Raw genomic sequence first — 72,089 nt, 5'->3', positions numbered from 1 at the left:
ATGTATCCTAAGACAGTGTCACAGTTTGTACGTAGTATCTAAAAATGTTGCCATCTCATCAGCGGTGCCATTAGAAAATTATTTGGCACCGCTTTAGCAGTTTGTGCAGCCAATTTTGGTCCACACACCCGAGCAGCCAAGCAGTAAAATACTAAATCCTTATGGCATGAAGGAACTGGGCATCGGAGCAACTAGGTGCTCCGGAGTCCGGGTCCCTAATTTGTTTTCGCTCCACCGGCTCGCCAGTGCAGGTTACCGGTGCGAGATGTAGCAACAGTTGTCTTTACACCGGTTTTGGCATACATAGTGGACGGCCTTAGTGCTATTAGTTCTATGTTACTAAATTTGTGCATGTACACACCTGTTAGTATCAATTTGCTATCATCCAAACACGGTCGCTATGCTATTGCAGTTATATTTACCTTCCGCATAAAATGTTCAATTTGTTATTTGTAGTATATGTGATGAGGACATCAATACCATTGTTACACCCACAGCCCCTGCTGCTATACATATTGGACCAATTACTAGAGCTCGCGCACGCCAATTGAATTATCAGGTACTTTCGTTTCTTGGTAACGATTCTAATGTTCATGAGAATATGATGCTGCCTAAATTGGATACATTTGTTTTGCTTACAAATGAAGGGCCTAGCTTGGACAAGAAAGATGAACCTTGGAGCAAGTTCAAGCATTGAGATGTTGGCATGCGCAAGGGGAACAAGAACGGAGTTACAAGTGACGATTCCAGGACTCTGAAGCCACCATAATGAGTGCATGAAGCATGGGACGAAATATACAAGATGCCACTTCATAAATTTCGTCCAAAGGCTATTATAGGTGTTGCGTCACCTTATTATTGGGCCAGGCCCATGTATTTTCGAAGTACTTAAGTATAGACTGTTTTTAGAGTCCGTATGTGTGGGGAAACAAGAGTTAGGGTTGGTTTCGGACCCCTCCACCAAGGGCCACGAAATTTCCCCTCTCTCCTCCATATATATACAGCCCTTAGGGCATCGTTTAGACTTCGGGTTTTGTTTAGATCAAAAGTTTGCCATAGTTGCAACTTCGCGTACTTCGTTTGTGTTCAACGACCAGACCAAGGCGTCACAGAACCCCACCTTGATCAATAAAGCTTTCCTCTTATATTTGCAATATCCAGATTGCAATCTTAGTTTTTTTCTTGTTCTTCGTTTGCCTGCAGGAAACAGACCTTCGTGGTCAGGTTGATCGTGCTCCGGCGTGGTCAATAACCTCTCGGAGTTGGTTTAGCGATTGCTAAGGCGCGACGTCCTCGCACATTCGTAGTCGGATCGTCAAAGTCGATTTCCTCCAAAACGATAGCCACCATCTCATCGAAAGACGAGACACCTTGGCCTCTATCAAGTGGTATCAGATTTCTAGGTTGCTTGGTGAGAGTTCACAGTTTTTCGTAGTTTAGATCGAGTCTGTTCTTCATACCTACAGTCCACGAAAAAAGCCAAAAAAAATAGGGTTAGTTCATCATATCCGAACCAATCTGAGCCTTTGCATAGTCTTTTCAGTATTTTGCTTTGTTGAATTTGCGGTTGCATCGTCGTGTCTAGTTGCTGGTCTTAGAGTCTAGTCTTTTAGAGTTTCGAGTTCTGGTCATAAGTTGTCACGCCGCCGCCGCCGCACCATCATCATCGCTCCTGCCGTCTACCACCACCGCTTATCCGCCATCGATCCGTATCCATATACCACCACCAATCCGTCTCCATATACCATCACCAATCCGTATCCATGTACCACCACCAATCCGTATCCATATACCACCACCGCTGCCATATCCTACCATCATATATCCACCACCAATTCGAGTTCCTTTCATATTAGGTTTGTTTTCGTGGTCCGTCTAATTTCCGATTCGTGTTTCCTTGCCTGACTAGGTTTCAGAACAAAAAAAAGAGTCTGGAGACCCCCGGGCAGTTTTTAGGACAAAATTTTCACGGGCAAAAATATTTTTCCCTATCCTATTTTTAGGCTTTTCTGAGTCTTTTGAGCCACGTGCCATCATAGTGATTTTTTGTCGCACTTTTTCGTCATCGCTGCCCTGATTTCCAAAAAAAGTCAAAAAAAAAATCGTGCCCATCCTGTCAGTTTGACGAGGGAAGAGTTTTGAGACACTCACCATTATAGTTATTTTTCGCAAAAAAAAGAGCGCAAAAAAACAGGGCGAAAAAAAATTTCCAGAGTGTGCTTTTCCCTTGTTTACGTGCAGCGCCGTGATTTTGTTCGTGTTCTAGGCTCGCGTCTCTAGCACGGTCTAGCCTAGGACCAGCACAGTACCGTCATTGAGCGTTTATTCAACTTTGCATCTCTGAACTGATTATTGCTGACCCTTTTTGCTACCATATTATAAGCCTTCCTAGCTCCACATACATCTACGTCGTGCGTTTAACTCTCCCTGGTAATCGCTCTATCCAAGCTTTGAGAGTTTTGACTACGACGGTTGCCGATCACCGCCTGCTGTTGGGTAAGAACTGGTAAGAATTTGAGATTTGCTTGACGGATTTGTGACATCCACCACCACCTCTTGTTAGTAGTTTGTAGGATCATATTCTTGTGTGTTTCTATTGTTGCTAACCATGGCAGGATCACAAGCCGACGAGACTGGCTGGGAGAACATGACGAATAAGGAGTTGCATGATAAATTTTAGCAAATGATGAGTGGACAGGTGCAAGATGTGCTCAACATATTTGAAGAGGCCATGGAGAAGATAGATGGCATGGAGAAGACTTTCGAAACAAAGCTCGATAACAGGTTTAATGAATTGATCGCGCGTCTTCCACCACCACCACCGGCTGCACCTAACGCACCTCTACAACAACAACGACGACTACCTCCACATCGCGAAACAGCCCTCCGCCGGGCGAGCCGTCTCCCTCTTGCACCTGGCCAAACTGTTGGTGCTGCTGTTGATACTTCTGTGGCTCCTACTGCTGATGCAGAGGAGGATGATTTTGCGGAGATTACGAGGATGAGGTTGATCAAAATCAGAACTACGTTCCACCACCAGCACCGCAACCACCAGGTCGTCCACATGCAAATAATGGCAATGGTAGGGGTCACCCTCAGGTACGAGATCATGACCATCTCCCTAAACTAAAATTGAATATTCCACCATTTGAGGGCAGATATGTTTCTGATATATATCTTACTTGGGAGTTAGAAACTGAACAACGATTTACATGTTTACAATATCCCGAGGAGAGACGTGTTCCTGCTGCTGTTTGTGCATTCACTAGTTTTGCATGTGTTTGGTGGTCTGAGCATTGTAGATTATATCCTATTCCAGCTACTTGGGCTGCTTCGAAAACTGTATGCATACTCGTTGGGTTCCACCATATTATCAACGTGAATTACTTCAAAAATTGCAGCGTTCAAAACAAGGAAAAAAATTATGTAGAAGAATATTATCAGGAATTACAAAGTGGCATGATTAGATGTGGTATTGTTGAGGAGAATGAAGCTATGCTTGCACGCTTTATGGGTGGATTAAATAGAGAGTTTCAGACCATTCTAGAGTATAAGGAGTATACTAATATCACTCGTTTATTCCATCTTGCTTGTAAAGCTGAACGCGAAGTGCGGGATCGACGGGCATTGGCGTGAACTAACTTTTCTGCAGGTCGATCTTCATCATGGACACCACGTGCATCCTCTACTTCCACTCCACGAGCACCTCCATCAGGTGCCACCTCCAGCCGTGATACAAGAAAGCAGGCACAACCACCACTAGCAAGATCACACCTCCCGGGCCTGCGCAGAGTTCTTCTTCTTCCATGGCATCAACAGGGCACACAAGTGATATTATTTGTTGTCGTTGTAAGGGAAGAGGACATTTTGTGAGAGAATGCAAATCTCAGCGTGTGATGATTGCTACTGAGGATGGTGGGTATGAGTCCGCTAGTGACTATGATGAGGAGACTTTGGCTCTTATTACACGTGAAGAACACGGTGGAGATGATTCTGATCATGAGACACAATACATGGCTCCTGAAGATGCTGACAGGTATGAATGTTTAGTTGCTCAACGTGTTTTGAGTGTGCAGGTCACACAAGCTGAGAAAAATCAAAGGCATAATTTGTTCCATACAAAGGGAGTTGTGAAGGAACGTTCTGTTCGCGTCATCATAGATGGAGGGAGCTGCAACAACTTGGCTAGCATGGAGATGGTGGAGAAGCTATCTCTCACCACAAGACCACATCCACATCCTTACTACATCCAATGGTTCAACAACAGCGGCAAGGTTAAGGTAACATGTACTTTTCGTGTGCATTTTAGTATCTCTACATATGCTGATTATGTTGATTGTGATGTGGTACCTATGCAAGCATGTTCCTTATTACTTGGTAGACCATGGCAATTTGATAAAAATTCTGTACACCATGGTAGAAACAATCAGTATACTCTTGTTCATAAGGATAAAAATATTGCTTTGCTTCCTATGACTCCTGAATCCATTTTGAAAGATGATATTAATAGAGCTAGTAAAGCAAAACAGGAGAAAAATAAGAGTGAAAATCAGATTGTGGCAAAAGAATTTGAGCAACAAATGAAACCTAATAATAAACCATCCAGTGTTGCTTCTGAAATTAAATTGAAAAGTGCATGTTTACTTGCCACAAAATCTGATATTGATGAGCTAGATTTCAGCAAATCTGTTTGCTATGCTTTTGTGTGCAAAGAGGCATTATTTTCATTCGAGGACGTGCCTTCCTCTTTGCCTCCTGCTGTCACTAACATTTTGCAAGAGTTCGCTGACGTCTTTCCAGAAGACGTGCCACCGGGATTACCACCTATTTGAGGGATTGAGCATCAAATAGACTTAATTCCCGGTGCATCATTACCCAACCGTGCACCATACCGTACCAATCCAGAGGAGACGAAGGAGATTATGCGTCAAGTACAAGAACTGCTCGACAAAGGTTATATACACGAATCCCTTAGTCCTTGTGTTGTTCCTATCATTTTAGTGCCGAAAAAGGATGGTATGTCGCGTATGTGTGTTGATTGTAGAGGCATTAATAATATTACTATTCGTTGTCGTCATCCTATTCCTAGGCTAGATGATATTCTTGATGAATTGAGTGGCTCTACAATATTCTCCAAAGTTGATTTGCGTAGTGGATACCATCAAATTCGTATGAAATTGGGAGATGAATGGAAAACAGCATTTAAAACTAAGTTTGGATTATATGAGTGGTTAGTTATTCCTTTTGGGTTAACTAATGCACCTAGTACTTTCATGAGGTTAATGAACGAAGTTTTACGTGCTTTCATTGGACGATTTGTGGTAGTTTACTTTGATGACATATTGATTTATAGCAAATCTTTGGAGGAACATTTGGAACACTTACGTGATGTTTTTATTGCTCTATGTGATGCACGTTTGTTTGGTAACCTTGGAAAGTGCACCTTTTGCACCGACCAAGTATCTTTTTTTGGCTATGTTGTTACTCCACAGGGAATTGAAGTTGATAAAGCCAAGATTGAAGCTATTGAGAGTTGGCCACAGCCTAAAACGGTCACACAAGTGAGGAGTTTCCTTGGCCTCGCTGGTTTCTATAGGCATTTTGTGAGAGATTTCAGCACCATTGCTACACCTCTCAACGAGCTTACAAAGAAGGATGTGCCTTTTGTTTGGGGTACCGCACAGGAAGAAGCCTTCACGGTATTGAAAGATAAGTTGACACATGCTCCTTTACTCCAACTTCCTGATTTCAATAAGACTTTCGAGCTTGAATGTGATGCTAGTGGAATTGGATTAGGAGGTGTGTTATTACAAGATGGCAAACTTGTTGCATACTTTTCTGAAAAATTGAGTGGGCCTAGTCTGAACTATTCTACTTATGATAAAGAATTATATGCTCTTGTTCGGACCTTAGAAATATGGCAACATTATTTATGGCCCAAGGAATTTGTTATACATTCTGATCATGAATCTTTGAAACACATTAAAAATCAAGCAAAACTGAACCGTAGACATGCTAAATGGGTTGAATTCATTGAGACTTTCCCTTATGGCATTAAACACAAGAAGGGTAAAGAAAATGTTATTGATGATGCATTGTCTCGTCGTTATACTATGCTTTCACAACTTGACTTTAAAATATTTGGTTTGGAGACCATCAAAGATCAATATGTGCATGATGCTGAATTCAAAGATGTATTGCAGAATTGTAAGGAAGGGAGAACTTGGAACAAGTTCGTTCTTAACGATGGATTTGTGTTTCGTGCTAACAAGCTATGCATTCCAGCTAGCTCCGTTCGTCTTTTGTTGTTGCGGGAGGCGCATGGAGGAGGATTAATGGGACACTTTGGCATCAAGAAGACAGAGGATATACTTGCTACACATTTCTTTTGGCCAAAGATGAGACGGGATGTTGAGCGTTTTGTTGCTCGCTGCACTACATGTCAAAAAGCTAAGTCACGACTTAATCCTCATGGTTTATATATGCCTTTGCTTGTACCTAGTGTTCCTTGGGAGGATATATCTATGGACTTTGTTTTAGGTTTACCTCGAACAAAGAAGGGGAGGGATAGCATATTTGTTGTCGTGGATAGGTTCTCGAAAATGGCACACTTTATACCATGTCATAAAAGCGATGATGCTGTTAATGTTGCTGATTTGTTCTTTCGTGAAATTATTTGCTTGCATGGTGTGCCAAATACTATTGTTTCAGATCGTGATACTAAATTTCTTAGCCACTTTTGGAGATGTTTATGGGCTAAGTTGGGGACTAAACTGCTTTTTAGTACTACTTGTCACCCCCAAACTCATGGACAAACTGAAGTAGTCAATAGAACATTGTCTACTATGCTTAGGGTTGTTTTGAAGAATAATAAGAAAATGTGGGAAGAATGCTTGCCTCATTTTGAATTTGCTTATAATCGTTCATTGCATTCTACTACTAAGATGTGCCCTTTTGAAATTGTGTATGGTTTCCTACCTCGTGCACCTATTGATTTGTTGCCTCTTCCATCTTCGGAGAAGGTTAATTTTGATGCTAAGGAACGTGCTGAATTGATTTTAAAAATACATGAGTTAACTAAGGAAAACATTGAGCGTATGACTGCTAAATATAAAATTGCTAGAGATAAGGGTAGAAAACATGTTGTGTTTGCACCTAGATATCTTGTTTGGTTACATTTGCATAAGGATAGATTTCCTAATTTGCGCAAATCAAAGCTAATGCCACGTGTTGATGGTCCTTTTAAGGTGTTAGAGAAAATAAATGATAATGCCTATAAACTTGAGTTGCCTACAGATTTTGGGGTTAGTCCCACTTTTAACATTGCAGATTTGAAGCCTTATTTGGGTGAGGACGATGAACTTTCATCGAGGACGACTTCATTTCAAGAAGGGGAGGATGATGAGGACATCAATACCATTGTTACACCCACAGCCCCTGCTGCTATACATACTGGACCAATTACTAGAGCTCGCGCACGCCAATTGAATTATCAGGTACTTTCGTTTCTTGGTAATGATTCTAATGTTCATGAGAATATGATGCTGCCTAAATTGGATACATTTGTTTTGCTTACAAATGAAGGGCCTAGCTTGGACAAGAAAGATGAACCTTGGAGCAAGTTCAAGCATGGAGATGTTGGCATGCGCAAGGGGAACAAGAACGGAGTTACAAGTGATGATTCCAGGACTCTGAAGCCACCATAATGAGTGCATGAAGCATGGGACGAAATATACAAGATGCCACTTCATAAATTTCGTCCAAAGGCTATTCTATGTGTTGCATCACCTTATTATTGGGCCAGACCCATGTATTTTCGAAGTACTTAAGTATAGGTTGTTTTTAGAGTCCGTATGTGTGGGGAAACAAGAGTTAGGGTTGGTTTAGGACCCCTCCACCAAGGGCCACGAAATTTCCCCTCTCTCCTCCATATATATACAGCCCTTAGGGCATCGTTTAGACTTTGGGTTTTGTTTAGATCAAAAGTTCACCATAGTTGCAACTTCGCGTACTTCGTTTGTGTTCAACGACCAGACCAAGGCGTCACAGAACCCCACCTTGATCAATAAAGCTTTCCTCGTATATTCGCAATATCCAGATTGCAATCTTAGTTTCTTGCTTGTTCTTCCTTCGCCTGCAGGAAACAGACCTTAGTGGTCATGTTGATCGTGCTCCGGCGTGGTCAATAACCTCTCGGGTTAGTTATGTGGATGTTGTGAACATCTAGCAGACACGTTCTGATGACTACTTGATATTTTAGTGCGCCATGCTTTACGGCTTAGAATCGGGGCTCCAAAGTCGTTCTGAACGCCATGGAATATATGAGATGTTCCAAGAGATGAAATTGGTATTTTAGGCTCATGCCCGTGTTGAGAGGTATGAGACCTCTGATAAATTCTATGCCTAGGAGATGGAGGAGAATAGCTCAGCCAGTGAGGATGTGCTCAGAATGTCTGGGTGCTACAATTGCTTGAATCAAGTGGGAGTTAATCTTCCAGATAAGATAGTGATTGACATAGTTCTCCAGTCACTATCACCCAGCTACTAGAGCTTCGTGATGTACTATAACATGCAAGAGATGAGGTGATCCCAGAGCTATTCGTGGTGCTTAAAGCTGCAAAGGTAGAAATCAAGAAGGAGCATCAAGTTTTGATGGTTAACAAGACCACTGGTTTCAAGAAGGGCAGGGACAAGAAGGGAAACTTCATGAATGGCAAGCCAGTTGTCGCTCCAGTGAAGAAATACAAGGTTGAACCCAAACCTGAAACTAAGTGCTTCTAGCGGAACTACCCCAATAGATAAGAAGGCTGGCAACTTCAACAAAAGTATATTTGATATACATGTTATTGATGTGTACCTTACTAGTACTCCTAGTAGCACCTGGGTATGAGATACCAGTTCAGTGGCTAATATTGGTAACTCAAAACAAAAGCTGCGGAATAAACAGAGACTAGCTGAGGGCGAGGTGACGATGTGTGTTGGAAGTGTTTCCAAGGTTGATGTGATCACCATCGCACGCTCCATCTACCTTCAAGATTAGTGTTGAACCTAGATAAAACTTATTTGGTGTCTGCGTTGAGCATGAACATGATTAGATAGTGTTTATTGCAATATGATTATTCCTTTAAGTAAAAAAATGGTTATTTTGTTTACATGAATAATACGTTCTATGGTCATGCACCCAATGTGAATGGTTTATTGAATCTCGATCGTAGTGATACACATGTTCATAACATTGATGCCAAAAGATGTAGAGTTGATAATGATAGTACCACTTTCTTGTGGCACTAGTCTCAGTAGCAATTAATTCATTTGCAAATTGATCTTTTTGAGAAGATTTGTCATAATTAGCATGTTTCCTCAGTTTTTCAAAATAAGTATTGGTGATTTTCTATGTTGCTATAAACCCATTTCCCCTACAATTGTTACTGATCTAGTTTTAAATATTATAGGATGAACGGAAGTGTTCTTACTTGGAGTGGGTTGATCAAGAGTGGCCACAGTCTTTCAAGATATGCCTAGCAAAGCTCTGGAGCATGTATGAGGAAGAGAACAGAGGTAGGCTTAGATAAAGTGTTGTCAACGCTGAAGAATATTTGAAGATGCGGGATAAAAAGAGGAAGGTGGAGAATGAGCTCAGATTTTTTAATCAGACATTGATAAGATGGTGTTGGCGAAGGAGGAGGCACTTTCCCAGTTGGCCAGTGCAAAACAAGTTCTTACTGAACTGAAAGTAGAGGTGGATAAGACGAGCCTGGATGATCTCGATTAGGGAAATGAATATATTGTTCTAATATTGTTCTTATGAAGTTGAACTAGCTATATGTTGTACTGTGCTGTTTCAGGTAGCTATCGTACTGTGATGTTAAAATATATTTATTTGCCTGATATGAAATTGGCAAACAACTGTTCGTATGAAATGTGAATTTGCGTAATACTGGAATTATTAATTATAAACTAATAAACCTGGTAAATGTGTCATGGAACTTTGCAAACGGTTCTAGCAGTAAAAGCGCTTGTGATGGATAGCCCAATGCCACACAGTTTTCTTCATCAAATCGTGTGTGATGTAGTTGATAAAAGCAAACGGTTAACCAAGGTAGAGCGTGTGTGATAGTTACACCTATCACGTACGAGCCTATACATAAACCTGTGTGGGATGTACATACGAACGGAAACGTTTTCCCTAGATTGAATGTGTGGGATGTACATACGAGCGGAAATGTTTTCCCTGGATTGACTATATGGGATGTACATACGAACGGAAACATTTTCCCTGGATTGACTGTGTGGGATGTACATAAGAACGGAAACGTATTCCTTGGATTGACTGTGTGTGATATACATACGAACAGAAATGTTTTTCTGGGATTCACCGTGTGGGATGTATATACGAACGAAAACGATTGGGTTTCGATGCCTCGCCCAATCACACACGAGCTCATTTTGCCCTAGCCTGTGTGCCAGGAGGGCCTATCCCGGACGGTTTCTGGGTCATGTGGGAAGGACCCCCCTATCGCCCACACTGACTTGGCGATGGTTCCAAATGTCGTCACGGAAAGGGGTTAAAAATCGTGTGTATAGCACCTCGCTGTACCAGTGTTCACTCTGAAATTGCTTGAACTTTTCAAATGTTTCAGACTTATGCTTCATTGAGTAAACATACCCATATCTACTCAAATCATCGGTGAAGGTGAGGAAATAACGATATCCACCGCACGCGTCAACACTCATCGGACCACACATTAGCATGTATGATTTCCAACAAGTCACTCGCCCGTTCCATTGTTTCGGAAAACGGGGTTTTAGTCATCTTGCCCATGAGTCATGGTTTGCATGTGTCAAGTGATTCAAAATCAAGTGACTCCAAAAGTCCATCAACATGGAGTTTCTTCATGCGCTTTACACCAATATGACCTAAGCGGTAGTGCCACAAGAAAGTGGTACTATCATTATCAACTCTACATCTTTTGGCATCAATGTTATGAACATGTGTATCACTACGATCGAGATTCAATAAACCATTCACATTGGGTGCATGACCATAGAACGTATTATTCATGTAAACAAAATAACCATTTTTTTACTTAAAGGAATAATCATATTGCAATAAACACTATCTAATCATGTTCATGCTCAACGCAGACACCAAATAAGTTTTATCTAGGTTCAACACTAATCTTGAAGGTAGATGGAGCGTGCGATGGTGATCACATCAACCTTGGAAACACTTCCAACACACATCGTCACCTCGCCCTCAGCTAGTCTCTGTTTATTCCGCAGCTTTTGTTTTGAGTTACCAATATTAGCCACTGAACTGGTATCTCATACCCAGGTGCTACTAGGAGTACTAGTAAGGTACACATCAATAACATGTATATCAAATATACTTTTGTTGAAGTTGCCAGCCTTCTTATCTATTGGGGTAGTTCCGCTAGAAGCACTTAGTTTCAGGTTTGGGTTCAACCTTGTATTTCTTCACTGGAGCGACAACTGGCTTGCCATTCATGAAGTTTCCCTTCTTGTCCCTGCCCTTCTTGAAACCAGTGGTCTTGTTAACCATCAAAACTTGATGCTCCTTCTTGATTTCTACCTTTGCAGCTTTAAGCACCACGAATAGCTCTGGGATCACCTCCATCTCTTGCATGTTATAGTACATCACGAAGCTCTAGTAGCTGGGTGATAGTGACTGGAGAACTATGTCAATCACTATCTTATCTAGAAGATTAACTCCCACTTGATTCAAGCAATTGTAGCACCCAGACATTCTGAGCACATCCTCACTGGCTGAGCTATTCTCCTCCATCTCCTAGGCATAGAATTTATCAGAGGTCTCATACCTCTCAACACAGGCATGAGCCTAAAATACCAATTTCATCTCTTGGAACATCTCATATGTTCCATGGCGTTCAGAACGACTTTGGAGCCCCGATTCTAAGTCGTAAAGCATGGCGCACTAAAATATCAAGTAGTCATCAGAACGTGTCTGCTAGATGTTCACAACATCCACAGACGATGCTAGAGGGGTTGGCACACCGAGAGATGCATCAAGGACATAAGCCTTATGTGCAGCAGTGAGGACAATCCTTAGACTACGGCCCTAGTCCGCATAATTGCTTACAATATCTTTCAACTTAGTCTTTCTCTAGGAACATATCGAAACAGGGAGCTATAGCGCGAGCTATCGATCTACAACATAAATTTGCAAAGGCAACTTTAGACTATTGTTCATGATAATGTGTTCAATTTATCATATTACTTAAGAACTCACACTCAAATCAACATCCCTCCGATTGTCCGAGTGTAACACGATCCAAATTCACCAACCCAAGTCCGATCCTCATGTGAGATGAGGTGGTTTCAATGGTGAACATATCCATGTTGATCATATCTACTATATGACTCGTGTCCGACCTTTTGGTCTCTTGTGTTCCGAGTGTTGGGGAACGTTGCATGGGAAACAAAATTTCCCTACAAACACCCAGGATCCAATCTAGGAGATGACCATCTACGAGAGGAGAGATTGGATCTACATACCCTTGTAGATTGCTAAGCGGAAGCGTTAAGAAACATGGTTGATGTAGTTCTTCGTGATCCAATCATGATCCGTCTCGCGAACTCCGATCTAGTGCCGAACGGACGGCACCTCCACGTTCAACACACGTACGGCTTGATGACGCCTTCACCTCCTCGATCCAGCGAGCGATGGTGAAGTAGTATCTTGAGTCCTCCGGCAGCACGACGGCATGGTGGTGGTGGTGGTGGTGATGGTGGTGGTGGTGGAGAAATCTCCACAGAGCTTCGCTAAGCACTACGGAGAAGAAGATGGCTATGAGGGAGAGGAAGAGCAGCGCCGTGGCACGTATAGATGCGTATGGGTGTGGCTGCCCTCTCTCCCCTCCTCTATATATAGGGGGAAGGGTGGAGGGAGGGGCGCCCCTAGATCCCATCTAGGGGTGGCGGCCACCAAGGGGAAACCCTACATGGGTTTGGGCGCCTCCTCCTAGGTGCCTTGGCCCCCAAGGCAAGTGGAGGAAACCCTAGGAAGGCGCCCCACCTCCTCAAGCAACGTGGGAAGGGGGCTTGGGGGCACACAACCCCTTAGTGGGCTGGTGTGCCCCTCCTCTAGGCCCATGAGGCCCCCCAACACTTGTCGGGGCCTCCCGAAACCCCTTTCGGTCATGCTGGTCATCATCCGGTACCCCCGGAACACTTCCGGACTCCAATACCCTTCGTCCAATATATCAATATTCACCTCCGGACCATTCCGGAGTTCCTCGTCACGTCCGGGATCTCATCTAGGACTCCAAACAACCTTCGGTAACCACCATAATGACTCAACCATACTTATATCGTCACCAAACGTTAAGTGCGTAGACCCCACGGGTTTGAGAACTATGCAGACATGACCGAGACACCTCTACGGTCAATAACCAATAGCGGGACCTGGATGTCCATATTGGTTCCCACATATTCTACGAAGATCTTATCGGTCAAACCTCGATGTCAAGGATTTAGTTAATCCCCTATGCAATTCCCTTTGTCTATCGGTATGTTACTTGCCCGAGATTTGATCATCGGTATCTCCATACCTAGTTCAATCACGTTACCGGCAAGTCTCTTTACTCATTCTGTAATACAAGATCCCGTGGCTAACTCATTAGTCACATTGCTTCCAAGCTCATTATGATATTGTATTACCGAGTGGGCCCTGAGATACCTCTTCTCATACGGAGTGACAAATCCCAGTCTTGATCCATGCCAACTCAACAGACACCCTCGGAGATACCTGTAGAGCACCTTTATAGTCACCCATTTATGTTGCGGCATTTGGTACACACAAGGTACTCCTTCGGTGTCAGTGAATTGCATGATCTGATGGTCATAGGAACATATACTTGACATGCAGAAAACGATAGCAATAAACTTGGCACGATCACATGCTACGTTTATAGTTTGGGTCTTGTCCATCACATCATTGTCCTAATGATGTGATCCCGTTATCAAATTACAACTCATGTCCATGCCCAGGAAACCATAGCCATCTTTGATCAACGAGATAGTCCAGTAGAAGCTTGCTAGGGACATGTTGTTGTCTATGTATCCACACATGTATTTGAGTTTCCAATCAATACAGTTAAAGCATCGATAATAAACGATTATCATGAACAAGGAAATATGATAATAACCAATTTATTATTGCCTCTAGGGCATATTTCCAACAGTCTCCCACTTGCACTAGAGTCAATAATCAAGTTCACATCACCATGTGATTAACACCCAATTAGTTCTGGGGTTTGATCATGTTTTTCTTGTGAGAGAGGTTTTAGTCAACGGGTCTACAACATCCAGATCCGCGTGTACTTCACAAAATTTTATGTCATACTATAGATGTTGCTACCATGCTCCACTTGGAGCTATTCCAAACGGCTGCTCCACTATACGGTATCCTGTTTGCTACTCAGAGTCATCCGAATTGGTGTTAAAGCTTGCATCAATGTAACCCTTTACGCCGAACTCTTTATCACCTCCATAATCGATAAACATTTCCTTATGCCTCTAAGGATAATTTTGACCGTTGTCCAGCGATCCACTCCTGGATCACTCTTGTACCCCCCCCCTTGCCAGACATGTGGCAAGGCACACATTAGGTGCGGTACACAACATGGCATATCATTTATAGCCTATGGCTAAGGCATAGGGGACAACCTTTGTCCTTTCTCTTTCTTCTACCATGATCGAGCTTTGAGTCTTACTCAACTTCACACCTTACAACTCAGGCAAGAACCCCTTCTTGGACTGATCCATTTTGAACTCCTTTAAAATCATGTCAAGGTATGTACTTTGTGAAACTCTTATCAGGCGTCTTGATCTATCTCTACAGATCTTGATGCCCAATATGTAAGCACCTTTACCCAGGTCTTCCTTCGAAAAACTCCTTTCAAACAACCCTTTATGCTTTCCAGAAATTCTACATCATTCCTGATCAACAATATGTCATCCACACATACTTATCAGAAATGTTGTAGTGCTCCCACTCACTTTATTGCAAATACAAGCTTCCCCGTAAACTTGTATAAACCCAAACGCTTCGATCACCTCATCAAAGCAAAAGTTCCAACTCCGAGATGCTTACTCCAGTCCATAGAAGGATCATTGGAGCTTGCATACCTTTTAGCATCCTTAGGATCGATAAAAACTTTTGGTTGTATCACATACAACCTTTCCTCACGGAAACCGTCAAGGACACTTTGTTTTTACATCCATCTGCCAGATTTCGTAATCGAAAGTGCAACAACTGCTAACATAACAGACTTTAGCATCGCTATGAGTGAGAAAGTCTCATCATAATCAAATCCTTGAGCTTGTCGGAAACTTCTTTGCGACAAGTCGAGCTTCATAAATTGTGACATTACCATCAGCGCCTGTCTTCTTCTTAAAGATCCATTTATTCTCAATGGATTGCCGATCATCGGGCAAGTCCACCAAAGTCCATACTTTGTTCTCATACATGGATCCTATCTCGGATTTCATGGCTCCTAGCCATTTGTTGGAATCCGGGCCCACCACTGCTTCTCCATAGCTCGTAGGTTCACCGTTGTCCAACAACATGACCTCTAAGACAGGGTTACCGTACCACTCAAAAGTTGTACATACCCTTGTCGACCTACGAGGTTTGACAGTAACTTGATCTGAAGCTTCATGATCATCATCATTAGCTTCCTCTTCAACTGGCGTAGGTGCCACAGAAACATCTTTTTGTGCTACGCTAGTCTCTTGTTGAAGTAAAGGTTCAACAACCTCATAAAGTTCTATCTTCCTCCCACTCAATTCTTTCGAGAGAAACTCTTTGTCAAGAAAGGAACCGTTCTTAGCGATAAATACTTGCCCTCGGATCTGAGATAGAAGGTATACCCAACCATCTCTTTTGGGTATCCTATGAAGATGTATTTGTCCGCTTTGAGTTCGAGCTTTTTTGGCTAAAGCCTTTTGACATAAGCATCGCAGCCCCAAGCCTTAAGAAACGACAACTTAGGTTTCTTGCCAAACCATAGTTCATACGGTGTCGTCTCCAAGGACTTAGATGGTGCCCTATTTAAAGTGAATGTAGTTGTCTCTAATGCATAACCCCAAAACGATAGTTGTAGATCGGTAAGAGACATCATAAAACACACCATATCCAGTAAGGTACGATTACAATGTTCAGACACACCATAACATTGTGGTGTTCCAGGCAGTGTCAAATGTGAAACAATTCCACATTGTCTTAAGTGATTGCCAAACTCATAACTCAGATATTCTCCCCTTCCATTGGATCGTAGGAATTTATTCTTCTTGTTACGAGGATTCTCAACTTCATTCTGAAATACTTGAGCTTTTCAAACATTTCATACTTATGCTTCATTAAGTATATATACCCATATCTACTCAAGTCACCGGTGAAGGTGAAAAAGTAACGATATCCACCGCGCACGTCAACACTCATTGGACCGCACACATCAGTATGTATGATTTCCAACAAGTCACTTACATGTTCTGTTGTTCCGGAAAATGGGGTTTTGGTCATCTTGCCCATGAGGCATGGTTCCCATGTGTCAAGTGATTCAAAATCAAGTGACTTCAAAAGTCCATCAACATGGAGTTTCTTCATGCGTTTTACACCAATATGACCTAAGCGGCAGTGCCACAAGAAAGTGGTACTATCATTATCAACTCTACATCTTTTGGCATCAATGTTATGAACATGTGTATCACTATGATCGAGATTCAATAAACCATTCACATTGGGTGCATGGCCATAGAAGGTATTATTCATGTAAATAGAATAACCATTACTCTTTGACTTAAATGAATAACCGTATTGCAATAAACACGATCTAATCATGTTCATGCTCAACACAGACACCAAATAACATTTATCTAGGTTCAACACTAATCTCGAAGGTAGAGGGAGCGTGCCATGGTGATCACATCAACCTTGGAAACACTTCCAACACACATCGTCACCTCGCCCTTAGCTAGTCTCCGTTTATTCCGTAGCTTTTGTTTCGAGTTACCAATATTAGCAACTAAACCGATATCTAATACCCAGGTGCCACTAGAAGTACTAGCAAGATACACATCAATAACACGTATATCAAATATACTTTTATTGAAGTTGTCAGCCTTCTTATCTACCAAGTATTTGGGCTAGTTCCGCTACGAGTGACTGTTCCCCTTACAATAGAAGCACTTAGTCTTGGGTTTAGGTTCAACCTTGGGTTTCTTCACTAGGGCGGCAACTGGCTTGCCATTCATGAAGTTTCCCTTCTTGCCCTTGCCCTTCTTGAAACCAATGCTCGTGTTAACCATCAACACTTGATGCTCCTTCTTGATTTCCACCTTCGCGACCTTAAGCACCGCAAACATCTTCGGGATCATCTCCATCCCTTGCATGTTATAGTTCATCACAAGGCTCTAGTAGCTTGGTGATGGTGACTGGAGAACCTTGTCAATCACTATCTTATCTGGAAGATAAACTCTCACTTGATTCAAGCGATTGTAGCACCCAGACATTCTGAGCACATGCTCACTGGCTGAGCTATTCTCCTCCATGTTGTAGGAAAAGAACTTGTTAGAGGTCTCATACCTCTCAAAACAGGCATGAGCATGAAATACCAATTCCAGCTCTTGGAACATCTCATATGTTCCATGGTGTTCAAAATGTCTTTGAAGCCCCGATTCTGAGTCGTAAAGCATGGCGCACTAAACTATGAAGTAGTCATACGAACGTGTCTGCTAGATGTTCACAACATCCACAGACAAGTGAGGACAATCCTTTTGTGTAGTTCCACAAACAAGTGAGGACATCACCATACCTAGTTCAATCTCGTTACTGGCAAGTCTCTTTACTCATTCCGTAATACAATATCTCGTGGCTAACCCATTAGTCACATTTCTTGCAAGCTCATTGTGATGATGTATTACCGAGTGGGCCATGAGATACCTCTCCATCACACGGAGTGACAAATCCCAGTCTTAATCCATGCCAACTCAACAGACACCCTCAGAGATACCTGTAGAGCACATTTATAGTCACACAGTTACGTTGCGACATTTGGTAAAACAAGGTACTCCTCCGATGTCAGTGAGTTGCATGATCTCATGGTCATAGGAACATATACTTGACATGCAGAAAATGATAGCAATAAACTTGACATGATCATATGCTACGTTCATAGTTTGGGTCTTGTCCATCACATCATTCTCCTAATGATGTGATCCCATTATCAAATGACAACTCATGTCCATGGCTAGGAAAGCATAGCCATCTTTGATCAACGAGCTAGTCCGGTAGATGCCTACTAGGGGCATGTTTTTGTCTATGTATCCACACATGCATTTGAGTTTCCGGTCAATACAATTATAGCATGGATAATAAACGATTATCATGAATATTTTCAACACTAAGAGCATGGGGCCGTTAGTCCGTTCAACCATTCCGTTGGACATAGGATGTGCAATGGAGGCATAGTCAAGAGTTATGCCCTAATCGATGCAGAAGTGAGGGAAATCCTCAACAGTGATTGGAGCTATTATCAGTGATAATCTGTGTGGCATGCTATACCTATAGATGATAGTTCTCATGAATTTAATGGTGCTAGCGACATCAAGTTTTGTTATAGGCTTGTCTTCAATCAACTTTGTGAACTTATCCACGACAACAAGAACATGTTTGAAGCCCTTGAGAGCAGTTTACAGAGGTCCAACCATATCCAAACCCCGACATAGCAAAGGGGCATGTGAGGGGGGTTGTCTTGAGTTCCCAGCATGTGGATTTGATGGACAAACTTCTGGCAACTGAGACAAGTGTGCACGATGTGCTTGGCGGATACTATGGCGGTAGGACAGAAGAAACCTTGAAGGTAATCTTTGTCTGTCAGAGCGAGTGTTGTGGCATGGTGTACGCGTACGCCTTCATGTATGTCGCAAAGAGGTCTCTGCCTTCTTCCTCACATATACACTTTCAGAAGATCCTAGGGGTGCTTCGCTTGTAGAGCTCACCATAGATGATGGCATATTCTTTGGAGCGACGCACGATGCGCCAAGCTTCTTCCTGATCCTTTGGCAAGGTGCCTTTAAGGAGGAAGTCCAAAAAGGGTAGAGTTCGACTGCCACGACGTTTGCCAACCAGGATGCGGCAGGACATACTAATACACGAGAATTGGGGGTTGGGTTTCAAAATAGCTCAACAAATTAGCTTGCGGGTGTACTAGCTCCTCATGTTACAATCATCCTACCTCCTCATAGCAATTTCGCCCCTATTTTTTTCCTAGGACCTTGTTCTACTAGTGGTTCCCATGTTGGTGATCATCACCGTCTAAGGTCAACGAAATGAATGTGAGCTATGTTATTGGGTTGGTTGTCAAGCCAAGTCTCGTCACCATTATGCATTTGATGATGTTATGAAAGACTACCACCGATGCTTGAATCTTGACTTGGTTTCTTATTTGATGGAATGTACCAACACAGAGAATTAGGAAATACTTCTTAAGACCTCCTAGGGCCTTTCCACATGGTTGCACAACACGGCATGTCGATGATTGAACAAATCATCATAGTTATATGTCTAATGGTGTCCATGGTCGAACTCTTTGAGGTGATACTAGACACCCTAATGTGTTGGAAGGAAGGATGTGGTATTTTCATAACCACCATCAGCTAAATAAAACTTTTGTCTGGGTACTTTAAAGTTGGGGTACATAGCATACTAGAGCACTCTAGCATATGTAGTTGAACCCTCCCAACCACATGAGATTAGTGTGATGTTTAGGTCAAAGTTACATGCAGCCATGATATTTTGGTTAAGAGTTCCCTTCCAACTCTGAAAGGGGGCTGCTTTGTCACATGATGGTGATCGGTATGAGTTCCATCTATGGTAGGTATGCAATTTTGCAAAGAAATTGATTGAAAGTCAATATCCAAAACTTTAAGAAGATAAGAGAAGATTTTTGGAAGTGTTGAGGTGAGAACCTAAAGTATGGAAAGAATATTGGATCTTTTCGCGATCTTACTATGGGGTTCATCGATACTTAGATGCTTGAAAATCAACAAGATAAAGTGGGTATGATGTCGAAGAAAGACTATGTACTTGTCAAAGGTCCATCAGATGTGTCAGAATTCCATATGAAGATCTTCAAACGATGAGGTGTGGAACAATTATAAATGAAAAAAGTCCCTTCTCCTCCATCTTGATTGTTGGGTCCTCTATCAACATTTCCCTTCTAAGATATGATGCCAGACCTATTTTTTAAATATGTGTGACTCCATCCTAAAAGCACAAGGTAGTTCTTAACATTCCCCCAAGGATTTCATTAACATGTTTCTTGCCATATAGGATGAAGCTATGCCATAACTTTTTCTCGTTTGGTCCTCTACTAAGCATTTGGTTCAATATAAGCCAAATTAAGAGAATCCTCTCATCACCATCATCCTCTTCCCTCTTCCTAATTCATTCGAGGCTCCGCGAATTCATTTCATCACTAACCAATCAAGAAACATATCACAAAGCTAACAAGATGATACTAACAGAAATAAGTATACATGAGCATGTACAACACCTATGAAGTTCTCATAATAAAAAATAAGACTACAAGAACAGCTTCAACCAGTGAATAATAATATGTTAGATATTACAGAGGTACATTGAAATTTCAACAACTTCAAATCAGAGTGTATGTCATTTAGAGTATGTTGCTCGAACTACAAAAAAAGAACCATCAAACAAACAATGCACTTGCTCTGAATGTACGTAAAGGCTAAAGAAAAACATGTTAGGTAGGAAAGAAAATGCATTGCTATTTTAGATTTTAGGATTTTCAAATTATATTGAGCAAGAACACAACTCTTGAGAAACATCGGCCAACTACAGTTACTTCAATACACGTTTCATTGCATCAAGGGCAAACCAAAGAAATATTTTGAGTAGGTTGGAGTGTATGCTAGATTTTCTATAGAATGTAGTGCAAATGATTCCTAAGAAAAAAGTTCCGATAGGATCCAATCCTACGAATAAAATGTAAATGTTGGGAAAATTGCTAAGAATTCCAATACTCCAAAAATCTTATGAAATATTGAAAAATCCTTCGAAGGGGCCCTTAATATTTTCATGTAGTAATTAACGTCCATGCATCCATGTGCATTAGCTAAATAAATCCAGCTTCATGTAGTAATCCACCACACATTAAAGTACAGCAAGACCTACCACTTGGACCCTCAACAAGTACAGGAGAAAGGCAAATTGAAGTACACAGAGAGGAATCCAGGAGCTCGTCTCCTTCGGCGCAGGTGGGTCAAGCGGGATCGAAAGAAACAATCCATGGCAAGGTACGGGTAGGAGACGACGTACTTGGCAAACTCGTTTATAAGGTCTAGGGAAGGGAGGGGAGGTGGCGTGGGGAAGTACCTCGGACAAGAAGGCTAGCTGATCACAACGAGAATAAGAGGAGATGATGATAAATACAGGAAATGATTATGACCTGATAAATGCCACACGTCATGTATGAGCACATGTCAACTCCAAACGCTTTCGACAGTAGGTTTAGTGTATGGCAACTTTCATGCTTCAGTTTGTTTTTAATAGAAACTTGTGTGTCACTAGAATTTACCATCCTTGCGTGACTGCAATTGTCATAAAAAATGCCAGGTCCGGAGTGCCACGCACATGATGTGTGACACTTATCATTTGGAAAGTATTAAATACCGTTCTGTTGCATTAGTTTGTGAAAGTTGTTGTAATTTACAGTAATCTGTCAAGGATATTGTTCACATAAAATACAATAAAGAAACCAACAAATAGTAGTTTATATGAGTTGCACCGCAGATACAGCACACTGGAATGCAAACCGAAAGTATGTTCATAATTAACCAAAAGTAAAGATGACACGCTACTCTCACTGTACATCAAGTTATGCAGAAGGCTGGTCAGGTTGGGGAACAGTGGAGCTGCTACCACTCTTGCGAGACATGCCCAAGTGCCCTGTCACAGTCCTCCCCATGAACTTCCCAGCTTTACCAAGGCCGCTGCCCACGGCACCAATACCAGAACCAACCAGACCAGCGCCAGCACCAAGCCCTGAGCCCACGAGCCCAACACCCCCGGCAACGCCAGTGCCCACAAATCCAACACCTGAACCAACTAGTGATGCTGCGCCACCAAGTGCATCCATCGTGCTGCCAATTACCCCTGCCTCCTTCAGCCGCTTTCTCTCCTCTATTGCTTTCTTTTCCGACTCCAGGGCTTCCAGTTGTTCTTCCTTGGTAAATGGATGATACATGACCTGAAGACTCAAAATATTAGATGCATCATTTTGTCCAGAAATTTTACTGTGCAGTCAAACCACATCATTTTACTATTACGTGTTCACGCGATCAGGACTAAACAAGTCGGTGCTTATTTATGCATGACATATGCAGTTACTCATTAGTTCACTATGATAGCAGACTTGACAAAATCCAAGCTGGATAGCAATGTTTCAAACTACACATGCACAAGGATATGACTTTAGTAAACCAGCAAAGAAATCAAATAGGATATGCTTGTAAGTTATATAACCATGCTAATAACAATCTCCAATTGTGTATGCTTTAACATCTATTATAAGATTCTCTAGATTGAAGGCAACATTGGCAGAAACGGACAATAGAAAACTCACTCTAACCTTAAGATGTAATGACCCTCTATCCCTGTAGTCTTTAATCTTAAGTGAATCTACTGACTGCATAAGCTTCAGAGTGATTTCACTGGGAGTCTGGGGCACAATATTATTCACTGCTAATTTAGCCACACCTAGCCTCTTGTCTTGCTGAAGGTTGTCTTCATCATAAACCTGTACAAGTCAAAACAAACATATATGTTACCCAGTAGTACTCAGAAATCAGCACAACAAACTGTAAAACTAACAGTGGTATGAACCCTTTGAACCAGAACGAGGTTGCAGCTGTGCTCGATAAGGCATTAAATAGCCTGCGACTATATTCCAGTCTAATCTTGGATTGCTGGTTAAGCCAGACTAACAAACTTGGAAACAAATCTCTATATAAAAGGGAATAACTAATTAAGAGATATATAAGGCATATCTCAGCCTTACGCAGCAGCAGGCGTGTGGCCCTCTCCTTGGTCAAGCGCTGGTACTTCTGGCCCCACATAACAAATAGTAAGACAAAAAAAGAGATATGAACAACTTATGGTACTTCTTCGGCTAATTAAGTAAAAAATTCATCCAAGCAAAATTTCTCAAACGTTCAAACAAGAGGGGATGAACGACATACTAGATGTAAAGTGCTAATTATTTTCCGAACAGGGGATGGTGTCAGCTAAGGTTCCTAACTTTTGGTACAGTTATTTTTTCCATTTCAGTATATAATTTTGAAAATAGTTCTGTCTAGAACCTTTTAGATTTGGCTTAGTTCACAAAAAATTGGCAGTAAAGCTGCAAGTTACAGCTTACAAGTATTACAGATCCAGCATTCATGCAAGAAAAATGTGTTCATGACTTTCTATCCCTATAGGATTTGTGACAAGCTTCCTACTTTTCAATGTCACAGATCACACATGCCCAGTTTTGTTGCTGAAAAGGCCTATCTCTGATTGATTTAAAGGAAGATGAAGACTTCTGAGCATTAGTTTGGAACTCAGAGACTTGATATGCGAGGAATTAATTACAACAACACCACATTGTACAATCAGTATCATGATTAGAGTTTCCTATAAAATTGTGGTAGAAGGAAACCAAATGTTTCTAATAGTTGAGAAACCAACAGCAAATCTGTGCTCCTCACTTACATAAAGACTTGAAACACTTATAATTAGACTATTTGATTAAACAAAATGTATTGATTAGGGTACCACTGTCGAGAGATTTTTGTTGGGTCGTAACAATGGTACTAGAGTTAGTACATGAAATTTGTAGTCACGGGGATGTCACGTTAGGATACCAGTAGATATAGAACACAGGTAAAGGGGGACAACTATTTACCCAGGTTCAGGCGCGCAAGGTGGGTAAAAGCCCTACTTCCTACCTTGCTCTTTCCTATATATGGAGAATATCGAGGATTACAATGTCGGGGGATGCCCGGAGAGTTAGGGAAACTCAGCGAGTTGTGGTGGTGATTTCGACAGAAAGCGCCTGTTATGGCCAGTTTAGCTAGGCCCACCGGGCAATCTTAGCCCACAAGTTATCTTAGTTAATTCTTATGCAAGTTATCTTAGGTTAATTCTTATGCAAGTTATCTAGGTTATAAATATAGGCTGTAAGACTCCTTTTGGAATTAAGCAATAAGAATATTATTATCCCTATTGCCTGGCTCCTCTGGGAGCCGGAACCCTAGCCGCCTCTAACCCTAGCCGCTGCTTATTGCTTAATTCCAAAAGGAGTCTTACAGCCTATATTTATAACCTAGATAACTTGCATAAGAATTAACCTAAGATAACTTGCATAAGAATTAACTAAGATAACTTGTGGGCTAAGATTGCCCGGTGGGCCTAGCTAAACTGGCCATAACACCTGGCAGCCACCGTCCTGGCAGCCGCCGCACCCCGGGGCCACCGCGACACTGGTCGGGCCGCTGCAGCCCTCGCTGCAGCTACAGCCAGCCCCCGCCACCGCCTCGATCTGGCCACAATGGCCGGCCGCGGCCATAGCCGCGCCCGTCGCCTCCGCTGTTTCCAGGCAGCAGCAGCTGCCGCTGCCAGCGCCTCCGCCGCCCAGCACCGGGCTGACTACAACTGCGCCGGCGGGCGTGCCAATTCAGCAAGTGCGGTTCCCACCCTCGCCGTCCCAGCTTCCGGCCTGGTTGGCCGGGACGTCACCGCCGCCAGTCTACCCCATGGCCGCGGACCAGCCGGCGCCCTCCCTGCCGTACGACGGGCCCTCCGACTCCGCGGGTTTCCACGCTGGCTTAGACGGGCCACCGCTTTCCTGCGGACCACATGTGCACACCGGACCAACGCCATCCTCTTTGCTGCTCCGTACCGCCGAGCCGTACACTCACGACGGTCATGCTCAGACACCGCCGCGCTTCGCCAAGCTCGCCTTCGCCACCTACGACGGCGCTGAGGGCCCCCTCAACTGGCTCAACCAGTGCGAGCAGTTCTTTCAGGGGCAACGGACGCTCGCCTCTTATCATTTCCGCGGCGCCGCACAAACGTGGTACTACGCCCTCGAGCAGGACGAGGGCGGCATGCCCCCATGGGAGCATTTTCGCGAGTTCTGCCTCCTTCGATTCGGACTACCGATACGTGGGAGCCGGCTGGCGGAGTTGGGCCGCCTTCCCTTCACCTCTACGGTGCAAGACTACACCGACCGCTTTCAGGCCCTGGCGTGCCACGCGCCTGGCGTGACAGCTCACCAGCGGGCCGAACTCTTCGTCGGCGATCTGCCAGATCAAATCCGCATGGACGTCGAGCTGCAGGGACCCCAGGACCTCCAGGCGGCCATGTACTACGCCCGCGCATCCGAGCGCCGCGCGGTGGCCATCCAGCAGGCATCACCGTCCCGGGCCGCTGGGCCGCCACCCTGGCCGGATGTTCCCGCGCAGGGTCGGCCTGCTCAGGCTTCCGCGGCACCCCTTGCCGCGACCACGGCGCGCCCGTTCCGCCGGCTCACCTCGGCCGAGCTACTCGAGCGTCGCCGCCAAGGGTTGTGCTTCAACTGCGACGAGACCTACATGCCCGGCCACGTCTGCCCCCGACTCTTCTACCTGGAGGCTGCAGACTACATTAAGGAGGACGCCGTCACCGCCGGGCTCGGCGACCTGGCCGCCCCAGCTATCGCGGAGGTGTCTGACGCTGGTTGATCACCCTGAGGAGTTCAGCAAGCGCTTCCCCACCTTACAGCTCGAGGACGAGCTGTTTGTGTAGGCGGGGAAAAGTGTTATGACCGGCATATTAGGGGCTTAGCCCAGTGGGCTGTGGCCCAAGTTATCTTATCGTTATTAGGGGCTTAGCCCAATTATCTTATCGTTATTAGGGTCGTTCGCTTAGGAGTCAAGTAAACCTCTCTATATAAGGAGAGGAGATGTATCAATCTAATCAAGCAAGAAGCAATCAGTATTTGCTCGGCTTCCCTTAGGGAGCCGAGAGACCTAACCCTAGCTGCCTCTTGCGCCACCGCCGCCTCTTCTCCACCACGCAAGGACGGCGCCCAGCCGCCGGCCGCCGCGCCCTCGACCTCGTCTTCCTCCATCTTTCCCCTACAATCTCTGCCCTAGAACCAGCAGAACCCTAGCTCCTAACAGCGCCTGAAATCTTCTACGTGATGTGTACGCTTAAACTAGGCGAAAAAAGAGAGGATCCCCTTCCTATGGTCCCCCTGTTGCCCCTTATATAGCTCTGGTATGGATGACTCCATATCGGTGCGTAGGGCGTATAGGGATAGGAGTCGGACTGTTGTTGGTTTACAACACGTATAGCCTTTTCTACATGGTAGAGTTTTCCTTTGATGTTGTGTACTTCGTTGGAAAGCCTCTTCCCTGGTCGGTGGTGCTTCTCCTTGGTGTGATAACCTATCTGTAGATTTAGTGGGGCCCATTGATACGACGTTGAGGTGCCAGGCAATAAGTAATTCCAACGTAGATTTAGTGAGGTCCGCTTATACGACAAGCCCCCCATCAATATTCATAATGGAGCTTGGTTCACAAGTGGGTCGACATAGATACGCGTAGTCTTCTTTGTCTTTGTCCTCGATGGGGTGCGGAGTCTTCTGTTTGATATGTGTTGTTGGCTTGTAGTCAAACTTGACATTTAGTTGGGTGACAGGTCATCGAATGATGACGAATGTTGAACTTGATGCACATCGCAGGTCAGATGACGATAGTCGCTTGTTGCTTGTTGATCATGCTTAGTCAGATGTTACTTTTTACGCAATAGCTGCTTCTAATTGTTAGTTGCTACTTGTTTGTTGCGGATGCTGCTTCTTGATTGCCGTGGATGAGGATTAGATCTTGGCCATGGTCGTGTACTTGGATGGAAAGTCTCTTCCATGCTCGCCGGCGCTTCTCCTTGGTATGATAACCTATCTATAGATTTAGTAGGGGCTGTTGATACGGTGTTGAGGTGCCAGGTCATAGATAATTCCATTTATCATCGACAACCGTCAACCAAAAGTTTGACAATGAACAAAAAGCGGGTAATCCGTTCCCTTACGTTAGGAGATCGTCCACGACACTAGAACTCTTAGTCCCATTACCATATACTTGACAATATAATTATAATTATTTTTACATCAAAATTATGCTAATAACATTTAATGTCAGGACTTCTTCTAGCACCGACATAATGTTAAGGTTCATAAACTAGCCGGCTAGTCCGAAGACTAAAGTTACTGCATGAAAGGTGCACAATCTACTCATGAATCAAAGTCCTCGATGTTAACGTAGTTTCTCCCATCAACTTCTCATTTATATAACTATGTATATTTACTCTGCTAGATACGTTGGCCCATGAATCTCATGTATGCAGTTGGCTAGGAGGATTTTACTCAACATGGATGGCAGCATAATCTCCGAATCGGTCCACCACCTCCTTCGACATAGGCATGTCGTCGGTATTATATGACTACTGTGTGCGTCTTAGTTATGCAGAGGCCGGGTGTTGCTCATCATGCTTTGTATCCGCTTGATGCTACATTTTGAGTTAATAAAAGCACCCTTTATTGAAAAGGTTGGCCCATGGATCTCTCCTTCCTCCGTTCACAAATATAAGATGGTTTGGATATGTCAATATGGACTACATACGAACTGAAATGAGTGAACAAACACACTAAAACGTGTCTATATACATCAGATTCAGATAAAGTTAGAACATCCTATACTCCATTTGTGGCCAGATGGAGTACTTAAAAAGAACGCAACATTCTGTCGTCCACACGTCCTTTCATCCAACTCCTCACACCCTCCCCCCTACAATTTCTTTCCACGAATTTTTACCCCAAGATCCACCAGTTTTTATCCCATGATCCATCACGCTCTCTTCCAAAGAAAATCAGAAGGCAATTATGGATCTTGCGCCAGAGACAGAGGGCCAAAAACGGCACGCCTCCTGTTCTGCCAGACATCACGGCGCCCCCAACCTTCTCCGCCACACCGCCTTCCATCGGCGCAAGATCTACACTATGTGCCGCATCCCGAAGGCCTCACCAGGCCATCTCACCATGGCGTGTAATGCCCGATGGATTGAGGATCAAGAGGAGGGGTGTAGGTGAGAAGAGAGAGGGAGCAGGTGAGGAAGCACAAAAGGGTGAGACCATTGGGACTCTTAAGTAGCTACATGCCCTTGGGCCCTCCTAGCATATCATGGCCCAACTCGTGTCGTTGCACTAACCAGTGCACTTTCAGTCCGATGCAGGAGTTAGGAAGTATTAGCATTGGTCTAGGAGTCCTTATTAGACTATGTTTCCTTTCCTCGTACCCCAAATCATGTGTAATATATATATGCCCATCGGCTATGCAATAGAGATAAGTTGCATCATAACATGATACATCATGAGCCTAGGTTTAAGGGGGTTTTCGAGCACCGCAACTCAACCTCCTAATCCAATCATGCACGGCCGTTGGTCGTCGCTGCCTTATCTCCTGCTGCCGGCCGCTACTCCCGTCACCCCCGTGCTTCTCCTCTCTGGTCAATGCACACCTACCAGATCGGGTCGTCCCATTGACCTCCAAATCCGCCCTCGTCTGCTTTTTTGCCCAATTTCCTCCAGAATCGTGTTGCCGTACCTCAATCTCACTACGTGCTTTGCCATCCCGCCGGCAGGCTTCCGCCATCTTGCGCTGCTCCAGGTTGTCGCTCCAACCGACCAGATCGATCTAGACAAGGTCAACGCGTTGTTGCCTTTCGCCGATCCGCCGTCCTAGCCGGCTGCACGCGCGCGCCTCTGGCTGCCTCTCGATCGAAGCTATCGTTCGGTCCGCCAGGGCTTGCACGTCCGCTTCACATGTGCCTGTCTGCTAGATCGGGCAGCTGGTTGGCCGCCATGCTTCTCGGCTTGGTCCGATCTGTTGCGTGATGTTCATGCTGCTCCTCACATTTTCGATAAAGGGCATTTATTACTTAAAAGGTCTAAGTATTACACCCGGCCTCTGCGTAACTAAGATGCACATAGTCAAATCAAGTCCAAACTCAGAAAGTAAAAATGGCGAAATACAAGTAATCATGACAAGACCGTATGACACCTAAACCATGGGAGGGCCAATCCTAAGATCATGTTGCCATCCATGTCGGGTAGAAGTATCCCCCGCCGTATTCTCCAAGCATGTACACCCCCCCCCCTAAACAAGTCTCGATTCTCCACACGTTGTAGAGACGACCATAAACGGAGCATACCAATACATCTGTAGATAACCTGCATAAGAGAAGTGCTTTTCTCGTTAAAAACCATTTCTCCTTGCATGCTGCTTGCTTCTCGTGTTGGCTCTTCCCTGTAGTTACTACCGCTGCTCACATCTGCTACTTGCGTTGCTAGGTCCTCATGTACGGTTGCTCCTCTTTGCTGCTGCTCGTCGGCATCTCGTCAGCACAGCTTTCTCCGTAGCTTCTCTTCTGCTTTCACAATGGCTTTTGCATCTTCGTCCCGTGTATGCTTCCCAGCTTTCTAGTTTTCTATCTTTTCGTTGCTTTCACCAAATCCATTGATATTTTGTGTTTCTCATGCCATGTGAGTCCACCATATCTTTGTTTGTCAGCCTTTCTCTGGTCCTGGTCCTTTCTATACAACTTTTGCGGCCTACATGCCCTTATTGTTTTCCATAGGATTTTCATGGACTCCTTTTGCTTTGTTGATCTACGCCCATTGTCTTAGCCATCGAGCTTCTTTCAACGTTGATTGTCGTGGGCAATGATTTTCTGCGCAATGCTTTATTATCTTGATGTGCCATCTTCTTTTGACAACTCATCTTCTCTTCATACTTATCTTGTATCTTCTACAGATGTGGTGTCTTTTTCTGATGTGCCTTCTCTTTGTTATCCCTTTGGCCTGACTCAGCGGGTTTTGAAGACTCTTCATGCTACGACGACATTCTCAAGGCGTGGATTTGGATTATCATTTTTTTTAGTATTACACCTCTTCAAATGCAATGCTATTGCATACCCTTTACATTTGAGGGGGGGGAGGGAAGGGGGGGGGGTTAGGAAGTATTAGAGACCTGAAATGCAGGCATGACAGTCGCTCCCCCTTGTGACGCTGCTTCTTCCCAGATGACGACGTCTGAGTAGCAATGGCGCAACACGTCGTAGTCCTCCTACGTGGTGCCATCAGCGTGTAGAGTGGACCATTGGATGCAGAGCTGAGTGATCGTCGCGTCTCGCTTCTTCACTGTCGGCGTTCTGGGACCGGGGGTGCCTGTACTTGCCTGCCTGCGGACTTGAGCGTGGCTCCACTAACGGCCTGGTACGGCCCATCTTTAGCAGCAGCAGCTCAAGACCCTCGCGAGGGGCCAAGCCTCGCGAGGCGGACGACGCCAAGACCTCCCTGGAGGCAGCCTCACTAGGATGGCTCCCGAGGAGCGAAGATCTCTATGCAAGGACACCTCGCGAGGTTCACGTGACGTGAGCCATGACGACCAAGGCCAGGTGGGCGCCAACGGACGCAGTGTACCAATTTCCTCTTTCGTGCTAAAGAGGCAGGCGCATGCAAGGAGTCCCAAGGCATCAGGCAAAGGTTTCCATATCGATGCAACAAGACCAAGACCAGCAGGACGGCAGGACGGAGGTTACCACGGAGCCCACTGCAACGTCACCACCAGAGCCTTTGGCAGGCGAAGACCACCTTTTGTCAGGATAGCTTGTACTAGTTGTCCCCCTTCAAACTTGGCCGATGTGGGATCCCTTCCCGCCTAAAACATTTGGGAAGAGGACCAGGGCCTCTATAAATAGGACTAGCCACCATCATAGGGAGGGGGGACTCATCTTGGATCGGATCCATTCCATCCTCGCATCTATCGGCTCGCCGAGCTCAAGAACACCTCCTCCTGAGGCTGTTCGTCCATTGTACTAGTTCATCCATAGCCCATGAGGCAATCCACCAACACCACATTGGAATAGGGTATTACACCGCAAGGTGGCCCGAACCAGTATAAACCCTTGTGTCTCTTGTTCCTTGGGTTCGTCGAGCTAGGCCGTGAGATCGTTGAGCAAGCGAATTAGAGAGTGTGTTCTTCGTGCGCACCCCAGAGTTCGAACCTCAAGGGTTAGCCGAAACCCGCAATCCGACATTTGACGCGCCAGGTAGGAGTGCGTCGGAGCCCCGCCTCTCCGCTCGTCCCCCCCACCCCCCCCCCCCCCCCCCCCCGGCCTCCGTTCGGCCCTCATGGCAGGCGCCACCCCGTCGGCCAGATCGACGGGCGAGCATGGAGGCGTCATGGGCCTCCGGACCTTCGCCCCCGCCTTGCGACAGGTGCAGTGGCCGCACAAGTTCAACCCGGATATGCCGCCTCGCTACGATGGCGTGGCAGATCCAGCCGCCTTCCTGCTAGTGTACGAGGAGGTCGTTCGGGAAGCCGGAGGAGATGACAGGGTCATGGCCAACCGATTCCCCATGGCCCTGGCCGGCGTGCCGCGCGCCTGACTGCTCAGCCTGCCAGGATCCTTGATAGCCTCCTGGGAGGAGCTGCGCGGTCTCTTCGTCACACGCTTCGAAGCACCACCCCCCCCCCCCCCCCGCCGATGCGGCCATCCTTGACGGCTCGCAGGCACCGCCCTCAGATCGCCACCTCAAGCAGTTCTTCCGCCAAACGGGTGCCGCCTCTGTGCAGCAGGGATCTCCCCCGGGATGGGCAGGGCCCAAGGCCGACCTCACCTTCGACTCAGGGGACCATCCGGCGACCACCGTTGGCTCGGGCACGATCCCGATGCTTTGCACGCCCACCATCTGCAACATGGCGATGACCAAGACCCTCATCGACGGCGGGGCTGGCCTCAACGTGCTCTCCGTGGAAGCTTTCGGCTTGCTCCACGTATCGCACGGCCGCCTCCGTCACACCAAGCCCTTCTCCGGAGTTGGCGGCGGTTCCACCAGTCCCCTAGGGCAGATCCGCCTCCCCGTCACCTTCGGCACCCGCGACAACTACCGCACCGAGCTCATCGACTTCGACATCGTTCACATCAGCCTCCCGTACAACGCCATCCTCGGGTACGCAGCCCTAGCTCAGTTCATGGCGGCAACTCACCCCGCATACAACCTCATGAAGATGCCGGGGAGCAACGGCGTCCTCACCGTGGCTGGGAACACCAAGGAGGCCCTGATGTCCCTCAAGCTCGCTTCAGGGCCATGGCGGCGGCGCGCCCCGCAGGTGAAGCAGCACCCGAGACCCAAGGGGCTGCGCCGGCCAAGAAGAAGCAACTATTCTCCCAAGATCGGGCCAAGACGAAGCAGGTGACGGTCGACGAGGACGGGGCCTCAGGAGCCACCTTCACCATAGGTGCCAACCTCGACCCAGTCCAGGAAGAGGCACTGGTGAATTCCTGCGCACGAACAAAGAGGTATTCGTCTGGGAACCCAAGCAGCTGGTAGGGATCCCGAGGGGAGTAATCGAACACCACTTGAGGGTGTGCCCCAATGTGTGCCCGGTGAAGCAGAAGGCGCGACGACAGTCCACAGAGAAGCAGTCCTTCATCGTCCAGGAAACCCGCAAGCTACAGGCGGCGGGTGTCATCCGCGAAGTCCGGTACCCGGAGTGGCTGGCAAACCCCGTCGTCGTGCCCAAGAAGGGCGGGAAAGAACGCATGTGCGTCGACTTCACCAACCTCAACAAGGTCTGCCCCCAGGACCCGTTCCCGCTTCTGCGCATCGATCAGATCGTCGACTCCACCGCCGAGTACGACCTGTTATGTTTCCTAGATGCCTTCTCAGGTTACCACCAGATTAAGATGGCAGTGGAGGGCGTAGAGAAGACGGCGTTCTTAACCCCATGCGGGGTGTACTGCTACACCTGCATGTCGTTCGGGCTGCGTAACGCTGGGGCGACATTTCAGCGGCTGATGCACATCGCCCTAGGCCAACAGCTCGAAAGAAATGCTGAAGCCTGCGTCGACGACGTTGTGGTAAAATCTCAGGAGGCTAGGACCCTCATTCAGGATCTAGAGGAGACTTTTGCCAGCCTGCGCAAAGGTAAATCTGCGGCCCAACCCGAAGAAATGTGTGTTTGGTGTCCCCTCCGGCAAGCTGCTGGGTTTCCTCGTGTCGTACAGGGGGATCGAGGCGAACCCAGAGAAGGTCAAAGCAATAGAAGACATGAGCCCACCGCAGACTCTCAAGGAAATGCAAAAACTCGCGGGCTGCATAACCTCACTAAGGCGCTTCATCTCCAAGTTGGGAGAGCGCGCCCTCCCGTTCTTCAAGCTGATGAAGAAGGGCCCGTTCGAGTGGACTCCGGAGGCCGACATGGCGTTTCAAGACCTCAAGAGATACCTAACCATCCCACCGGTGATGGTGGCGCCTCATCCTCTCAAGCCCCTGGTGCTTTACCTGGCTGCCACACCTCAATCCACTAGCGCAGTACTGGTGGCCGTCCGGGAAGAGCGCCAGGGCAAGAACCTGCCACACGGCGCTGCACATCCGGTCGGGATGGTGCGGCACCCAGGCGGCACCCCTGAGGCCTTAGCGACACCGGCAGATGACCAAGCTTTACAAAACGACGCTCCTGAGGTTGCGGTGGCCCCGGTAGGCAATGAAGCTCCGGAGGTCCCCCGGCCTCAGGAGGCGCCCAGGCTTCAGGAGATCTCGGACTCCACCAACACTCTCGTCCTCGTCGAACACCCGGTGTACTTCGTCAGCACGGTATTGCGAGACGCGCGGGCCCGCTATCCATGCCGTAGAAGCTTCTGCTCACGCTCCTCGTGGCCTCGCGCAAGTTACGCCACTACTTTCAGGGCCGCCCATCAAGGTCGTCTCAGCTTGCCCGCTGGAGAGGGTGCTCCGAAGCCCCAACGCGGCGGGGAGGGTCGCTGAGTGGAACATCGAGCTGCAGGCCTTCCAGTTGGAGTTCAGCACCACCAAGGTCATCAAGGGACCCGCGCTCGCCGACTTCATGGCGGAATGGACTGACGCTCCAGGGCCCGAAGCATGCGAGGATCAGTCTCTCTCGCCAGGGAGCGAAGCACCAGACGGCTAGGTCATGTACTTCGATGGCGCCTTCGCGCGCCAGGGCGCGGGGGCTGGAGCTGTGCTCATCTCGCCCACCCAGAACAAGCTCTACTACGTCGTGCAGCTCTGCTTCCAGCGGGGTGAGAAGGTGAAGCAGCACAAAGGTTGTGGAGGAGCAACTCCACCTTGCTGCTACAATGTGTACGGCACAAGTGTTGAAGGAACAGCTTCAACATGCTGCGCTAGATATCGCTCTAGAGGCGAATGTAGGCTGATAGGTCAGCAAGAGTTCAATCTAGAACTCCTAGGGCACAAGATCTACTCCAAGATCTTAGATAAGAACAACAAGTTCTATTATAGGTAGGGGTACATAGTTTGGTTACAAAGTAGAGGTGAGGACCTCTATTTATAGGGCTTTGGAAAGCCTTCACATACTTCAACTTATATCTGGAATACTCTAGAAACATTATTTAAGGTTCACCATTCTACTCACAACTAGAAGACTCTGGAAAACAGTAGGTAGGATAAAGAAAAAATAAAAATACTAGAACACAACAGAAGTATCTAGAAGTAGCCAAACAGATTTGACATATGATTATATTTTTCATGTTGCTCATCTATTGTTCCTCATCATTCTCCCCTGGTTGTTTGGAACTCGCCCTCGAGTTATCTTCATAGAGCGCTTCTTCTGGATGATAGAGAGTCAAGTCCGCAACATTGAAAGTGTTGGAGATACCCATATCGTTTGGAAGATCTATCACATAAGCATTATCATTTATCTTCCTCACGATAGAGAAGGGTCCATACCTTCACTGCCTAAGTTTCCCTTTAACACCTAAAGGCAGCCTTTCTTTTCAAAGGTAGACCATCACCTTATCACCGACTTGGAATGATTATGGCCTCCTTTTGCAATCAGCAAGTTGTTTATATTTCTGATTTTGTGCTTCCAAAGCGTCTCGAATCTCTTCAAATAACTCGGTGTAATTATCAGCAAAGGACAATGCTGATTTTGAGTTTCCCCTTGATGGCAGCTTCACCAGGTCCACCACGTGCGTTTGAACTTTAGTCTAGACAATGGAAAAAAGGACTCCTTCCTGTGGACCTATGCTTGGAGTTATTGTAGGAGAACTCTGCAAGAGATAAAGCCAAATCCCATTGCCCCTTTCTTTCTCCACAAATGCAACGGATCAGATTACCCAAAAACTTGTTCACCACTTCCGTTTGTCCATCTGTTTGTGGATGAGCAGTGCTAGAAAATTTCAATTCAATGTTGAATTGCTTCCACAAAGTGAGCCAAAATGCAGCAAGAAACTTGCTATCACGGTCTGAGACAATGGACCTTGGAACTCCATGAAGTCTGACCACTTCTCGAAAGAATAGGTTTGCCACATGATGAGCATCCGTTGTCTTGCGGCATGGGATGAAATGAGCCGTCTTAGAGAATCTATCCACGACCACAAATACAGCATCACTTCCTCGTCTTGTTCTTGGCAAGCCCAAGACGAAGTCCATAGAAATGTCCTCCCATGGAGGAACAAGAACAGGCAAAGGCATGTATAACCTTGTGTTCTGGACTTGGCCTTTGCAGGTCTGACATACGGGGCACCGTTGAACGAACTTTCCAGCATCTCTCTTTAGTTGTGGTCAAAAGTAGCGAGCTTCCAGGTTAGCGATAGTCTTGTCCCGTCCAACATGGCCACTAAGATCACTTGAATGGAGCTCTCTAACCAGCTTATCACATAGAGAACTTTTTGGAATGCACAAACGATCATTTTTTAAGAGATATCCATCTTACATCAAATAGTCATCACCTAATGGTTGGCCCCTTGCGTGCTTTACCCAAATATGGCCAAAGTCTTCGTCACCCTCATACAACTCCTTTATTTGATCCATGCCCGGAAGTTCAGCTTCAAAAGAAGTCAAGAGACATGCACGACGACTCAAAGCATCGGCCACTCTGTTAGTTATTCCAGATTTATGCATGATGAGATAGTTAAACCTCTCCAGATATGCTGCCCATCTTGCTAGCATGCGGCCAACATGCTTTTGATTTCTAAAATGCTTCAAGGATTGATGGTCGCTATAAACAATGAACTCTTTGGACAGCAAATAGACTTCCCAAGTTTTCAACGCTTTGAAAACGGCGTATAATTCTTGCTGATAGGTACTCCATTTCTGTCTAGCTTCACTTAACTTCTCACTAAAGAAAGCAATGGGCTTCCTTTCTTGAGATAGGACAGCTCCAATGCCTACTCCACTTGCATCACACTCCAACTCAAAAATCTTGTTGAAATCAGGTAGTACCAAGACAGGAGCTTGTTATAGCTTTTGTTTAATCTCATCAAAAATAGCTTCAGCTGCTTATGTCCATTGGAACTTTCCTTTCTTCAAACACTCGGTAATTGGTGCCATGATAGTGCTGAAATTCTTCATAAATCGCCTATAGAACGTTGCAAGGCCATGAAAGCTTCTTACCTCAGAAATGGTCTTAGGAGTTGGCCATTCTCGGATTGCTTCAACCTTAGAATCATCAACACGAATGCCATCACATGTTATGACGAATCCTAGGACAAGAAGTTGTGTTTGTAGGAAAACACATTTCTTCAAGTTGACGTAGAGCTCATTTTTCCTTAGTACTTCTAGCACCTTCCGAATGTGATCAAAGTGTTCATCATCATCCTTGCTATAGATCAAGATGTCATCGAAATAGACCACAAAAAAGTGGAATAAGAAGGGTCTAAGGACTTGATTCATTAAGTGCATAAAGGTACTTGGTGCATTTGAGAGTCCAAATGGCATGGCTAGCCATTCAAACAACCCTTCCTTTGTCTTGAAGGTGGTCTTCCATTCATCCCCGGGTCTTATATGGATTTGATGATATCCACTTCTTAAATCTAGCTTTGTGAACACTCTTGCTCCACTAAGTTGATCCAACATATCATCCAGACGGGGAATCGGGAATCTATATCTTACGGTGATCTTGTTAATGGCTCTACTGTCTGTACACATGCACCAAGATCCATCTGTCTTTGGCGCGAGCAGGGCTGGTACAACACATGGGCTAATGCTTTCTCGAATGTGCCCCTTTTGCAGCAATTCCTCCACTTTCTCCTTCAATATATCATGCTCTTTTGGGCTCATTCGATAGTGTGGAAGATTAGGAAGACTTGCTCCCGGAATTAAGTCAATTCTATGTTGAATTCCTCTCATCGGTGGCAAGCCTTGTGGCTCACCAAGTATGTTCTGAAATTCTGCCAATAAACCACATACCTTTGCTGGAATTTCAACAATCAGGTGCTCTTCTCCCTTTACAACAAGTGCAGCACACAAATCTGCCTCCTTCAAGTCTTCCATAAACTCATAAGAGGTATGGGAGATAGTTAACATAGGTTTCCCCTCCTCCTTAGAGGTATTACCTTCGGTTTTGTTTGGTAAGATAATGATCTTTCTCTTGTTCCAAATGAAAGAGTAAGAGTTCTCCTTGCCCTTGTGTGTAGTATCCACATCAAATTGCCAAGGTCTCCCACTACGTCACACAACACATTTGAGCGATAATGCTTGCCCAAGGAAAGTGGCTGGTTGCATTGTTTGGTGATCCTCATATTCACTTCTTTCTTGATCCACCCAATAGTGTAGGGGTTTGGATGATCATGAGTATCAAGCTTTAAATGGCTCACCAACTTATGGGAGATAAGATTCTCGCAGCCGCAACTATCAATCACTAACTTGCATACCTTGCCATTCACTGTGCATTTGCTCTCAAATATTTTCTTCCTTTGTGTGTCGTCAGGTTGTGGTGTGGAACATAGGAGACGCTGAATCACACATACCACCTCTTCACCTTCTTCTTGACAAACCTCTTGTCCCTCTACATCTTCAGATTCGTATTCTTCCTCATCGCCTTCACCATCATGGATAGTTGTGTTAACAAATTTCCTTAGTGGGCAGCCGTTGGATATCTTCACCACATTTATAGCATTTTGGGCCTTCATTAAACTTGCCCTTGCCTCTAGTTTGCTTCTGGATGGGTTGTTTTGCCTTTGGTGGAGCCGTCTTTTCTTCCACTCTATTAGGCTGACTCCTAGACGAGCCTTCGGTATGAGGATATAGAGGATATGAAGCTTTAGTTGCCTTTCTTGTCCTCACAAACCTCTCGGCCTTTAGAGCTTGTGCTTGATCAATGGGCCAGATTTATTGCATCATCAATCGATCTTGAATAGTATCACTGAGACCATTGATGTACCTTGCAACTTGTTGATCTTCAGTTTCAGCAAGGTTGCACCTCACTTGTAGCCTTAGAAACTCCTCCGTGTAATCTGAAACAGTCCTATTTCCTTGAGCACAATTTTGAAATTGGATAAATAAGATCTGGTCATAATCAGCAGGCAAAAATCTTCCTTTTAAGAAACTTTTCATTTGCCGCCAAGTTCTCGTACGAGGTTCTCCTCTCAGCCTGCGCTCCTCTTGAACGTGATACCACCATGCACCGGCTCCTTTCAGCTTGTATGCGACCAAAGAAACTCTACGATCTTCCGGAACCTCCATGACCTTAAAACTTGAGATCTCAGCTTTCACTTTGTATGTATCTCTTGCATATGTAGGGTTGGGTGCTCTCCGATATGCGTAAAGATTTGGTTCTTCAAAGGCATCATCATATTCTTCACCTTCAAAAGCTTCAACATAAATTGGCCTTCTTGAAGCACGTTGAACATGTTGTTGTGGCGGTCTTGCTCCAAGATTACCTCTCCTTCTTCCTTGATGAACATCTTCCTCTTCTTTAGATGAATCTCCTTCATTGGTAGCAGGGGGGACACCCTTTCTTATCATCTCAACCAGCTGGTCAAATCTCCTATTAAGATCTTCACGCAGCTCTTTGATTTGTTGTTCAGCAGCATCCATCATCTTCTCCAATTGCTCCATTGCTTGCTCCAACTTGCTCTCGAAGAGGACAGCAAGAACGATTATGGGTCAATGAGGCTCTGATACCACCTGAAGCAGCACAAAGGTTATGGAGGAGCAACTCCACCTTGCTGCTACAATGTGTACAGCACAAGTGTTGAAGGAACAACTTTAACGTGTTGCGCTAGATATCGCCCTAGAGGCGAATCTAGGCTGATAGGGCAGCAAGAGTTTAATCCAGAACTCCTAGGGCACAAGATCTACTTCAAGATCTTAGATAAGAACAACAAGTTCTATTATAGGTAGGGGCACCTAGTCCAGTTACAAAGTAGAGGTGAGGACCTCTATTTATAGGGCTTTGGGAAGTCTTCACATACTTCTACTTATAGCTGGAATACTCTAGAAACATTATTTAAGGTTCACCATTCTACTCATAGCTACTAACAACTAGAAGACTCTGGAAAACAGTAGATAGGATAAAGAAAAAAAAGAAATACTAGACCACAACAGAAGTATCTAGAAATAGCACAACAGATTTGACATATGATTATATTTTCATGTTCCTCATCTATTATTCCTCATTAGAAGGTCTCCAACAACATCACGAAGTACGAAAGTTTGATCGCCGGCCTCAAGGTTGCGGCGGCCTTGGGAGTGAAGCGCCTCACCATCAAGGGCGACTCTCAGCTCCTCGTCAACTTCTCCAACAAGGTGTACGAGCCAAAGAACGAGCACATGGAGGCGTACCTTGCGGAGGTATGCAAAATGAAGAAGCAATTCTTGGGCGTAGAACTGCAGCATGTGCCCCGCGGTACAAACATGGACGTTGATGATATCGCCAAGAGGGCGTCAAGGCATTAGCCTTAGGAGCCTGGCGTCTTCGAGGAGCGGCTCTTTAAGCCTTCAGCGCCCCCCCCCCCCGGCTGCGGAGCCTACACCGTCGCAGGAGGAGCACCCCCCGGCACCGACCTCAAGAGCTCCCGTTTGTGGCCCGACCTCAGGAGCACGCCTGCTCCTTGCGCTTGAACCCCAGCAGGGGTGTTGGACTGAAGAATTCAAGGCATACCTGCTGCAAGGGACTCTGCCGGAGAAGGAGGACGCTGAGCGCGTAGCTCGGTAGGCTACTACTTACTGCATCCGGAAAGGTGAGCTATACCGAAAACGACCAAATGATGTTATCTTACGATGTATCTCTAGGGAGTAGGGGAATGAACTGCTAGCTGACATACACGACGGAGACTGCGGGCATCATTCGTCGTCACGCACCTTGGTGGGCAAGGCGTTCCGTAGCGAATTCTACTGGCCCACGGCACTCAGCAACGCAACCAAGCTGGTGAGATCCTGCGAGGCTTGCCAGTTCCATGCCAAGCAAATCCACCAACCAGCTCAGAGCCTCCAGACCATCCCACTCTCGTGGTCATTTGCGGTCTGGGGGCTGGATATCCTGGGTTCATTCCCTCGAGCACCCGGGGGCTACCGCTACCTCTACGTCGCCATCGACAAATTCATCAAGTGGGCGAAGGTGGAAGCTGTCCGCACCATCCCAGCCGGCTCCGCAGTCAAGTTCATCAAGGGCCTCGTGAGCCGGTTCGGAATCCCTAATCGCATCATCACCGACAACGGCTCGCAGTTCACTAGCAATCTCTTCAAAACATATTGTGCTAACCTTGGAATGCAGATATGCTACGCCTCGGTGGCGCACCCTAGAAACAAGGCCAGGCCGAGCGCGCTAACGCGGAGGTCCTGAGGGGCCTCAAGACAAGGACCTTCAAAAAAAAGCTTGAGGCCTGCGGCAGGGGCTGGTACAACGAACTCCAGTCCATGCTGTGGTCCATCCGCGCCACCGCCACCAAGTCAACAGGCGAGACTCCGTTCTTCCTCGTCTACGGAGCCGAAGCGGTTCTCCACGAGGTCAGGCATCGCTTCGCACGGGTCCTGGCGTTCGACGAGGCATGTCAGGACGCCATGCGGAGGATGGACCTCGTGCTGGGAGAGGAACACCGCCACCAAGCCTCGCTCCGTGCGGCGAGGTACCAGCAGGCGCTGCGGCGGTATCACTGCCGCAGCGTCCGCTCCAGGACGCTCGAGATGGGCAATCTCGTCCTGAGGCGGGTGCTCTCCAAGGAAGGGCTGCATAAGCTCTCATCCATGTGGGAGGGCCCGTTTAGGATTGCCCGCGTCTTCAGCCTGGCGTTGTGCGCCTGGAGACGCGGGACGAGATCCCCATCCAGAACGCCTTGAACATCCAGCACCTCCGGAAGTTCTACCCATGAAGCAAGGCCCGGTGCCTGTGAAGGTCTCCGCTCGAAACACTCTCACGTAATAATGAATGGGGGCTGTACACGCCCCGGAGTCTCCGAAGTGCTGCCCTCGGGCCTCGGGGGCTCCCTCCCACGTCCTAGTGGCAGCACTTAGCTCCGTGCTGGTGAGAAGACTAGACTAAGTGCCGAACGCGGATGTTCATTTGCATTCTGTAGTTGGCTTACAACCTTTTAATGAAATTTGAAGTTCTGGCGTTTCTCGATTGTTCGGTTGAGTCCTTTCTTTTCTCTACTTCTTTGTCTGGTTCTTTGTTTCGCGCCAGGGAGGATGGCAGTTGCCCGACGCTCTCCCTCGTGTGTCTCGCGTGGGGGCTGGGCAGGTGTGTGCGTGCGATGGGCTAGCCTAAGCCACGGACGCACCTCGCCATAGCCCTGTCGCTCCAGAGCTTCGGCTCCCCTGACCTTCGCGAGGCATCCTCAACTGAGCTCGCGATTGGCGCACCCCTCTAGGTTTGTGCCCCACGAGTACCGCGACGTGGTGTGCTAGGCCATGATTAGCCCATGCCTGAGGCCTCGCACAGGGAAGGATAAAGCACCCGACGAACGTCCTAACAAATTCCACAGCTTTGTGACGCCTTCCGAGGTTAACGACACCCGAACCAGCAGCAAGGAGGGCTCACCAGGGGCCGGAGGGCGCGCCCTCACGAGACAGGAAACTACCACGAGCGCATCCAGCTAAGTTATCCCGCTATGTCTACATGAAGCACGAATGCCATAATACAACACAGGAACAATAAACGTAACACAAATGGCATGAAAATTACGGTTCATTACACGCCCACGCAGGGCCCCATACTTGTTTCTTGGAATGCAGGAAGGAAAAGGACGAGCAAAAGCGGCACGCGCATCCGCGGCGGCTCCCGAAGCCCCCCCCCCCCCCCCCCCCCCCCCCCAGCCGGAGTCCTCCTCGCGCTTCACCGGAGCGCGACGGCAGGACGACCCACCACCGTCCTCATAGCGAGCCCGGCGACGTGACGGCTGGTCGTAGCCACCGCTGCTGGAGCTTTCACTGGAGGAGCTGCCGCCGCCAGACGAGCCACGACCGTCGCCAAGGGCGAGCTTGCCTCCGGCGTCGTCGCGGCCATTGTTAAGGGCCCGTCGTCGCTACCGCTGTCCTCGGGGCAGCACCCTGCGCGGCGGCCATCTTCCCCAAAAACCCTCACATAGAGGGTCGCGACGCCGTCGTACTTGAATTGGAGGATGCACCTCCTGGTCAAGCCGCGCGCGCGGGCGAATGTCTGCCAGCCATGAGCCAGGACCGCGTTGTCCGCGAAGACCTCCACCACGGCCCACGAGGCCTTGCTACAGCAACCGTCAGCTTGCAACCAGAAACCGTCAAGACCTGCGGTCGGCAGCTTGCCGGTAAAGGAGCGCGGGAGCTGGAGCCAAGTGCCGGACGGCTACTCCGACCACACGACGAACTCCGGGAGCACCTCTGCCGAATGGAAGCGCGGCCGAGGAGGCCGGGCGACCACGGTGCGCCTCCCCTCGGCGCAAGGGCTGCTCCGCCTAGAGCGGCCTCCGCCGCGGGAGGGGGCACCGCTGCAGCCACCGAGGGGCCACAGCAGGGTTCACAACGTGCTTGCGGGGGCGGCCACGCCCCGTCTTGGGCGGTGGTGAGCCAGGCCCCTCCCGGCGTGCCTTCCTTTTCTTCGCAGCCGAGAACCTCTTCGTCGGCGCCATGGGCGTCACAGCGAGAAGGCGAAGCAAAGAAGAAGCAAGCGGAGTAGGGAAGAAGATGAGCAACGGGGGCTCCGCCCCTCTCATTTATAGCCTCAGGGAGGCCAACTGCCGGCCTCCACGATCACAGGTAATGATGATCTTTCTTCTGCGTGCAGCAGGGTCTCGTCAAGTCGAACGGTTGCCGAGGCAGCGTGGGGAAGCGGAGGCGCCCACGTCCCGTCAATCGTCACACGTCAATCAGGACCGCAGGCGGTTGGGGCCCGCGGTGCTCCGCACTTGCCCTTTGGCCTTGCCTCGAAACCAAGCTCGAGCGTGCCTTGGGCCCGGGGGCTACTGTCGGCATTCTAGGACCAAGGGTGCCCAGACTTGCCTGCCTGCGGGCTTGAGCGTGGCTCCACCGATGGCCTGATACGGCCCATCTTCAGCAGCAGCAGCTCAAGACCCTTGCGAGGGGCCAAGCCTCGCGAGGCGGACGACGCCAAGACCTTCCTGGGCAGCCTCACTAGGCTGGCTCCCGAGGAGCGGAAATCTCTATGCAAGGGGCACCTCGCGAGGTTCACGTGACGTGAGCCATGACGACCAAGGCCAGGCAGGCGCCAGCGGGCGCAGTGTATCAGTTTCCTCTTTCGTGCTAAAGAGGCAGGCACAGGCGAGGAGTCCCAGGCATCAGGCAAATGTTTTAATATCGGTGCAACAAGACCAAGACCAGCAGGACGGTGGGACGAAGGTCACCACGGAGCCCACTGCAGCGTCACCACCAGAGCCTTTGGCAGGCGAAAACCACCTTTTGTCAGGATAGCTTGTACTAGTTGTCCCCCTTCAAACTTGACCGATGTGGGATCCCTTCCCGCCTAAAACATTTGGGAAGAGGACCAGGGCCTCTATAAATAGGACTAGCCACCACCATAGGGAGGGGGGACTCATCTTGGATCAGATCCATTCCATCCTCACATCTATCGGCTCGCCAAGCTCAAGAACACCTCTCCTCCTGAGGCTGTTCGTCCATTGTACTAGTTCATCCATAGCCCGTGAGGCAATCCACCAACACCACACTAGAGTAGGGTATTACACCGCAAGGTGGCCCGAACCAGTATAAACCCTTGTGTCTCTTGTTCCTTGGGTTCATCGAGCTAGGCCGTGAGATCGTTGAGCGAGCGAACTAGAGAGAGTGTGTTCTTCGTGCGCACCCCAGAGTTCGAACCTCAAGGGTTAGCCGGAACCCGCAATCCAACATTCACCATGCGACGTTCCAGGATGATGGCGATCAGAGCTAGCGGTGTGGTTGTCAGGTTTCAAATCTTGGGCAGAACAAAGAAGACCAATGAGTAGTTGGGGGTGAACGGCTTGAGCTGCGAGCCATGGAAGACGGGGTGGATCCTGTTGTCTTGCAGGAGCTCCAGCTTGTAGGCAAGGGCGCCGACGCACTCGATGGCAGTGAAGGGGCCAAAGTACTTGTACGCGAGCTTGCAGCAGGGCTTGCTAGCGACAGAGACTTGGAACTACAACTAGAGCTTGAGGAGGACTTGCTCGCCAACGTCAAAAATGCGCTCAGTGGGATGTCGATCAGCCTGCTTCTTGAAACGGTCCTGGGCACGCTCAAGCTAGGTGCGCAGCATCTCAGTGTGTGTGGCCCAGTCCAGGTCACCGCTCGCCGTGCCGGTGGGCAGCTGGTCGCTGAAGGAGAGTAGGCCGCGCAAATTCGGCTCCTTGCCATAGAGAACTTTGAACGGTGAGCATTTGAGCGAATAGTAGTGAATCAACTTGTAGCAAGACTCCGTTGCGGAGAGCCATTTGCGCCAGTGCTTAGGTCAATCTTGGATGGTGCATCGTAGGTACATTTCAAGGCATTGGTTAATGCGCTCGCTCTGGCCATCGATTTGAGGATTGTATGTCGTTGAGTACAGGAGCTTTGTGATGGCGGCGATGAGGTGCTCGCGCCACATGGCACTCATGAACACCTTGTCACGATCAGAGACGATGGAGTGTGGTACTCCATGGAGCTTGATGATCGAATCCCGGAAGGCCCGAGCCACTTGCGCCGCGTTGAAGGGGTGGCGCAATGGCACAAAGTGGGCGAACTTGGTGAGCCGGTCGACGATGACCATGATTGCGCCGTAGCCCCCTGACTTGGGCGGACCATCGATGAAGTCCTTGGTCAGATCGTGCCATGGCTCGATAAGAATTGGCAACGACTGAAGCTTGCCCGCTGGGTGATGATGGTCATGCTTGGCCTTCTAGCAGATGAGGCACCGACGATCAAAGTCCTCGACCACGCGCTTGAGGCCAGGCCAGGTGAAGAGTTTGCGCACCTGCTGGTAGGTCGTCGCGATGCCGGACTGGCCTCCCACGACACTTTCATAGAGCGCCGAAATGAGCTTGGTTGGAGAGCTGTGTTGGCGCCGATCCAGAGCCGGTCACCTTGGCGAAGGAACATGCGGCCTTGGTCGTCAGGGCTTTGGATCGCCAGCTGGGCGAGGAGCTCTTGTGTGTCGCGTCTGTTTCTCATAGGAGTTGTCTACCTCCTGTAGCCACTGTGATTGGCAGATGGAGACCGCGTCGAGCGCGAGCTGGTGCCCCATGTGCGCAGCGCATTGGCTGCCCCATTGTCCGTGCCCTTCTTTTACCGAAATGTGAACTAAAGGCCGACAGGTTTTGACATTGCCTTGCGTCGGAGCTCTGTGTCCAACTGTTGGTCGCCTAGGGCACACGTGCTCTTGTGTTGGTGGCGATTTCAAATGGCCTGTGCTAGAGATAGGCTCGCCATTTTTTCACGGCAAGAAATTCGTTTACGTAGGTCAATAGCTTCCGGTTCTGATGCCCAATGCCTTGCTCATGTAAGCCACAGGGTGACCGTCCTGCACGAGCACCACGCCCATGCCCGTGTCACAGGCGTCCGTCTAGATGGCAAACGGCCGGGAGAAGTCCGACAGAGGGAGCATGGGCGTCCGAGCCGTGGCTTGCTTAAGGAGATCGAACGTCTCCTGGGTTCGCTCGTCCCAATTGAAGCCCTTCTTGGTCAGGAGGTGAGTAAGGACACCATAGCTGGGGACGAATTTCCGATAGTACTCGGTGAGCCCGAGTAATCCCGAAGCTCCGTGGCGGTGGTTGGTGTTGAAGTGTATGTGTGGATTGCCTAGCCCTTTCCATCAGTTTGGGCTTTTGGTTGTGTTGGCTAGTGTATGAAGCTTAACATGGTATCAGAGCCTAAGGTCTTGAGTTCAAATCATGGCTTCCGCAATTTATCCAAAATTTGTGGTTCCCCCTTTGTGTCCACATATAGGCCTCCTGAGCCATACCTCTGTGTCTATCCACGTGTTGACTTTCCACGTCACACGTTGAGAGGGGGTGTTGAAGTGTATATGTGGATTGCCTAGCCCTTTCCATCAGTTCAGGCTTTTGGTTGTGTTGGCTAGTGTATGAAGCTTAACATGGTATCAGAGCCTAAGGTCTTGAGTTCAAATCATGGCTTCCGCAATTTATCCAAAATTTGCGGTTTCCCCCTTTGTGTCCACATATAGGCCTCCCGAGCCATACCTCTATGTCTATCCACGTGTTGACTTTCCGCGTCACACGTGAGAGGGGGTGTTGAAGTGTATATGTGGATTGCCTAGCCCTTTCCATCAGTTTGGGTTGTTGGTTGCGTTGACTAGTGCATTAAGCTTAACAGTTGGTACGGGCCAGGCATGCATTGCATTGGTCTTGCTGGCGTCGGTGGTGACTCCATCCTTGGAGATCACATGCACAAGTAGTCGATACTCCGCTGCACAAAAGAGCACTTGAGGCCTTGACGTACAGTTCGTGCTGACAAAGAATGGAGAGCACCATGCTCAAGTATTGCTCATGCTCCTGCAGGTCAGTGTTGAAGACGAGAATGTCGTCGACAAATATGATGACAAACTTACAAATAAACTTGGCAAAGGCCAGTGCTGAAGACGAGGATGTTGTCGAGAAATATGATGACAAGCTTACAGATAAACTTGGCGAAGATGGTGTTCATGAAGCATTGGAACATCGCCGACGCGTTGGTGAGGCCGAAGGGCATCACCCAAAAGTGGAAATGGCCATGATGGGTTTTGAAAGTCGTCTTCTCCTTGTCCTCGACACGCATGCGAATTTGGTGGTAGCCCGCACGGAGGGGTCTACCTAGGAAACATAAGATGCACCCGCGGGCTCGTCGTGGAGTTCTTCGATGACCAGAAGAGGAAATTTGTTCTTGACAGTGATCTTGTTGAGGCGGCGAAAGTCGATGCAGAACCTCCAACTACCGTCTTTCTTCTTGACCAGCAGAACAAGAGCGGCGTACGGGCTCATACTGTGCACGATCACGCCAAACTGGAGCAAGTCTTGAACTTGCTTCGCGATCTCTTCCTTTTGAGGAGGCAAGTATCGGTAGGGTCCAGTGTTGATTGGTGGTATAGAGCGGCGGCACGTGAGCCGTGGCTGGCGGTGTAACCGTCAGATCAGTGATGGTTGTGGCGCCGGGTGGGCGACATGGCACCCGCAGTTGCTGCTGCTGCAGAATCGAGCTCGTGACATCCACTTGGGTGAGGTTGATCTGTTTGGCGAGATTTTTGAGCTCGTGAGAATCCTACTTGTTGTAAGCGAGCTGAGCCTCAACGCGTTGGTCAGCGGTGGTTTGATTCGCGTGGAGGGATGGATGACGGTTTCGAGCAGCTTCTTCAACTGGTCAGTGGTTTCCGCCATGGTCGAGAGGACGTGGTGGGTCTGAGCGAACGGTTTGGATGGGGGTGTTGTCGTCTCGCTCCGAACCAGATCGAACCCCATGCAGGATTTCAAGCGATTCACCGAGATGAACCACACTTAACACGGTGGATGTTACCGACTGGTCAAGACAATTTGACAGCGGCGGCGGCGATCAGAGGAGGTAGAAGAAAAAGAATTGGAAGGCTATGTAATGCCTGATGGATTGGGGATCGAGAGGAGGGGACTAGGTGAGAAGAGAGAGGGACCAAGTGAGGAAGCACGAGAGGGTAAGAGCGAGTAGCCGCAACTTTCTTACTGATAAAACCCTAACTGTGGTTTCACGCACGCTTAAGTAGCTACATGCCCTTGGGCCCTCGCAGGATTACATGGCCCATGGCCCAACTCGTGCGCTGCACTAGCCAATGAGTCCAATGTAGGTTCAGTTTTAGAGACCTGAACTGCAGACGTAGCAGGACGCTCCCCGGTGGCATGCACCGCGACGGTGAGGGTTCAATCCTTTCGTCTTGGATGGACAACAGGCTCATCCACCTGCGCCTCCCACCTCATCACCCCCAAAGCTTGTGACCCGAGGCAGCTAATGTTGCTACGGGGGGCACGCGTGGAGGTCAAATGGTAAGGCAGCGCACGCAACCAACAGCCTGAGCTCGCCGGACAGGCTGCTACTCGTTCAACAAGCTTGTGGTGCTCAATGAGAATGGCAGAAGCGGAGAGATTACTCAGTCCTCACTCGTGTTCCTCCAAGGTTCGCTGGAGCTCATCTATATTGTTCACTCAGAAATCTATTTGTCATTGATGCCATGCATGTGTATAACTGTATATCATATTAAATGTTGATCTAAGCCTAATTCAAAGCATATGAAAAAGGTAGGCGTGTCAAATAAATTTCTCCTAGAGGATTAATAACAACTCTTGAATAAGCGGGTGTGGCATATGATGACATATGAGACATGAGGCTCATTGCTGTTATACAACGCTCAACTTGCCATTATAATGTGTAAATCCAATCAGTTCTCTGTGTAAAATAATTAACTTGGTACCAAGAGAGTTGAGGTGTGTGTAAAATCATAATATAGTTTGTACCATATCTGGCGAAGCAGCATAACTAAGTTAGCTGTGATGGGAGGAAATAAACTAATAATTGTCAATGTTATTACTGACCAAGTTGCCCTTCATGTAAGTCTTTAAAACACTCAATATTTGGGTGTAAAAATATTGCATTAATATTATTTTGTTGCCCGTAGCAAAGCACAGGCATTTAGCTAGTGAACATCTTAATCCTGTTGCACTTGAGAGGGGCCGTCCTGTGCCAAATAGCATCAGCCACGCGTTGCATTCGCGAAATACATATTGTAAACAGATTTGGTTGAGAACGACCCATTATTTTCCTGGGAAATACAATGCAGTCGCATCTTCAAAGGATGAGGGGAGGGACAACGTAGAATTACCTCAAAAATGACAGATTGGGTTTCCTTGTCTTCAACAATCAGTTCAAATGTTTCATTCCATTCAGGATTTAGGTTGTCATCTATGACTTTTGTTTTGACCTTGAACATGGGACGCACATACAGGGTCACGTAGGGATCAGATTTACCAATCAACTCCTTGTTCTTCAGAGATGTTGCTTTTACTACAGTAACAGAAAGTTTTCCCTCAGGTTTAAGCTCCAGCTCACTGCAGAGAAAGTAAGTACAACAGTGGAAAATCAAAGAGTTAAAACTCAGTAAATGCCAACAGGATCTTAGACGTATACAAGGAAAGCTTCAAAAGAAATATGCGCAAAGGAGAACAATCAGAAATCCTTATAAGCTAGTCAAAGAAATCAAACCAAGAAATTATGTACTTGTGTCGCAATGTGTGTGCATAAAATGTTTTGCCGTATGAAATACATGTTGGATTGTGCAAAGAATATCTAGAGATGAAGAACAGCAAAGGCATTTCTGGGCACCAGGCAGCCCAGGTCATGGCTCGGGACGTAGAAACAATTCCTTGCCTATATTTTAGATGATACCACGTTTGGCCCTGGGCGCAGCCCATTACCTTGCCTTCTGGCTGGGCCTTCAGCAGTCAGTCCGGGGTGTCCACAATTCCTGGCTACGCCGTTGAAGAACAGTACTTAGTGTCTATTACAGGGGGTGCATTTGAATGAGAACGCTAGATGAAATGATGCTCCGAAATAAAATTTTAAGAACTTCATGGCTGTTGCCCAATCAAACTTACTGGATGGTAGCATGCTAATATATGGCCACACACACTGGATCGACTGGATAACAAAACTCTTGAGCACATCGGCCATAGTTGCCAACTGTTGAATCGGGACAGAGATGGCGGCTTGCACGCCTGTCACCACTTTGGCAATGGCGTCCTGCTTGAGATGGATAGCATGGACATCCTTGCGCAGATCCTCCATGTCACCTTTAAGTTCTGTCGTGTCTTCTCGATTTTGCAACACATCGCCGTTCATGGCAAGAAAATTAGGTATGTCACCTTCATCCACGCACATCTTCGCGCGCCCCATCCTGATCCCGGAGTGTCAGAGGAATTTTACAACCGGTTGCAGAAACCCGATCTGAAGCTCTGGACCCTTCGGGCACCGATGAATCTCGCCGTCACTGTGCAACACCACCCGCTGTAGGACCAGGGATTTTAGCACCGAAATGATGTGTTCCGGCAACCAGTCCTGCACCACGAGCTGTTGCTGAATGGGTCTACCGCCGCCAGCGCCGCCAACACCACCGCAAGAGAGGGTGTGGAAGGTGGGAAATTACTTGCCTCACGCAGAACACTACGCCACCGAGGAGCCACCAGGCTCATGATACCAATTGTCACGCGCCATAACTAGATCGAGGTCGACTTGGGGGAAAGCTAGGGTTCGTAACTTGAGCACGAGAGTATAAGCATCAAATGTTATATGCTATATTAGCTGTAAAGTGTTTGGTAGAAAGAATTCTCAGAAATGGCATACGGTTACAAAGGAGAGGGCTGGCTTAAGAAGCTCAGCTGGCAAGGGAGGAAAGTAAATAGTGACGACAAGGTGAAACGATACAGTAAAGGTAAATAACGATTCGGTAGATGCGAGCAGGGCGAGCCATCGGATCTTATCGCGTTCTTCAATCCTAGCCGTCCACTTGCTGAAGATTAGAACACCCAGAACTGAATGTCTTGCAGCCTGACACCCTCCGCCCCCCTTCAACTGTGAGGCTTAACCCGGAAGCTGCCTCTGGAGGCGGCAAGGAGAGGAGATGAGGAGGGGGCGGCGGCTGCCATCTAGGGTTTGCCCCCCAGCCCCAGGTCACCTGGAGGGGAGGGGGGGGGGGGGGAGGGGGGCTAATAGCTGGAAGCTAATATATCAAATATTTCTACAGTTCCACATCCCAGGCTATTGTCTCATCTTTGTCCTAAGATCCCTCCCTCATTCAGAGGTACAGGGGTCTCTGTCTGGCTCACCTCTGTCTTATCTTTCTCCAACCATGGTTCATAACAGAACTAAGGTTCATACGAGACATACCACTGCAAAACTACCTGCCTATAAATATGTCACCTCCCACTGCAAAGCAGTTAGTTTTACACAACCTTGCAGTCGCAATTTCATCCACATGATTTTCCAGTGGCACACACACAGTGTAGCTGGGGAGCAGGGATCCATTGACCTTCGCAGCAGTGAAATGAAGAAAACTCACCTTGTGTCAACATTGACGCCAAGTGGAACAACAAGCCTGTGTGGCCACTGGAGCATGTCATTGACAATTGAATTGACAGTATCCTAATTGAACGAAGAAGAATCAGCTCTAACATAATCTGTTAGTAGAATCTCGATGTTCAAAAAAAAATTCAAATCATCTTACATCAATCATATCAGAAAGTCCTGGAATAGCAGTCAGACTACCCCCAACAGCCTTCAATGTGTACTGTATTTTAGGCTCTGGCTGAAGCACAAAGAAACCCAATAAACGATTATACAGGAAATGCGCATCTTTGATAATGCAAAAGGTTCCATGCATCAGGAATGCCATTTATAACTTTTCTTGTGAAATGTTGTCGACACAAATATTACATCTAAAAACCTTTCAACTATAGCAGGAGCTTCATAGCATGAATCTTCGTTACCAAATTGTCTCATGGAAATGCCACCAGGATCAACACATCAGACTGGTGGTACCAAAGTTGCCATATAAAAAAACTGGCAGTGTCTAAACTGCTACCATGATATACTGCAAGAAATAGGTTCTCTTTGTGGGTTAAATGTTTTTTTTTACCAGGGTGGGTCAAATGTTAAAGCCTTCCCAGGTTAAACTATGTTTTGGATCCATTCTGAGGTAAGCACTGGTACTATTGCTGCAGGGGAAACAAACTACTACCAATAAGTGCAAGGAAATGAAGCAAATAAATCTTCTCCAAGAAATTCCAATTTTATGTCATCTTAATTACGAAGCAGTCCACAGTTAATAAAAGAGTAGACACTCTGCTTTTGTTGTCCAGTGTGTAAGTTGAAAACTCATCTCAGTTAACATTATACTCTTTTTCTTCCTATCTTCAATTCAAAATCAGATGTTCTCTTGTGTGAAGCTACGAATAAAAATATACTGAAGAAATTGCCAGTTTTTGTATATTTTTCTCATACAAAAACTGCTTAGTAGTAGATACATGCCTCTGCGAGGAGAGCAACGACAACAGCAGAGATGCAGGGAATCTCTTCTGATAGTTGAAATACGACACGAACAACGGTAAAGACCTGGAGATCCTTGAGCTGAGAGATGGTTCACAAAAAAGTATAATTAATAAGAACTCACTCCTACAAGGTTAACCACAGTAAAGACAGAGAAACAGTCAAAACCTGAATAGGCAGTGATGCAACTCGAGCATCAACAGCAAGGATTATGCTTGGATCACCACCCCAACGGAAATCTATATCCATTATGATTTGGCCTGGCTGAAGATTTTGGATACGGATGCCTTCACAAAAAATAACAACGCATGATATCTTTCAGTCATACTCCCTCCATTCCACAATGTAGTGCTTCCTCTATCCACGTGTTTCAACTTTGACCGTAAATTTAACTACCAAGACCGATTGCGGCGGGAGCAAAAATTATATCAGTGAATTCGTATTCGAAAGAAGTTTTCAATTATATAATTTTTTCTCCTGCCGCAGTTGGTCTCGTTGGTTAAATTTATGGTCAAAGTTGAACCTCGGGAAGCGCGGGCGCACTATATTTTGGAATGGAGGGAGTACTTATTTAGTACAGAAGCAACGAGATTAAAATTTAGCTTAGTGTGGTATGAGTAAACGTGGAACGTGAACTCATATAAATATAAACATGAAAGAAAAATAAGGTCATTAACATCACAACTGGCCGGAATCAGAGTAATAATCTCAACTGAAGAACAACTAAAAATTGCATCCCAAATGCACCAGTATCTCATACCAAGGTTTCTTAACATGGTCCCTCTTACATCCTCATTTCACATGAGAGGCAAGAGTATATAATAGATCTGAGCCGTTGCTTCCATTAAGTAGTGGGTCTGAGTAACTCTTACCTTCTTACCTCCCATGTGAAAAGAGGAGGTAAGAGGGACCATGTTAAAATTGCTTTTACCGAGGTAACATTTTTCTTTGCTGACCATAAGTTAAAACGGGTGGAACAGCATTCTTGATTCAGGGCCTAGCGCAGCAAGTATGAAGGGGGGGGGGGGGGGGGGGGGGGATGTTTGTTACTGAATAGGGGACAAGCATCTATCTTGCCAAGAGTGAACTCAAGAGATTGTAGAGAGGTTTGAGGTAAGAAATGCGGTTGGTATATTTTATGAGTTCAATCATTTGAGGCAAAGAGGAAGCCTACAAGAGTACAAGTTGCGCAGAATTGCCTGAATTGCAGGCTGCCTTCTTGAGGTGCAAACCTTATTACGACGACTGTTAAGTTATATACCATGCATAGATGTTAGGCAATCTCTCACCTTACCTCTCTAGCCCATTCTGTTAATATTCGGTTGTTCTGATTGACTATTCTTGCCTTGCAAGGCACCTTGTACAAGCTATACAAACATACGAGAACTGGACGCCCCAAATCCCTTCTCCTTTGCATGGTATCGGCCACAGACTGATCCTACCTCCAGCTATGCCTCTCCCGATCCAATCTCCCATGACCACCATAAACACCTCAGACGACTCAGTATGCATGTAGAAACCGTTTCGTTTGGGTGGATTTCATGCCGCCGCAGCACCCCGACTCGCTAGTGGATCTCACGCCACCGCAGCCTAGCCTCCCCCATTCCCTTTGGTTCCTCGCTGCCGCCAGAGACTGGTGCCAGAGGCAAGCCCGGGGTGCAGCCAAGGAAGGTGGCGATGGGGAGCATGTTGTGCGCTCGGGGGTAGGCTCCTGGATCAATTGGGGCACTGCTTGGCTCGGCGGGTGGTGTCTGATCTAGATCAGGACACCTCCATTCCTTCCCCTGCTCTCCGGTGTGATTCGTATGGATCTGGGTCGCAACACTTGCCGGTCCTCGATGCGAATGTTGCTGGATGTGGGGATGAGAAATCCCTCACCAGCACTGGTCAGCCGCGACGGCAGCCACACCCAAGGGCGCTGTTTTTCCTCCATGGAGACGTTCGTCAGTTCTGCTACTACCTCCATCCCATCATTTGTCTCTCAGATGAAAGCCCTAACTGCGGCGGGCAAGGACGGCGCCTTCGGAGTCGTTCCCTTCTTGAAGGCGCCGCCTTGGGAGATAGGTTGCTCGTGGACACCATTGGGTTGGCATTGGTGGCGATCTGGATCAGGAGGTGGTGCGGTGTGGCATCTACCGCGTCAGTGACGCGGTCTCGGCGGCCTGGCGCAGCGGGGTCTCGATGATGGGCGTGTGTTGATGGACGCGCGCAGGGTCGTGGCATTGTTTGGTGTCGTGGTGGCGTCGACGGCGGTTGGGCCTGGCAAGGTTAATGCATTGATCTCTCTAGAAATTGGGATGGCAGAAGATGGAGCGTGCGCATACGGTGCACGCTGAGGGTCTGCTAGAACGGTTGGTGATCTCTGCTCGCCGTGGGGCGGCTTGGTGGGGCCACCGGATTAGATGGTGCATGGTAAGGGCACATCATCAAACTAGTAGGTGTAGCGACTCTGCTAGAACGGTTGGTGATCTCTGCTCGCCGTGGGGCGGCTTGGTGGGGCCACCGGATTAGATGGTGTGTGGTAAGGGCACATCATCAAACTAGTAGGTGTAGCGACTTTGATCCCCAGGAAGGTGGTTTTGGGTTGATCCATGTATTTATTTTGTCAAACTATGTTGAATAATACAATAAAGATGGATGTGTGCGTTGCTCGATGCAGAGGCTGGGGGTTATCCTCCTTTTCAAAAACAAAAACCATGAACACCTCATTTACCATGGGTGTGCTGTCCTCGCCCGCCCGGCTCTACGCAACGACCGCGGCACTCTCCTCCGCCATGGTCCCGGCTACATCGTCGGCCTCACTCGCCGTCAATGTCCCCGACATCCTCTACCTCGAGGCCTCCACTTCTCGAAGTGGAGCATGCTCATCAACGTCCTTTTCGGCAAGTACGAGCTCACCAGTCATGTCTATGATGACACCCTGGCTGCCGAACTTCTCCAAGGTTGTATGGCCCCATCATCAAGGATGTCTTCGACATCATCATGGTGGAGAACCAACCGCCCATGAGGCATAGACGCTCACCCACGCCTTCTAAGTCGGGGCGGAGTTGTGTGTTCTCACCCAAGGCAATCTCACCATCACCGCCTAGTGTCATCTCCTTAAGTCGTTCTATGAAACACTTCTAGACGTCAGGCAACCCATGACCGACCAGACGCTCATGCAGGACTACCTATGTGGCCTCAACTCACGCTTTGCTGACGTCTCGACCCTTGTCACCGTTTAGGTTCCCTTCCCTACCTTCATGCAAACCAGGTCGCTCCTCCTGCTATGAGAGACACAGCTCCTCCACACCGGCTAGTCGGCACCACAAACAGCTCTCTACGCCAACTATGAGTATGGCGCCATTAGCGACTACAACAACGACCAGAACTCCAGCACAGAAACCACCTTAAGAAAAAGACTACCTTAAGAAAAAGACTGACAACGACAACTTATGTGGCAACGGTGGTGACCGCACCCCAGCAGCAGCAGCCGATGCAACACCGACTCGCGCATCTCCCCGGTGGGCGTTAGCCCCTAGCTCAACGATTGAGGTCAGCACAACCTCCCAAGGTATGTACACTGAGCCGTTCAGCTGACAGTCGTAGATAAGCTCACTTCCTTTTCTCCTTTCTCCCCTCATGATCTCATCTCCTCTAATCCTCCCCTCCAGATGGATCCTTCTACTCAACCTACCAACCTAAGGGCACAATTGTGGAGCCATGTTACAGTTATAGAGAAATCAGTTGTTGTTCCTAGCTTCTATACACTTTTTTGGAGAATTAAGAAAATAGTAAAACATATCCCCGTATTGGTGCTTTTCCAAAATGGTGAATTTACGTATCCGTATCAGCCCGATATTGATACACATATCTGTATCAGTGCATTCTAGATACTAGAGAATCCGAAAAACAAAAAATGAGACCTTCGATCTTTGGCGAGACATTTCCAAGAGAGAATTTGTTGAACTTCAGAGATTTTATTCCTGGAGGTCGATAATCATCTAGCAGGGGTTCAACAGATTCCTTAACAACTGCAGTTGCAGCCTAAACCAAAAGAGAAATATAGTTAGTACTTAGTAGTACACACATGGCATATAGACATTACTGTAGAATAAAAAACAGAAAAAAAAACCTTAGGTGCACAGGAATACGGGGTTGTATTAAAACAAAGAATACAACCATTCGTCTTGATCAACACATTCATGCTATTTACCAGTGGCCAGAAGGAAACGGCTTAGGACACCATTTCACTTTGTGGAAACTATAAATATTTGAAGTATATTATTTTGACATAGTATCCATACATACAAATATGATAATTGGTGTGACCAGCACCAAAGTTGAATCTCCAAACAACATTTAATAGGCTCTTAATAGCATAGAAGGTGCTATGTTCATGACCGTGATCATCAAGTCTAGGATGCAAAGATTGAATAAAGAAGGGATACTCCAAATGCCAAAATCATTTTGTTACACTCAGTAAATCTTCGCGGTGCAGCAACAAAAGTGAGAGAAAATTTCAAGCTGTTTTGTGCTAGTAATAGGAAGTTAACAACATAATCAACATAACCAAAAAGAATATCAAACATACCCCATGAAATGCCAGGACTGGAATGCACAGAAAATTAAAGAACAACCAGTCTGTAGTTCAACAGCTTGCTGAAACAACATACACTAAGGGACCGAAATTGCTATAAAGGGACACCACATGTCCGTTACTAGCAAGCAGGATTTTCCAATTGGCAAAGTATTTTATCATTTACGTTACTCTAAATTTTCTTAAGAGCCAAAAGAAAATCTTACTTGTGAAACAAAAGGCCAAAGTTTGCTGAGATGCTTGTTCAGCCATTTCACCTGTGGGGACAAAAAATGTAGGCAGAATATCCATTGATCATGTTGAGAAATGAAGTAAGCATGAACAGTTTCTCATAAACTAGCTGCGCGTACAAAATTTACTAAGCAGAAGATGATAGAAGCTCCACCTCACAGAAATGTCCTCGTCTTTAGGCAAATACAAACCAACAATTCTTGAGCTTTAAAATATTACCCCTTCATGTAATTACTGCATGTTAGCCTATCATGGTATATTACTTTATTAAAAGTCTTTCTATTTGGGCATCATTGAGTGAGTCAGTGAGACGATCTAGCTGTCGATCCAGATACGTTTGATGTAAGATCCTTACGTTCCTTCTTTTTCTCCTCTTCTTGAGCTCCATCAAGAGATTTGATCATGTTCACTAGACGGATTTATTAGTGCCCTCATGGAGGCAGTAGCAAGGTCGGTTGTAGGCATGCAGGCAGTAGCAAGGTCGGTTGTAGGCATGGAGGCACAGCGCACCATCAGCCATGGGCGGCAAGTGATGATGGCCTAAGAAAGGAGTGGATATTAGAGTGGGCAGGGCAGCACCGGCATGTGTAGGCATTGTACGAGACGTGGTATGGTAGTGCAAGGAGGTGGTGCGGTGCGGTCAAGGTTTTTGTGCCGCGGAGTCACGTCGAGTCACGATGCCTCCAGCTCAGTGATTAGCCTGATCTTGTCAGTGATTAGTCACCATTAATCGCCTGGTCACAACCTTTTGCTGCACCGGCTCGGCGATTAGTCGGCATCTAGTGGGCGAGTAAAAAAGCTTGGGTGTGCACTCAGTCCCAGGTGGTGGGAGAGTTCTATGCAAATGCATAGAAGAGAAAGGGGGAGTGGTGAGGTGGTAGGAGGATGATGCCTCGGGGGGAGAAGATGGGCAAGGGATTGAAGAGGACTCGGAAGAGAAGGAGATCCAAAGATGCGGAAGAAGTTGAATTTGACAGGGCGCCCAAACCTTCAGTGATTCAGACATCTGACACCTTTTTCGAAAAGGAGATTGAAACTCCGGCCTCTGCATCAATGTGATACTCCCTCTGATTTGAAAAGTCAAACTTTGACCAAGTTTATAGAGAAAACTATTTGTATCTACAGTACAAAATACATAAAATATGGAACTACATGTTATGATGAATCTAATGATATATGTTTGGCATTCCATATTTGTGAGGTTTGACTTTCAAAACATCTGTATGCGCACGTTATGGAATGGAGGGAGTACATAATATCTAACAGGCTTCAATAGTAATTCATCGAGGTCATCAAACAAGAAAATCGTACCAGACCTGCCTAGGTCCACCTACACTTGCATCTCGAGATGCCTACATGTACATATAACTTAAGTGAAGAAAAAACCTTTCCAAGACAGACATTCCAAGTACTACAGTCTACCACTCGTGAATCCAGTGGTCAAGTCCGTGAATTCTAGTTTCTCTTGTATGTAGTCCCTCTGTAAAGAAATATAAGAGTGTTTAGATCACCAAAATAGTGATCTAAATGCTCTTATATTTCTTTACGGAGGGAGTAGTTAACAAACACACGACTAAAATCGCACTAAAGACAAATCAGTTGAACTAGTGCTAACCTGCTCATACTGTGGGAAGGATATCCACTCGGGGAAATTGTCGCCGCAGAGCTTCTTGAGGTCCTCCCTGCCAAGAGACCCAAGGACCTTGATATCCGCAGCCTGTAAATGTTCGCTTCACAAATAAATGAAAAGTCGCAACCGCAAAACGAGCTTCGCAGTACGCCTAGCAGTAACCGCGAGCAATCCAACTGGAGTGGCAAGAGGATTGAAGATGGCGCTGGCGCGCGTGAGACCGGCCGAACCTTGGCGACGCGCTTCCTGCTGCGCCGCTGCATCACGCGGCTCCACCCGGCCATGATCACGACGCCGACCACCAACCCCATCACCACCCCCGAGATGAACCCCATCGTCGAAGACACCTGAGAGACTTGGCCGCTCGCCCGCCGCCGGCTACCTCCTCTTCACCTGTGCTCTAGATTCGATCGAGGAATCGGGGTTTACGAGGGGTGGGGCGGGGGTGGGAGGTAATTGCGGCCGTCGGTGGTTGCTAATTAAGGATTATACGCTCGGAGCAGCGGTGAAATAAGTCAACTTGTTGGAGAGGAAATGGATCGGTTTGATTAGGACAAACGGCAACTATCGCACGGAGTGACGAGGGCCGGTCCGCCGGAGCGGAATCCGAGGCTGCCTTCGCCCCTTTAGCCTGTTTGGTTCAGTTTTTATCAATGGATTCCGCTGTCACACAGCAGAATCTGAATCAAAAAACAAATCCAGCAGAATCCGATTTCAAAAATCCATTATCAAAATCTGAACCAAAAGCGGAAACAGCCTAGGACGTGTTTTCCAAAATCTGATTTCGCTGCGAGCCAAAATCTGAAAAAAACTGTATCAGTTGGTTTGCTTTTAGAAATCCACAGCCGAACCAAACAGGGCCAATTGTCTCCTACGACTACTCATAGTGGGAGTAAGAGCAACTCCAATGGGGCGACCCATTTCGTCTGCCCGCATCCGTTTGGGTCGACGCGGACAAAAGTGGGCCCAACGCGTCGACCCAAACTCAAATCGTGTCCGCCTGGCGTCCGCGTCGACCCATTTCTGGCCCAAAATTGCGCTTGGTATGCGTCGGCGCGGAGGCGAAGTGGACACGCCGCGCGTCTCCTCGCCGTCCGTCGCGTCCCCACTTGGCGGTCACCCAACCGCCACCGGTCGTCTTATTTATGACGACCACCGACAGCGGGTCCACGCGTCAGCCAGTGGAAGCGTCTTTTTTTAACCACGCGTGCGGCGGGGTCGGCCTCATCCACTTCTGTCGTCCACATCTGACCCCCCCCCCACCACCACCACTCCCTTTGCTTCCTCGCCGGCGACCGCAAACCCTAGCCATGGGCCTCTTCGGCAGCAACAATGGCAAGGGCAAGGGCACCCCCAGCGCCTCGTCCTCCCGTGCTCCCCTTCCCCCTCCTCCTCCAGCGGCGACGCGTTTCCGCTCTGGTCGCCAGTGCCTGCACATCCCGGTGCACCAAGCGCGGTGGCACTGGGAGTACAGGCAGCCATTGTTGTACCCCGATGTCACGCTGTCGCTCCCCGCCTCCACCCACTTGGGCGACGCGTAAGCGCTCCCCGCCTCCACTCACTTGGCCAGAGAAGGCCTATTCGTGGACGGGTCAGTACCGCGAGTGGGTGAGCGTGCCTCCCGTCCACTTCGCCGCGACGCCGGAGGAGGAGGCGATGAAGGAAATATGCCCTAGAGACAATAATAAAGTTATTATTTATTTCCTTATATCATGATAAATATTTATTATTCATGCTAGAATTGTATTAACCAAAAACATAATACATGTGTGAATACATAGACAAACAGAATGTCACTAGTATGCCTCTACTTGACTAGCTCATTAATCAAAGATGGTTAAGTTTCCTAACCATAGACATGAGTTGTCATTTGATTAACGGGATCACATCATTGGGAGAATGATGTGATTGACTTGACCCATTTCGTTAGCATAGCAATTAATCGTTTAGTTTGTTGCTATTGCTTTCCTCATGACTTATACATGTTCCTATGACTATGAAATTATGCAACTCCCGTTTACCGGAGGAACACTTTGTGTGCTACCAAACGTCACAATGTAACTGGGTGATTATAAAGGTGCTCTACAGGTGTATCCGAACGTACTTGTTGGGTTGGTGTATTTCGAGATTAGGATTTGTCACTCCGATTGTCGGAGAGGTATCTCTGGGCCCTCTCAGTAATGCACATCACTTAAGCCTTGCAAGCATTGCAACTAATGAGTTAGTTGCGGGATGATGTATTACAGAACGAGTAAAGAGACTTGCCGGTAACGAGATTGAACTAGGTATTGAGATACCGACGATCGAATCTCGGGCAAGTAACATACCGATGACAAAGGGAACAACGTGTGTTGTTATGCGGTCTGACCGATAAAGATCTTCATAGAATATGTAGGAACCAATATGAGCATCCAGGTTCCGATATTGGTTATTGACCGGAGACGTGTCTCGGTCATGTCTACATAGTTCTCGAACCCGTGGGGTCTGCACGCTTAACGCTACGATGACAGTTATATTATGAGTTTTATGTTTTGATGTACCGAAGGTTGTTCGGAGTCCCGGATATGATCACGGACATGACGAGGAGTCTCAAAATGGTCGAGACATGAAGATTGATATATTGGAAGCCTATGTTTGAATATCGGAAGTGTTCCGGGTGAAATCGGAATTTTACCGGAGTACCGGGAGGTTACCGGAAGCCCCCGGGGGCTTAATGGGCCTTAGTGGAAAAGGAGGGAAGCCAAGGAAGTGTGGGGCGCGCCCCCCCCAAGGCCCAAACCGAATTGGTTTAGGGCAAGGGGGCCGGCCCCCCTCTTTCCTTCTTCCCCCCTCCCAAGTCCTAATCCAACTAGGAAAGGGAAGGGAGTCCTACTCCCAGTGGGAGTAGGACTCCTCCTGGCGCGCTGATGTCTACTACACAACCTTCTTCTTGTAGACGTTGTTGGGCCTGCAAGTGCACAGGTTTGTAGGACAGTAGCAAGTTTCCCTCAAGTAGATGACCTAAGATTTATCAATCCGCGAGAGGCGTAGGAGGAAGATGGTCTCTCTCAAACAACCCTGCAACCAAATAACAAAAAGTCTCTTGTGTCCCCAACACACCCAATACAACGGTAAATTGTATAGGTGCACTAGTTCGGCGAAGAGATGGTGATACAAGTGCAATATGGATGGTAGATATGGGTTTTTGTAATCTGAAAATATAAAAACAGCAAGTTGGCGAGCGGTAAAAGTGAGCGTAAACGGTATTTCAATGATAGGAAACAAGGCCTAGGGTTCATACTTTCACTAGTGTAAGTTCTCTCAACAATAATAACATAGATAGATCATATGACAAGCCCTCAACATGCGACAAAGAGTCACTCCAAAGCCACTAATAGCGGAGAACAAACGTAGAGATTATGGTCGGGTACGAAACCACCACAAAGCTATTCTTTCGGATCAATCTATAAAAGAGTTCGTACTGGAATAACACCTTAAGATACAAATCAACCAAAACCCTAATGTCACCTAGATACTCCATTGTCACCTCAAGTATCCGTGGGCATGATTATACGATATGCATCACACAATCTCAGATTTATCCAACCAACATAAAAGTACTTCAAAGAGTGCCCCAAAGTTTCTACCGGAGAATCAAGAACGTGTGCCAACCCCTATGCATAGGTTCCCAATGTCACGAAACCCGCAAGTTGATCACCAAGACATACATCAAGTGTTCTCATAAAGACTCAATCCGATAAGATAACTTCAAAGGGGAAACTCAATTCATCACAAGAGAGTAGAGGGGGAAAAACATCATAAGATCCAACTACAATAGCAAAGCTCGGGATACATCAAGATCATGCCATAGAGGGAACATGAGAGAGAACACGAGAGAGAGAGATCAAACACATAGCTACTGGTACATACCCTTAGCCCCGAGGGTGAACTACTCCCTCCTCGTCATGGATAGCGCCGGGATGATGAAGATGGCCACCGGAGATGGATCCCCCTCCGGCAGGGTACCGGAAAGGGGTCCCGATTGGTTTTTCATGGCTCTGGAGGCTTGCGGCGGCGGAACTCCCGATCTAGGTTCTGTTCTGAAAGTTTTAGGGTGCGTAGGTATATATGGGTGAAAGGAGTACGTCGGTGGAGCTACGGGGGCCCCACGAGGCAGGGGGACGCGCCCAGAGGGAGGGTGTGCCCCCCACCCTCGTGAGCACCTCCTGTATCTTCTGACATGGAGTCCAAGTCCATCAGGTGGGTTTCCTTCCAAAAATAACTTCTCCAGTTGATTTTGTTCCGTTTTGACTCCGTCTGATATTCATTTTCCTCGAAATACTGAAATAGGCATAAAACAGCAAATCTGGGTTGGGCCTCCGGTTAATAGGTTAGTCCCAAAAATAATATAAAAGTGGAAAATAAAGCCCAATATAGTCCAAAACAGTAGATAAAGTAGCATGGAGCAATCAAAAATTATAGATACATTGGAGACGTATCACGCGCCTATGCCCTGGCCGGCCGCACCCCCCCTTGCTCCTTTATATATAGGGGCAGGGGACACCCTAGAGACACAACATTAGATCATTGATCTCTTAGCCGTGTGCGGTGCCTCCCTCCACTATAGTCCACCTCGATAATAGTGTAGCGGTACTTAGGCGAAGCCCTGCGTCGGTAGAACATCAATATCGTCACCACGCCGTCGTGCTGACGAACTCTCCCTCAATACTTGGCTGGATCGGAGTTCGAGGGACGTCATCGGGTTGAACATGTGCTGAACTCGGAGGTGCCGTACGTTCGGTACTTGATCGGTCGGATCGTGAAGACGTACGACTACATCAACCGCGTTGTGCTAACGCTTCCGCTTTCGGTCTACGAGGGTACGTGGACAACACTCTCCCCTCTCATTGCTATGCATCACCATGATCTTGCGTGTGCGTAGGAAATTTTTGAAATTACTACGTTCCCTAACAGTGGCATCCGAGCCAGGTTTTATGCGTAGATGTCATATGCACGAGTAGAACACAAGTGAGTTGTGGGCGATATAAGTCATACTGCTTACCAGCATGTCATACTTTGGTTCGGCGGTATTGTTGGATGAAGCGGCCCGGACCGACATTACGTGTACGCTTACGCGAGACTGGTTCTACCGACGTGCTTTGCACACAGGTGGCTGGCGGGTGTCAGTTTCTTCAACTTTAGTTGAATCGAGTGTGGCTAGGCCCGGTCCTTGCAAAGGTTAAAACAGCATCAACTTGACAAACTATCGTTGTGGTTTTGATGCGTAGGTAAGAACGGTTCTTGCTAAGCCCATAGCAGCCACGTAAAACTTGCAACGACAAAGTAGAGGACGTCTAACTTATTTTTGCAGGGCATGTTGTGATGTGATATGGTCAAGACATGATGCTGATTTTTATTGTATGAGATGATCATGTTTTGTAACCGAAGTTTTCGGCAACTGGCAGGAGCCATATGGTTGTCGCTTTATTGTATGCAATGCAATCGCCCTGTAATGCTTTACTTTATCACTAAGCGGGAGCGATAGTCGTGGGAGCATAAGATTGGCGAGACGACAACGATGCTACGATGGAGATCAAGGTGTCGCGCCGGTGACGATGGTGATCATGACAGTGCTTCGGAGATGGAGATCACAAGCACAAGATTATGATGGCCATATCATATCACTTATATTGATTGCATGTGATGTTTATCTTTTATGCATCTTATCTTGCTTTGATTGACGGTAGCATTATAAGATGATCCCTCACTAAATTATCAAAGTATAAGTGTTCTCCCTGGGTATGCACCGTTGCAAAAGTTCTTCGTGCTGAGACACCACATGATGATCGGGTGTGATAGGCTCTAGGTTCAAATACAACGGGTGCAAATCAGTTGCACACGCGGAATACTCAGGTTAAACTTGACGAGCCTAGCATATAACAGATATGGCCTCGGAAGACGGAGACCGAAAGGTCGAGCGTGAATCATATAGTAGATATGATCAACATAGTGATGTTCACCATTGAAACTACTCCATCTCACGTGATGATCGGACATGGTTTAGTTGATTTGGATCATGTGATCACTTAGAGGATTAGAGGGATGTCTATCTAAGTGGGAGTTCTTAAGTAATATGATTAATTGAACTTAAATTTATCATGAACTTAGTACCTGATAGTATCTTGCTTGTCTATGTTGATTGTAGATAGATGGCCCGTGTTGTTGTTCCGTTGAATTTTAATGCGTTCCTTGAGAAAGCAAAGTTGAACGATGATGGTAGCAATTACACGGACTGGGTCCGTAACTTGAGGATTATCCTCATTGCTGCATAGAAGACTTACGTCCTGGAAGCACCGCTGAGTGCCAGGCCTGCTGCTGATGCAACTGACGACGCTAAGAACGTCTGGCAGAGCAAAGCTGATGACTACTCGATAGTTCAGTGTGCCATACTTTACGGCTTAGAACCGGGACTTCAACGACGTTTTGAACGTCATGGAGCATATGAGATGTTCTAGGAGTTGAAGTTAATATTTCAAGCAAATTCCCGGATTGAGATATATGAAGTCTCCAATAAGTTCTATAGCTGCAAGATGGAGGAGAATAGTTCTGTCAGTGAACATATACTCACAATGTCTGGGTACCATAATCACTTGACTCAACTAGGAGTTAATCTTCCGGTTGATAGTGTCATTGACAGAGTTCTTCAATCACTGCCACCAAGCTACAAGAGCTTCGTGATGAACTATAATATGCAAGGGATGAATAAAAGAATTCCCGAGCTCTTCGCAATGCTAAAGGCTGCGGAGGTAGAAATCAAGAAGGAGCATCAAGTGTTGATGGTCAACAAGACCACTAGTTTCAAGAAAAAGGGCAAAGGGAAGAAGAAGGGGAACTTCAAGAAGAACAACAAGCAAGTTGCTGCTCAAGAGAAGAAACCCAAGTCTGGACCTAAGCCTAAAACTGAGTGCTTCTACTGCAAGTAGACTGGTCACTGGAAGCGGAACTGCCCCAAGTATTTGGCGGATAAGAAGTATGGCAAGGTGAACAAAGATATATGTGATATACATGTTATTAATATCTACCTTACTAATGCTCGCAGTAGCACCTGGGTATTTGATATTGGTTCTGTTGCTAATATTTGCAACTCGAAACAGGGGCTACGGATTAAGCGAAGATTGGCTAAGGATGAGGTGACGATGCGCGTGGGAAATGGTTCCAAAGTCGATGTGATCGCAGTCGGCACGCTAACTCTACATCTACCTTCGGGATTAGTATTAGACCTAAATAATTGTTATTTGGTGCTAGCGTTGAGCATGAACATTATATCTGGATCTTGTTTGATGCGAGATGGTTATTCATTTAAATCAGAGAATAATGGTTGTTCTATTTATATGAGTAATATCTTTTATGGTCATGCACCCGTGAAGAGTGGTCTATTCTTATTGAATCTCGATAGTAGTGACACACATATTCATAATGTTGAACCCAAAAGATGCAGAGTTGATAATGATAGTGCAACTTATTTGTGGCACTGTCGTTTAGGTCATATCGGTGTAAAGCGCATGAAGAAACTCCATACTGCTGGACTTTTGGAACCACTTGATTATGAATCACTTGGTGCTTGCGAACCGTGCCTCATGGGTAAGATGACTAAAACGCCGTTCTCCGGAACTATGGAGAGAGCAACAGATTTGTTGGAAATCATACATACAAATGTATGTGGTCCGATGAATGATGAGGCTCGTGGTGGATATCGTTATTTTCTCACCTTCACAGATGATTTAAGCAGATATGTGTATATCTACTTAATGAAGAAAAACTGAAACATTTGAAAAGTTCAAAGAATTTCAGAGTGAAGTTGAAAATCATCGTAATAAGAAAATAAAGTTTCTACGATCTGATCGTGGAGGAGAATATTTGAGTTATGAGTTTGGTCTACATTTGAAACAATGCGAAATAGTTTCGCAACTCACGCCACCCGGAACACCACAGCGTAATGGTGTGTCCGAACGTCATAATCGTACTTTACTAGATATGGTGCGATCTATGATGTCTCTTACAGATTTACCGCTATCGTTTTGGGGTTATGCTTGAAAGAACATGCGGTGCCCCCATGTTTGGTTTTGGTAATTGATGACAATCTCTATGAACTAATGGTTGCCTTGAGTTATATTTGAAGGTTTTGTCCATAGGATTTTCTTGGAGTACATGTGTTGGTTTCAAGGAGAGTTTGTGTTGACCAAGGTGCTATTAAGGAATTATCCAAAGCTTGGTCATGTGAGAGTTGAGCTTATTGCAAGCATGTCTTGAAGAAAAAGATTGTGTGATCATTCATGTTTACCTTCAAGACATCATCCAAATGAAGAGAGTTGGAAAGATTCAAGGTTGATCAAGACTAAGTCAAGAGTGAATCAAGTTGATCAACTCATAAAGCATAGAAGATGTACCGAGAGGGATCAAGTGATCCCATGGTTTGGTAAGCATTGTCCATTGTGCTTTGTGTACTAACCCATGGTCTATGTGAGAGTTCTACGTGGGGTTAGGTATGTGTTCATGGGCTTGTGTCAAGAGGAAGATATCACTCAACCCATGGAGAGGATGACATCAAGTGGTGATCGTCATCAAGATTGTCGTGTGCAAGTTCAAGCGGATCATCGCGAAGAGATCAAGTGCTTGAAGCTTGCCGTCCATTATGGTGACAATGGACTTGTGAAGATGTGCCGAAGAGTGGCTCACCCATAGTGGACTATGGGGGAGCAATCATCTAGTCTTCATCGAGCCAACACAATCAAGAAAGGTGGTCCAACTTGAGGGAGTCAAGATCGTCATCATCTAGCTCAAGTGGACCATGTGCAAGGCAAAGGTTTGCCCTTGATAGGTTTTCTATTTTACCGGTCTCATGGTGGTAGTTTGGAGACCGGGTTATAGGATCGTTTGCCGTACTATCAAGGGGGGCTCTCAAGTTGGTAGCTTGATCGTATCGTTAGTAGAGAGCTCAAACCATTGCATCCTTGCATCATCTTTCTTGGTTCTTGTTTGGTTCTCTTTGTGAGTCTTATAGCTTATGGTCATCTTGATGACAAGCTTGAGTTCATCGAAAACGGAGTTCGCATGCATCTTCTATGATGTTTTCGGTGTTGGAGGTTTTACCGGTCTTTTCCGAGGAAGGGTTCTCACCATTTTCTTATGGGACTTTTCTCATTTGCTTCTTATTGATATTTCTTTGAAGATTGTGTTAGCCCTTGTCACTAGCTTTCCAACAAACTTGGTTTCATCGAATTCGGAGTCTGTTTGCAAAAGTTGTGGCAGTTTTGGTGTTCTGAAAAGGCTGCAGCGGTACTACCGCGAATTGGAGCGGATGTAATTTTTTACTACCGCTCCAGAGCAGTACTACCGTGGCTCCTACAGCGGTAGTACCGCTCCGGACCAAAAACTCGTCCCAAGTCTTGCGGTGGTAGGCCCGGATGTATTTTTTTTAGTACCGATCGCAAGCAGTAGTACCGCTACCATTTGCGGTAGTACCGGTCGCAAGCAGTAGTACCGCTACCATTTGCGGTAGTACCGTGAGGTCGAGCGGAAGTACCGTGAGGACGAGCGGTAGTACCGCTCCGGCGGTTCTTCTGGCCTTTTGCCTCCTCACTGTTGTTTTTCAAAGGGGTACTTCCGCCCTAGCGGTAGTACCGCTTCTTGGAGCGGTAGTACCGCTCTGTGCGGGCTGTGAGCATAACGGTTGGATTTTTCCCCACCTATAAAAGGGATTCTTCTTCCCCAATGAACCTTATCCTTTTAGCTCGTGTTCTTCCCCCATTGTTGACCTTCTTCGAGCTTGCTAACTCTCAATCCCTCCAATGATTCTTGCTAGTTCTTGAGGGAAAAGAGAGAGGAGATCTAGATCCACGTTTCCACCAATCACTTTCTCCTCTAAGTGAGGGGAACCCCTTGGATCTAGATCTTGGAGTTCTTCGTGTTCTTCTTTCGTTCTTCCTCTCATTTTCTTCCCTAGCATTAGTTGCTTTGGTGGGATTGGGAGAGAAGGACTTGGGCACTCCGTGTGCCCTTGCCATTGCATTTGGTGCATCGGTTTGAGTTCTCCACGGTGATACGTGGAAGTGAAGTTTGAGAAGCTTATTACTCTTGGGTGTTTGGGCACCCTAGAGCTTGTTCCTCTTGGGTGCCTTGGCGCCTAGACGGTTGGTGGTGTTCGGAGCTCAATCATTGTGGTGTAAAACTCCGGGCAAGCATCGGGGTCTTCAATTAGGTTGTGGAGATCGCCCCGAGCAATTTGACGGGTACCGGTGACCGCCCCCAAGGGTTGCCAAAGTGTACGGGTTCGGTGACCGCCCCCAAGGGTTGCCATTTGTACGGGTTCGGTGACCGCCCTCAAGGGTCCCTTAGTGGAATCACGGCATCTTGCATTGTGCGAGGGCGTGAGGAGATTACGGTGGCCCTAGTGGCTTCTTGGGGAGCATTGTGCCTCCACACCGCTCCAAACGGAGATTAGCATCCGCAAGGGTGTGAACTTCGGGATACATCATCATCTCCGCGTGCCTCGGTTATCTCTTACCCGAGCCCTTTACTTATGCACTTTACTTTGTGATAGCCATATTGTTTCTTGTCATATATGTTGCTATCACATAGTTGCTTATCTTGCTTAGCATAAGTTGTTGGTGCACATAGGTGAGCCTAGTTGTTTTCGGTTTTTTGCTTGACAAATTAACCGCTAGGTTTATTCCGCATTTATTCAAGCCTAAACCGTAATTATTTTAAAACACCTATTCACCCCCCCTCTAGGCGACATCCACGATCTTTCAATTGGCATCAGAGCCTCGTCTCTCTTTTTAGGCTTTACCGCCTAGAGAGTAAAGATGTCGACTAGGGGATTAGGATTCTCTGACACTCTTAGTTTCGATGGCACAAATTTTGATGTTTGGGTAATTCGCATGCTTAATCTCTTTAGGGTCATGGACCCAAATTTAGAACGAATTTTAGATATGGGTTTTTCTCCTCCAAAGGATCCCCTAAGATTATCTTTAAAGGATGAGAAAAACTCTTATCTCAATGCTCAAGCTTCTAATGTGCTTTTCGATGCTTTGAGCAATGTAGTTTTATTTCAACTCATGTCGTTCCGGGATGCTCATGAGTTATGGACGAAGCTTCAAGATAAATATGGTGTGTCCAAGATTTGTGGGCATGATTGTTCTCCCTCCACCCCCGGTCGTATAGTCTTCTCAACTTCTTCTACTTCACCTACATGTGGTTTGCCACAAGGTAATGATATGGTGAGTAGTGTTGGTCATTGCAATGATGATAGTATGCTTATTGTGGATGATTCTTCATCACTATCTTATTACAATGATCCTTCTTTGGGCTTTAACACTTCGAGCACTCCAAATGTTTCACATGCTTGTGTTGATAGTCCTTGCATATCATGTATAAATTGCTTAACTAAATCTCATGATGATATGTGTACTATGTCTTGTTGCCATGATAAAAATACATATATTTCCTCGAATTGTTGTGCTAACAATGTAGAGGAAACCCAACACTCCATGGAACAAGATGTGGTGTTTAATGGTGCCTGAAGGGATCCTACATCATCATCTACTGCCTTTTGCCTTATGGCTAAGGCGTCAAAGGTATCTCCTACTTTGTACCCCAATATGTCTCTTGATGATGATGTTGATGCTAATGATGATGAGGATAATGATGAAGAGAATGATAATGTTGCCTCCTTAAAAACTAAGGGGGAAATGATTTTTAAAACTCTTCACAAAAATAAACTTGCTCGTTCCAACTTCATGGAAATCATGTCTATTGCCATTAAAGGCAAGAAATATATTGATGAGTTGGAATCTCGTCTTGAGGAGCTTGAGGTCACCATTCATAAAATGGAAGGTCATGAGTGCGATTACGCTAATGAGATTGCGGACCTCTATCAAGCTCTTGAACTTGAACAAACCACCAAGGAATCTCTTGAGGAGACTTTTGCTCTAGAATTATCTAGAGTGACGGAATCTCGTGATAGAGCTCTTGAGGTGGCCAATTATTTTGAAACTAAAAATGAGGAGCTTGAAGTTGTGCATGCTAAACTCCTTGAGGACTTTGAGCACCTCAAAAATGGCTCAAGGGTCATTAAGAGTGAGCTCATCAAATTCACCGAGTCTCATGCTCAACTTAAAGCTTCATATTCAAAAGAGCTTGCCCAGTTGTCTTCTCCTCTTAATGATGATGCTTGTGCTACTTACTCTATCTCTTCTGAAGCATCCATATTGAAGGACAATGTGAGCTAAGGGCTCAACTTGATTTGCTATCTAGAAATTATGGGATGTTGGAAGAAAATCATGTAAAGCTCACAAGCTCTCATGATGATCTTCTAGTATCCCATAATGTGCTAAAGTTAGCTCATGAGGCCATGATTGCTAAGGTAACATCTAGCGAGCCTCATGTGGATACTAGCACTACTTCTAGTCAAAATGCTATGTTGCCATGTGCTAGTCCTAGTAATTCATCTACTCACAATGTTGGTACATCTTGTGATGAATTGCTTTCCTTACCTTGTTGCTCTAACGATGAAGCTTATACTTCCTCTAGTACTTGTGTTGAGACTAACCATGTAGAGGAAATCAAAGAGCTCAAGGCCCAAGTCACTTCTTTGAAGAAATACTTGGAAAAGAGTCATGAAGGGAAATTCACACTCAACAATATCTTGAGTGTGCAAAAATCCCCCAATGACAAAGGTGGACTTGGATTCAACTCCAACAAGAAGAAGAAGTCCAAGGTGAACAAAAAGAAGGGTCAAGAACAAGTCAAGAATTCGCCCAAGATTGTTTGCTTCAAGTGCAAAGTAGAAGGGCATCATGTTAGATCTTGCCCATTGAAGAAGAAGCCCATTAGTGACAAGCAACAAGGGAAGCGGCCACAAGTTCACTCTCATTCTCAACCTCAAGTTGAAGAAAAGCCTCTTCCCAAGAAGACTCAAGCTTATGCTTCTCAAGTTGAGAAATCAAGTGAGAAGAAAGTGAAGAGTAGAAGTTGCTACCTATGTCACGAGAAAGGTCACCTCGCTTCTTCATGCACTAGTGGTAACTTATCCAACCCAATTATTATTGATGATGTCTATTCTCTTGGGAAGGATAAGGTTGGCAATGTGGTTGCCAAGTTTGTTAGTACTCAAAGTGGTTTGAAGGAAAGAACCATTTGGGTAGCCAAGCCTATTGTGACTAACCTCTTAGGACCCAACTTGGTTGGGGACCAACTAGCT

At 46.8% G+C, this 72,089-nt stretch overlaps 1 protein-coding gene across 1 annotated transcript; it reads right to left on the bottom strand.

Moving 5' to 3' along the window:
• Nucleotides 1–21,723: 21,723 nt before the first annotated feature.
• LOC125537071 (calcium-dependent lipid-binding protein-like) lies at nt 21,724–59,453 on the bottom strand. The gene is made up of 11 exons (XM_048700362.1): nt 59,080–59,453; nt 58,835–58,936; nt 57,195–57,245; nt 56,315–56,435; nt 52,578–52,696; nt 52,392–52,490; nt 51,589–51,669; nt 51,424–51,506; nt 49,192–49,417; nt 22,701–22,868; nt 21,724–22,319 (listed from the first exon to the last, which is right to left on the bottom strand). Exons 1-11 carry the CDS (start codon nt 59,182–59,184, stop codon nt 21,948–21,950), a joined length of 1,527 nt encoding a protein of 508 aa, XP_048556319.1. The 5' UTR covers nt 59,185–59,453; the 3' UTR covers nt 21,724–21,947.
• Between the last annotated feature and the right edge of the window lie 12,636 nt (nt 59,454–72,089).

Source organism: Triticum urartu, chromosome 2, assembly GCF_003073215.2.
Source record: "Triticum urartu cultivar G1812 chromosome 2, Tu2.1, whole genome shotgun sequence".
NCBI lineage: Eukaryota > Viridiplantae > Streptophyta > Magnoliopsida > Poales > Poaceae > Triticum > Triticum urartu.
The sequence above is the reverse complement of the archived record's forward strand: the minus strand, read 5'-3'. Positions and strand labels throughout refer to the sequence as shown.

Bases quoted from the DNA above. Each gene is read 5' to 3' on its own strand.
- LOC125537071 (XM_048700362.1), bottom strand. From the start codon at position 59,184: ATGGGGTTCATCTCGGGGGTGGTGATGGGGTTGGTGGTCGGCGTCGTG. The intron at 52,697-56,314 runs GTCTCATTTTTT...TTTTTTGTGAAG, and splicing joins TGTCTCGCCAAAGATCGAAG to GCATCCGTATCCAAAATCTT. The intron at 51,507-51,588 runs GTAAGATGATTT...TCGTTCAATTAG, and splicing joins GACTTTCTGATATGATTGAT to GATACTGTCAATTCAATTGT.